Here is a 72,089-nt window from a genome sequence, read left to right as displayed (position 1 = left end):
TTTTTCACTTCTCGCAGTTTTCAAGTACCATTAAATCCAACACACCCTTAAAAACACGACGACAACTCATTCCATGGAAAAACAAATCCTGATCCAAAGGATTATTTCCTATTGCATTGTAGTGAAGTTTTCTCCTTATTACCAAACTGACAGGCCACCTTCAAACTCCCTTGCAAGTTAGTAACCAATCAGTGGTATTTGTTGAGCACCTGCTGAGTAGACCAATATGAGAGTCTTGATTTCAAGTAGCTCACGGTGTAAAGAGGGGAAAAACAAAACCTTTTAAAGTCGACTTCTTAAATAGCTTGAAGAAAATTTCATAACTTACCATATTACCACAATTATTATCACTTCCACTTTTTATGGTATTTGTTAAGCTGTGTGCCAGGCACTCCTTCCAAGCACTGGGGGCAGATACAAGCTAATTAATTTAGACACAGCCTATGTCCCACATGGTGCTTACGGTCTTTATTCCCATTTTACAGATGAGGCAACTGAGGCACAGAGAAGTGAAGTGGCAGGGTATTTGTTCAGCGGCTATGTGACAGGCACTGTTCTAAGCACTGAGTTATCAACCAATCAATTTGGACACAGTCCCCGTCCCACATGGTGCTCACAGTCTTAATCCCCATTTTACAGATGAGGTAACTGAGGCCTAGGAAAGCGAAATGATCTGCCCAAGATCACACAGCAGACAAATGGCAGAGCTGGAATTAGAACCCAGGTCTTCTGACTCCCAGGACTGGCTCCATCCACTAGGCCACAGTTTCCATTTGCATTTTGGTTTGATTTTTACCTCCCCCAGACACCTAGTACGGTGCTCTGCATAAGGCCAATGAATCGATAAATCCCATTAATAATGATGCATAAGTAATAAAGTTTCTCTCTTTCCTCTCTTCGGCTTAAGGACGGGAAATGCATCTTTTGCAGATTATGGTGGCGGGAGCAGCTGAATGGAAGGGGAACTGTGGCTGAGAGGGAGAGGTGGGTGTGAAGCCAGAGGAATCAAACATTCATACTTTAGCAAAGGAGAATCTTTGCCACGTATGCTGATCATGGACAAGATGCAAGAAACCAGAAAAAAAAAAGTCAAAATGAATTTGGAAAAGGCAATTCTGGTACATATATGAAAAAGGGAAAATTGCTATATGATTGTGCTATTAGAAGAAGGTACCAAGAAAGCCATGCCAGTACTGTAGCAGTAGCATAAGGAATGATGAGGAAATGTTCATGATCATTATACCAAGTGGAATAGAAATTGTTCAAATGATCGTTTGGCGTAAGCTTTTGCATCCACTACAAACACTGGCAGAACTTGTTAAATACTGGGCGAAGAGACTGGGTACCATCTCGCAACCTTCCACTGATGATTCAAACAACCATCTCACTGCACCCTTTTTTTAAAAATGGTATCTGTGAATCGCCTACTATGGTTCTAAGAGCTGGAGTAGATATGAGAAGCAGCGTGGATCAGTGGCAAGAGCCCGGGCTTGGGAGTCAGAGGTCGTGGGTTCTAATCCCTGCTCTGCCGCTTGCCAGCTGTGTGACTTTGGGCAAGTCACTTAACTTCTCTGGGCCTCAGTCACCTCATCTGTGAAATGAAGATGAAGACTGTGAGCCCCATGAGGGACAACCTGATCACCTTCTATCCCCCCAGCGCTTAGAACAGTGCTTTGCACATAGTAAGCACTTAAATACCAATATTATCATTATTATTATATGACTTAATCAGGTTGGACACAGTCTCTGTCCCACATGGGGCTCACGGCCTTAATCTTCATTTTACAGATGAGGTAACTGAGGAACGGAAAAGTGAAGTGACCGGCCCAAGGTCACACAGCAGACAAGTGGCAGACCTGGGATTAGCACCCTAGTCCTTCCGACTCTCAGGTCCGTGCTCTATCCACTAGGCCACACTGCTTCCCACGCTTTTCCTCTACAGGAAGCAGTGGCCCACGACATTAGGTCCGTCATTGTCAATAAAGTTTCTGACATCACCCATCTGACACAAAAAGAGGAGAACTGTAGAGAGTCAATGTCTGCAGAGGATCTGAGTTCTAATCCTGGCTCTGCCCATTCCTTGGTGTGTGATTTTGGGCAAATCACTTAACTTCTCTGTGCTTCGATTTCCTCGACTGTAAAATGGGAATCTCTGTTCTCCTACTTAGACTGTCCATTTGGGACAGAGACTATGCCTTATCTAATTAATTTGCACCTACCCTAGAGTCTAGAACAATATTCGACACAAAGTAAGCGCTTAACAGATACCATTAATAGAACAGGGGATCAAAAGTCACAACAAAAAGGCTCCAATCCACTGCTCCCCAACATTTCTCTGGCTCTCCTTCTTCCACGTGGAGTCCTCAAATAACCTACTGATGCCCTTAAATGGGTAAGTGGAAAAATGTTTATTTGTTTTTGAAACATGGTTAGTGTTGCATTTGCCTTGTGCAGAATGCAAATTATCCTACAGGAGCAGCAGCAACATGAAGTTTGTTTAACTAAAATCTGGTTAACGAGAATTTTCAAAATGAATGCAGGAGTATTTGGACAACTGCAGTCATCCTGTTGGAAGAAAACCGACAATAAGGATAACAGAATAAATCTCATAAGGCAGTCACTTGGGCTAACAGTCAAGAAAACAAGAGGCCACAGTCCAGTGATGTTAGACCGTTCGTTCCCTGGCTAAAAAAGGAGCATTTTGAATGAGTTTGCTGGAAAATGCTTTTATATTTTAAGCATCTGGAGAGATGAGACCATGTCTATTTAATATGTACATCAGGCTGCCAATGTGAGGATAAGATCGGCAATTTGGGTTTAGAAGGGAAATGGAAAATAATCGGCCTATATGTGGGAACCTGAAAAACTGAATATATCATATGAGAAAACTTCTTCAAAGGGTTTCACCTAGTATCATTCTTCCGCTATTAATTCAGCAATTGGCTTTCCGTAAACATTTCTAAATATACGGCATTTTAAACTTAACCAGAAATGCAAATCATAATAGCCCAAAGAATAATTTGGAAACATAGTATCATTCTTAAAAGTAAATTAATCTCAGATTTGGAAATTTTTTTCCTAGCTCAACAAGCCAAGTGCTTTGAAAGTCTACAAAATGGTGTATATTTCCAAAATCCATCTGAATTACATCCAATTGGTCGCAAACACTGAAAACCAAAGAGCTGGCCACTCTTCATAATACTGGAGAAGTTTCCTGTAATCTGTATTCAAAATTTAGTCTACCATAGATCATGCTGTTTTTGAAAAACTACATCATATTCCTGCAAAGACCATATATCAACACTGTGTAAATAAATGGATTATACTAGCCATGAAGAAAGGAGCAGTATAACTAGTATATATCAACATTGTATAAATAAATGGATTATGCCAGTCATGAAGGGAGAAATGCAATCATCTCCACCAATCCAAATAGCTGAATAAATATTTGCATATCCCGAAACACCCAGATGTCTATTTTATTGGTATATTCAAATATTTACTAAATATTCTAAAGATGAAGGACAACTCTCCTTCATTTTCAAAAGAAAACACCCTGGGTGATAAAATTCGCCTCTGAGTTGCGTATGTGGCTTTTATTTTGAGATAATACGAGTCCTACAATCCCAGTCTCCTTATACACACACAAAAGCTGTTATATTGTCGTGTGTGAATACAAATATACATGACTGCTGAGGTTAGGGAGAAACTCCATAAAGACTAAGGCTGGCTATTGGGTTAACCAAATTGGGGTATTTTAAAACAATCAGGAAAGGCATCCTGAAGGATGTGGGATTTGGGAAGTGTTTGGGATTTGGGGAGAGCTTTAGTCCGGTGGATTTGGGGGAACAAAAGGGGTACAAGCTGAGGGAACAGCATGAGTGAAGAGTCAGAGGCAGGAGGGGGAAGTATATGATGCAGATAGAACATCAATTTGAAAGGATCAAAGCGTGTGAATAGGGGAGTATTGACTAAAGAGAGTCAGTGTGGCCTAGTGGATAGAGCATGGTCCCGGGAGACAGAAGGACCTGGGTTCTAATCCCAGCTCTGCCACTTGCCTGCTGTGTGACCTTGGGCAAGTCACTTCACTTCTCTGGGCCTCAGTTCCCTCGTTTGTAAAATGGAGATTAAGACTGAGTCCTCTGTGGGACAAGGACTGTGTCTAGCCAGATTACCCCAGAGCTTAGATCAGCACCTGGCACATAGTAAGTGCTTAACAAATACCATTAAAAATAAAAAATAAATAAAAAGAGCTATGTATGATGGGGAGTATTTGTATTTAAACCACAAGCACCTTAAAAACAAGTGTCTAAATCATGGGTTGTAAAATTTGGAATCCAGCCTCTTGTTTCTCTTCTTCCCTCTTAAACTGGAATCAATGTGTCTCAAACTTTTGGAGGTCACTTGAAAATTTCTAGAGCATGGAGATACAAAAATCTCCAAAGATCAGCCTCTCGAATTCTCTCTCTCTCACTCACCTGTGTCCCTTCAAAGAGGTTAGGAGCTGGGAGGATAGGATAGACTTATGCAAGTTCTCTTGTGCTGATTTTAAGGAGTTTTCACACCAGCTGTGAATTGCCTGCCAAAAACAGCCCAGAGAATCCAAAGATCCGATAGGCCTGAGATACTAACTGATTTCTCAAAAACTCCCTTCAAAGTCTCATCCCCTCATGTCTCTTATGGCAGGCTCAACCACTTAATGTTGAACTTCAGGTTTGTCTTGTAATAGTCTTAAAGTTTAACTTTGAGACTCTTTTACACGCCCTTCAATCGTCTAATGTCACAATGATCATTTTCACCCCCCAAACATGAAATCCAATATTATAATGGTTTTTCAGTACCGTGGAAACATTCAGATTCCTGAATCGTGACTAAGATATTAGAATTCTGCCTTTAAAAAAAGGGCACACGTGTTCCATCCAAAACATATAGTTATTTATAAATTCAGGGAAGTGCGGTTACATTAATATACACTTCTTCTTCAGTGATCCTAAAAAAAGATAATCAGTGTCATTGAATTGTATTGAAATTGATATTTCAATTTCAATGAAATATCATTGCTGCTTCAATGATGGAAGCAGCGTGGCTCAGTGGAAAGTGCATGGGCTTGGGACTCAGAGGTCACGGGTTCAAATCCTGGCTCTGCCACTTGTCAGCTGTGTGACTGTGGGCAAGTCACTTAATTTCTCTGGGCCTCAGTTACCTCATCTGTAAAATGGGGATGAAGACTGTGAGCCTCATGTGGGACAACCTGATTACCCTGTATACCCCAGCGCTTAGAACAGTGCTCGGCACATAGTAAGCGCTTAACAAATACCAACATCATTATTATTATTATTATTGTTACAAAGCTATTCTTCCCTGGCACCCAGGTTAAATATATTTCACACCTACCCTGTCTTCCCTTACTTTGTCAGTGCAATCCATTGATCAGTGAATGAAAGGCTCAATGGCATCTATTCGTTGAGTACTTACTATGTGCAAAACACTGTATTAAGTGCTTGGGGGAGTATAATTTATCAATCAGTGGTATTTAGGGAATCCCTACTGTTCAAAGAATTGTGCTAAACATTTGGGAACGGCACAATAAAGAAAAAAAGACACCATCCCTGTCCTCAAGGGAAGCAGCATGGTCTAGTGGGAAAAGCACGGGCCCGGGAATCAGAGGAGGTGAATTCTCGGCCACATGTCTGCTGTGTGACCTTGTGCAAGTGACTTATCTTCTCTGTGCTCAGTTACCTCATCTGGGAATTAAGACTCTGAACACCATGTGGGACAGGGACTATGTGCAAGCTGATTAGCTTGCATCTATCCCAATGCTTAGAACAGTTCTTGGCACATAGTAAGAACTTAACCAATACCACAGTTTTAATTATTATTATTACAATCCAATGGGAAAGTCAGACAAACCCAAATGATTTACAAGAGGAGTTGTAGACCAAAAGGGATATACTAATCGTAACAAGAATATGAAAGGATGAAATAGATGAAATCATAATGAATATGATTATTCAATTTTAAGCCCTTATTCCCCTTTGTGTCACCTATACGCTCAGATCTGTACCACTTAATCACTTGATATTTAAGCCTCCCTTCGCCCACAGCACTCTAGAACATATCCTTTCCCTCTGCCATTTCTCGGGTCTGAAATTCATTTTCAGTATCCGTCTCCTGCTCTAGACTGTGGCCACTTTGTGACCAGAGACTGTGTCTATCAACTATACTCTATTGTGCTTTCCCAAATGCTTAGTACAGTGCTCTGCAGATAGTAAATGCTCAATAAATATCATTGACTGATTAACATTTGCACAAAAGTGTACATAGGTACATAGTGCTAAGGGTGGCTATTGGGTTGACATGACTTGGGGGATTGGGAATTCATTGACGACAGCTTCCTTCTGTCGAAAGATGCTTTGAAGAAGCTAGTAAATGTCACCTCTCAGGCTGTCGCGCTTTCGAGAAATTAGTTATGAAACCCCTTGAATCCATAAATCCACCTAGTGATGTGGGCACAGCAGTATTCTGAGCATTTGGGAGAGTTCAGTAGAGCAAGTAGACATGATTCTTGCCACCAAGGAGTTTACAATCTAGTGATGGAAAGAAACGGAAGTAATATAGAAGTGTTACAGCTAAGAGGAAGCACTGGAGTATAAAGAGATGTACATACATGCTAAATGGTATGTTTAAGCACTTCACTATGGGCAGGGAACATGTCTGCTAACTCTGTTGTATTGTACTCTCCCACGTGCTTAGTACAGTGCTCTGTGCATAGTTATCATTCAATAAATACCACTGATTGGCTGATCTGCAATGTGCCAGGAACTGTACTAAGTGCTGGAGTAGCTAGATACAAGCTAATCAGGTTGGACCCAGTCCATGTCCCACATGGAGCTCCCAGTCTTAATCCCCATTTTACAGATGAGGTAACTGAGGCACAGAGAAGTGTAATTTGCCTAAGGTTGCCCAGCAGACAAGTGGTGGAACTGGGATTAGAACCCAGGTCCTTCTGACGTTGAGGCCTGAGCTCGATCCACTAGACCACACTGCTTTTCAAGTCCCTAGGAGGGTTTTGAGGACTTAAGTGCTAAGGTGGCACGAAAGACTCTTCAGGGTCGTTAGTGAGACAGGCGAGAGCGAAGCACAATGAGAAGGTTAGCACGTGAGGAGAGAAGTATACGGGCTGGCTTGTAGAAATAGAGAAGTGAGGTGAGGTAGGAGAGGGCTTTAAAGTCAATGGTGACGAGTTCCTGTTTGATGTGGAGGTGGATGGGCAACCACTGGAGATTACTGAGGAGTGGGTTGACACGCCCTGAATGTTTCTGTAGAAAAATGATCAGGGCAGCAGAGTGAAGTATCGACTGGTGTGGGGAGAGACAGGAGGCTGGGAGGTTGGAAGGAGGCTGATGCAGTAATCCAGGCGGCATAGAATGAGTGACCGTATTAACGTGGTAACATTTTGGATGGAGAGGAAAGGGTGGATTTTAGTGTTGTCACAGGGAATAGTAAGTGGGGTGACTGTAAACGTGCAGGTAATAAACATGATTGATTAAATGAGAAATTAGGAATTAGGCAAGGAAAGCTTCCTGGCGGAAGTACTATTTCTGAAGCTCTTTCAGGGTGGGGAGTACTGTCACCTATGAGATATGACAGGAAAATAGTGGAGAGGGTGTGTGCAGAAGCAGGACAGATGAGAAGAAGGCCCGGTAAGTAAGTTATCTTCAGATGCATGTAAAGTGCGAGATGGAGTAGATACAAGATCATCAGGTCCCACATGGGGCTCACATCTAAGTAAGAGGGAGAACAGGTTTGGAAGCCCAATTTTGCAGATGAGGGAACTGAGGCACCTGCATAGAAGTGGTAATAGGACTTCTCTAGAACATTCCAATGTTATCATATGAAGCAGATTTTAGAAAGCGGGAACGGGGCTGGACATCTCATCCCAGGAGAAAAGGATTGGAAAGAGCCTGGGAAGTACATCTGTTTTACCTCTCGTCTTCTAGGCTTCAGCATCTCCAACAGATGTGAAACTGTACTCTTGGGGAAGTTCTCCAAGAAAGATAATTCCATACCCCTTAACTGATAAGACGCTTCAGTTTTTAGCCACGGCGACTTCCAATATTTGATGTACACCTTTCCTGTGGCAATTGAGTCCCTTCCCAATTCTTTTTTCTGTGGTGGAGATAGAAATCAGCCCGTACCCTCTATTTAGTCTATGCATTTGGCTGTGTATCTCTTAAGCCCTGCCAACAGCACTTATGTAAATATCCTTGTAGTCTACTATTTGCCCTATCTGTAATTTGTTTCGGTGTCTGTCTCCCCATGTAAAACTGCTTGTGAGTAGGGATTACATCTGCCAATTCTACTGTATAGTACTCTCCCAAATGTTTAGAACAGTGCTTGAAAACGGTAAGTTCTCAAAAGAGGAAAGGAAGCAGTTTGGACTCGTGAAAAGAGAACGGGTCTTCTCTTTTCAGTCAGAGGGAGTCAGAGGATCTGGTCTCCAGTCCCACTTGTCTGGTGGGTGACCTTGGGTAAATCATTTCACTTCTCTGTGTCTCAGTTACCTCATCTGTAAAAGGGGGACTAAATCCTCCTCCCTCCGATTTAGACGGTGAGCTCCACATGGGACAGGGACTATGTCCAACATGATCATTTTGTATCTATCCCAGCGGTCAGTACAGTGGCTGGCACCTAGGTGCAGAATCAATTAATCAATTGTATTTACAGAGTACTTACTGTGTGCAGAGCACTGAACTAAGCAATTGGGCAAGTATAACAGAGTTGGTAGACACGTTCCCTGTTTACAGCGAGCTTACGATCTAGAGGGGGAATAACAAGTACCATAAAAACTTGATTATTTGTAATAAACACAGAGGAGATATGAAGAAACAAGGCTCTGAAATTCAGGAATGCATACCCAGAGTTACTCAAAAAAGATTTGTTGATCGTAGTGGATTTTCAGCCATACCCCAGGCTTCTCTTCTCTGACTTAAGAAACTCTGGTTTCTTTCATCTGCCCTCATAAAAAACTCATTGCTCCAGGGCTGGCGTAAGCTATGGCCAAAATGGGTCATACTACCTTGCCTTTTTCCCTCCTAAACCTCAATCTGTTTACTCCTGACAATTTCCCATTGTACCAGGTTCAATTTTAATGCTGAGATGAGCTATATAGAGTTTTAATTCAGACTAGTGAAGGCCAGAGTTGACTCTAGATTTATTTGACACTGAAATCCTGATTCGACTTGGGGATTAGGTTAGCAAATAAAACCTGTTTCTATTCTCCACATACTGGCTGATCAATACTCTTTTTCTCATTCCAAGTTCTTTATTTTCTCTCGGGCTGTAAAAGCATATATTCCACAAATGGATTCGTTAGGGAGTTTTAATGGACCATCAATTCTAATTACTGAATTCCTTCCCAAACTTTCTGAACTTCTTCAGCCACTATGTCCTCGTCTTCCCTTGTGAACACATTCTCAGAGCAAAAAGAAATGCAATCGTCAATTTACAATATTGCTTTATCCTGATCATCTATTATTTAGCTTCTTCTACACCCTGCAGGATGTTTTATGATGTGGTAGTATTCTTGAGTCATGGATTTGAATAATCACTGAAAATATGTGAACTTAAAAATGCAAAGTTAATATAAAAAGCACTTCAGAAATTCAATATTTATGAAGTATTGGTCCCACAAATGTTATGCAATAAAATGTGGACATCTGCTCTATTTGTTCTGTTCAGAAAGCCAGAATAAATGTGTTCTGTTTTTTTCCTACATGTCACACAACCGCTCAATTTCCTAACAGTGCCCTTTTCATGTTTATTTTGTATTCAACTCTTTCCCAAACAAATAGTTCAGAATATTTTATTTTTGAAAAAGACCTGAGCCCCTGGCACATGAGAAAAGAAGATGGGTGCTTGTGCAAAAGTGAATTTATTTGTAAACTATCCATCCGTCTGTTCAGGAGACACTCACATGTGAGTTTCTTTAGCATGTCACATAATTAATATGAGGGAGGAAGGTATTTTCTCAGAAGTCAGTTTTTTGAGTTTTTTATGCTATTTGTTCAGCACAATGTGTCCAACAGTGTTCTGAGTGCTGGGGTAGATATGAGTTAATTAGGTCGAACATAATCCCTTCCTCCATGGGGCTCAAAATTTAAGAAGGAAGGAGAACAGGTATCCCATTTTACAGTTGTGGAAACTGAGGCACAGAGAAGTTAAGTGACTTGCCCAAGGGGACACAGCAAGCAACTGGCAGAGCAGGGATTAGAACCCAGGTCCTTGTGACTTCCAGGCCCATGCTTTTTCCGCTAGACTACGCCGCTTCTCAATTAGTAAACTCTTTGTCGTTGGTAGACTTAGAGAGAAATACCGCAGGGATTTTAAATTTAAGGACTAAGAAAAAAATATGCTACCACTTTCTTCAGTAAGTGTGTACAGACACACCTTAGAAAGTGGGATTCATTCAATCGTATTTACTGAGTGCAGAGCATGTTCTAAGTGACTGAGAAAGTGCAATACAACAATAAACAATGACATTCCCTGACCACAGTGAGCTCACAGTCTGGAGTCGGGGAGACAGACATCAAAAGAAATAAATAAAATTACAGATATGCACATAAGTGCTTTGGGGCTGGGAAGGGGGACATATGTAGGTAAGTACTTTGGGGATGGGGTGGGGGGGGGGAGAAAAGCAAAGGGAGCAAGTCAAGGCGACCCCGAAGGGAGTGGAAGATGAGGAAAAGTGGGGCTTAATCTGGGAAGGCCTCTTGGAGGAGTTGTGCCTTCAATAAGGCTTTGAAGCAGGGGATAGTGGTTGTCTGTCGGATTAGAGGAGGGAGGGGGTGCCAGACCAGAGACAGGATGTAGGCTAGGGGTGGGTGGCGAGACGGGCGAGAGGGAGGCACGGTGAGAAGGCCAGCATCAGAGGAGTGACGCATGAATGGCAGTATAAGGGCATTTGTTTTCCCGTGGTCTTCCCTATTACAAGTTTGGATCCATTCCAGAACCTCAGGAAAACTAATGGGAAATCCTTTACATGCTATATACTGAATGTTAAATGTTACCATCACTTAGACCTTGCTAAAGTAACAAGATATAACAACTATGTTTAAACACCAGGGTAGGTAATGAATCAACCAAGTACTAAGCATTTTGGGTTTTCTAATGGCAACTGTTAAGCGCTTACTACGTGCCAGACAATGTACTAAGCGCTGGGGTAGATACAAGATGATTAGGTGGGAAACAGTCCCATGTCTCATGTGGGGCTCTCAGTCTTAATCCCCATTTTACAGATGAAGTCACTGAGGCACAGAGAAGTTAAGTGCCCATGGTCACACAACAGACAAGTGATGGAGCTGGCCTTAGAACGCAGGTCTCTCTGACTCCCAGGCCCATGCTCTACCCATTAAGCCATGCTATTTCTCTCCCACGCACTTGGGAGAGTACAGTATAACAGAGTTGGTAGATACTTGCCCTGATCACAATGAGATTATAGTCTAGATGGCAAGACAGCCATTACTATAAATTATGGATATGTACATAAGTGCCGTGTGCCTGAGGGAGGGGTGAATAAGGGGAGCTAGGGTGGTGCAGAAGGGAGTGGAAGGAGAGGGAATAAGGGCTTAGCTGGGGAAGACCTCTCAGAGGAGATGTGCTTTGACAGCGGAGAGAGTGATCACCTGGCAGATGTGAAGGGGAGAGGTAGTTCCAGACCAGAACAGGACTTGGGAGAGAGGCCGGTGGTGAGACAGACAAGATCGAGGTAGAATGCCCAAGTTGACACTGGAGGAACAAAGGATAAAGACTGGGTTGCCGGAGGAAATCGGAGAGGTAAGGTGGGAGGGGGCAAGGTGATTGAGTGCTTTAAAGTTTTGGTGAGGAGTGTCTGTCTGATGCAAAGGTGGACGGGCTGGACGTTCTTGAGAAGAGGGGAAACACGGACTGAAGGTTTTCTGTAGAAAAATGAGTCGGGCAGCAGAGTGATGTATAGACTGAAGTGGGGAGAGAAAGGTCAGCAAGGATGCAATAATCAAGGTAGGACAGGACAAGCACTCGGATTATCTTCTATCCCAGCACTTGCGCGGCTTGGCACAAAGTAAAGGTTTAACAAATACCACAATTATTATTATCATTACCTGCTACAAACCAGAAAACAGGCTATCACACTGACCTCCTTGATGGTCTCCCTACCTCCAGCCCCTCCCTGATTCCAATCTCTACCACCCGCTGCTGCATAATAGTAATTGTGGTGTTTGTAAAGCATTTACTCCGTGACAAGCACTGTAGTAAACTCTGGGGTAGATACAAGATAATCAAGTCCCACCTGGGGCTCACAGTTTGAGTAGGAAGGCAACAGTTATCAAATCCCCATTTTAAGGCCCCACTGCATGAATTATCTTCCTGAAGAGTCACCCATCTCACATCTCTCCTCTCCTCTGACTTACCCAAGATTTGAGAAATACAGAAGGCATAATCTTGACCTCCCTAGAGTTGCTTCGTTACCCGCATGTTCTAATAACGTTGGTATTTGTTAAGTGCTTACTATGTGCAGAGCACTGTTCTAAGCGCTGGGGGAGATACAGGATAATCATGTTGTGAGGCTCACAGTTAATCCCCATTTTACAGATGAGGTAACTTAGGCACAGAGAAGTTAAGTGACTTGCCCACAGTCACACAGCTGACAAGTGGCAGAGGCGGGATTCGAACAACAAGCAGCATGGCTTAGTGGATTGAGTACGGGCCTAGGAGTCAGAAGGACCTGGGTTTTTATCCTGGCTCTGCCACATGTCTGCTTGGTGACCTTGGGCAAGTCATTTAACTTCGCTGTCCCTCAGTAAACTCATTAGTTAAATGGGGATGAGTGTGAGCCTCATGTGGGACAGGGACCGTGTCCCACCTGATTAATTTGTACCTCCCCCAGAGCTTAGAGCAGTGTTTGGCACAAAGGAAGCGGCAAGTACCATAATTATCATCATCATCATTATTATTAGTCATGTCTAAAACATGTGTTCGTATTCCCAAGAACGACGGATAAAATTTCACACATAAAAAAATACGATTTACTTTTTTCTCCTTATCTTAAACCTGAAAGGCAGTTAGAACTAGGGGCTAGAGCAGTGATCTAGAGGGATTCTCAGATCCATTACTAACTCACAGGTGAAGTAAGACACCAACCAGTAGAGATAACAGAGGTTCCAAGTCACTTATTCGGGTCTGAGAGATAATAATAATACTGTTGGTATTTGTTAAGCGCTTACTATATGCAGAGCACTGTTCTAAGCGCTGGGGGAGATACAGGGTAATCGGGTGGTCCCACGCGGGGGTCACAATCTTAATCCCCCTTTTACAGATGAGGTAACTGAGGCACAGAGAAGTGAAGCGACTTGTCCACAGTCACCCAGCTGCCAAGTGGCAGAGCCGGGATTCAAACCCATGACCATGAGAGATGCAGTATGCAAGTCAGATATTTGTCTCATAGTTATGCTTATTGGTATTTAATAATGTTGGTATTTGTTAAGCGCTTACTATGTGCAGAGCACTGTTCTAAGCGCTGGGGGAGATACAGGGTAATCGGGTGGTCCCACGTGAGGCTCCCAGTTAATCCCCATTTTACCGATGAGGTCACTGAGGCCCAGAGAAGTGAAGCGACTTGCCCACAGTCACCCAGCTGCCAAGTGGCAGAGCCGGGAGTCGAACCCGTGACCTCTGACTCCGAAGCCCGGGCTCTTCCCACCGAGCCACGCTGCTTCCCCATGCAATTGGAAGCAAAGTGGCCTAGTTAAAAGAGCATGGGCTTGAAAGGCAAGGGTCATGGGTTCTAAACCTGCTCCACAACTACCCCACTCCGTAATCCTAAATAAATCACACAACTTCTCCGTGATAGAGTTTCCTCATTTAATAAACTGGGGGTTAAATATCTGCTTTTTAATGGTGTTTTTAAGTGCTTACTGTGAGCCAGATACTGTTCCAAGAGCTGAAGTAGATACAGGGTAATCAAGTTGGACACAGTCCCTGTCCCACATGGGGCTCCAGGTCTTAATCCCCATTTCACAGATGCGGAACTAAGGCCCAGAGAAGTGAAGTGACTTTCCCAAAGTCATGCAGCAGACAAAGTGGAGGATCCAGGACTAGAACCCAGGTCCTTCTGACTCTCAGGACCTTGCTATAAGCATTAGGCCACTCTGCTTTTGATCCTGAGCTCCATGAGTGACAGGAACTGTGTAATTTGATTATCTTGTATTTGCCCTAGCTCTTGGGCCATCAATCAATTGCATTTCCTGAGCACTTAATGTGTGCAAAGCAATCAGTTGTATTTCTTGAGTGCTCACTGTGTGCAGAGCACTGTACTAACTGCTTGGGAGAGTACAGTAGGATGGAGCTGGGAGATACATTCTCTGCTCACAAGGAGCTTACAGGCTAGAGGAACTGTACACAGTAAGCTCTTAACAAATAATAATGTTGGTATTTGTTAAGCATTTACTATGTGCAGAGCATTGTTCTAAGTGCTGGGATAGATACAGGGGAATCGGGATGTCCCACGTGGGGCTCACAGTTTTAATCCCCATTTTACAGATGAGGGAACTGAGGCACAGAGAAGTGAAGTGACTTGCCCACAGTCACACAGCTGACAGGTGGCAGAACCGGGATTAGAATTCATGACCTCTGACTCCCAAGCCCGGGGTTCTTTCCCCTGAGCCACGCTGCTTCCCCTTAATATGAGCTTTCCCCTTAGCATATAGTGGTCTAGTGGAAAGCACACAGGACTGGAAGTCAGGAGTCCTGGTTTGTAAACCTGGCTCTGCCACGTGCCTGCTGAGTGACCTTGGGCAAGTCACTTAACTTCTATGGGCGCCAGTTTCCTCATGTATAAAGTGGAATTAAATACCTATTTTTCTCTCTCCTGAGCTGTGAGCCCTGGGTGGGATATGGACTAGGTTTGATATGCTTGCATTTGATCCACTCAGCATTAGCAGAGTGCTTAGCACATGACTAATGCCTAACAAATATCACAGTTATTATCGTTATCATCATTATCGTCAACAACATGATTCTAACTGACATAGTACCTCGTGGAAGACCATGATTAGCAGACAAAACTGTAAGCTACATCAGATCTAGGTCCAACTCATGGTCCATTTAGCCCCATATCTCATCCACTGGTGACACAGGTGTTTGAAGAAGAGCTGGTTATCCTCCATCCCAGCCATCCTCCTGGTGATGGATGTGTCCATTTATATTCTACACTTTTCTCTCTCATTACTGAGGGCAGTTGGAACATTAGCAAGCCTCTGAGTCGAATCTTACTTTCGGTTAGACAAAGGCAACTAGTTAAATTCCCAAATGAGAAAGCGCAGATGGGAAGCGACGTGGCGAAGTGGAAAGAGCGTGGGCCTGGGAGTCAGAGGACCGGGGTTCTAATTCCAGCTCTTTCACCCATCTGCTATGGCACCTCCGGGTAAGTCATTTAACTTTTCTGTGCCTCAGTTACCTCATCTGTAAAATGGGAATTAACCTAGGGCAGGAAGTGTGACCAAACTGATTAGCTTGCATCTAACCCAGTGCTTGAATTGTACTTTCCCAAGCACTTAGCACTGTACTCTGCACACGGTGCGTGCTCAATAAATACGATTGAATGAATAATACAGTGCCTGGTACATAAGTTAGTGCTTAACAAATACCATTAAAAAAAAGCAAGAAAACAGTTGGTTTCTCTGCATTCCACAATGCGACCCAAGGCCTCAAGAAAATCAGGCAATGAGCCTAAAAAAGGAATACATTCTGTCTCCCCTTTCAATTCCTTTTTTGGTTTGTTTTCCATGGATACCCGTGTCTGTAGATGCTGCAGGCAGATGCTTGTGGGCAAGAGAAGAGAGGGTTTGATTAGGGAAAGAGGGTTGGGGAAGGAATTGGCACAGTAAAAGTGGGTGGAGTCAATTCAAATATGGGGGGGTGGGGCTGGTGCATATGGGGTTCTCTGCAGGCCCGAAGACCCTATGAATCTTTGATAATTCTTTCTTTCGGAACATAGAGTCGTTATCAGATATCTGCCCAAATCAGATTGCAGACCAAGTATTCGATGACAAATGGCTTTCTTTTATTGTGGTATTTGTTAAATTCTTACTTCATGGGCCAAAAGCTAGGGGAGATAGAGTTCATATCAGATCGGACACAGTCCCTGTCCTACATGGAGCTCACAGCCTAAGGAGGAGGGAGATACACATTTAATCTCCATTTTCCAGATAAGGAAACTGAGGAACTGAGCAGTTAAGTGACTTGCCCTTTTCCCCCTTATCATCATCAAATGCCATCTAGTCGTTTCTGACTCATAGCAACTCTATAGCTACATTTTCTCCAGAAAGTCCTGTCTTCTGCAATAATCTATACCCTTGCTAACGGTTCTTACGTTATCGTCGTTTTAGTTTCTATCCATCTTGCTACCGGTCTGCCTCTTCGACGTTTTCCCTGGGCTTTCCCTAGTATTAGTGTCTTCTCCAGAGAATTAAACCTTCTGATGATGTGTCCAAGATATGCTAATCTGAGTCGAGTCATTTGACTTTCCGAAGACCACATTGGCTTAATCTGCTCCAAAACCCATTTTTTTGTTTTTTGGGCCATCCACAGAAGCATCCTCCAACACATTTCAAAAGAATCGATGCTCTTTCTATCCTGTTGTTTTCCTGTCCCACTTTGAGATCTATACATTGTCACTGGAATTGATCGTTTGTATTTTTGTGGAAATAGTTACCAGCACATTTCATTATTTTTTCCAGGCTTTTCATAGCAAAGCTTCCTAACATTTATCAACATATTTCTTTACTAGTTCCTTTATCATTGCTTATCGATCCCAGGAGAAAAGGATTGTCAGATATTTAAATCTTCTCTCCATCTGCTCTGAATGTGCCAGTGGAATCAAACAGAGATGGAAGGAATACATACAGGAACTATACCAGAAGGAGAAACAGTATACTTGCCTTGTCTTTGCCTTGCCAAACATAAGGCACCTGGCTTTGCTAAGCTTCCTAATCAGGTGTTTGTCAGCTGGAGAGGAATTGGTTAAAGTCTTTACCAAATTATGTCAACAGGCATGGCTAATCATTCAATGGCTAGCCGATTGGAAGGGATGGGTTTATGTTATAATACCAAAGAAAAGAGATACAACTAAATGTCATAGTTATTGTAAAATTTACTTGATCTCACATGCGAGTTAGGTATTGCCAGAAGTTATACAGTATTGAATGGAGACCTACATGGAATGTGAATTGCCTGATGTTCAAGCAGGAGTCTGGAAAGGATGAGGGATGTGAGATATTATTGCTGATGTCCGCTAGATAATTGAAAGGACAAGATAAGATCAAAAGTCGGTATGTGCTTTATTGATTATAATAAGACCTTTGACTGTGTGGATCACGAGAAGCTGTGGAGCACGTTAAGGAAAATGGGCACTCTGGGCTATTTAACTGCATTAATACGGAACTCTTATGCCGGGCCGGAGGCTACAATAAGAACAAATTATGGAAAAAACTGATTGGCTTCCTGTTAATAAGGGTGCAAGACAAGGATATATTTTATCGCCTTATCTGTTTATCCTTTATGCCAAATACAGAATGAGAGAAGCTGGATTGGATGAAGACGAATGGGGAGTGAAGATTGGAGGAAGGCATATAAACATCCTTTGTTATGCTGATGACACTACCTTACTAGCAGAAAGTTAAGGAGCAGAGCAAAAAGATGAGACTGCATTTAAGTGTCAAGGAAACTTTAATGTCTTCCTTACTATCTGATTCCAGTTCATAAAGTTCATCAACAACTCATTAAGACCAAAGGTCAGAAATGGAAGCTTTTTCCACAGTAACCAAGTCTTTTTTTCAGAACAGCTCTTGGTTCATGAATTCTGTCAAATGTCACTCAATAACAGAAAACCCATCCTAGCTCTATTACAGGAAACATGGAATGTACCACCTGGATACTGAAGAAAACCAAAATAAAACTGGCTTCAAGGTGCCTTACAAAAAAAAAAACCCAAAACATTTTGTTCTTTGCTTTGTCGTAGCTCCACGTCACTCCTGTTTCATTTCACATTAAAGGCATATTCACTATCTGACTCGTACACTGCACTGTTAAATTCAATTATATTTGCCAAAAACTACAAATAAAATATCTGCTTAAATAATACTGTCTTTTTGTATCAGAATTTGTTTGTGTTAATGAGGAACAGATCAGTATCCCTTTTAGAAAACATTTTACATAGAGGATTATCATTTAAATTTGTTGCACTCACAAGAAAGGAGACATATTCGAACCAGAATGACAAACTCAGTTAACATTTCCAAACTAATCTGTATTTTGCCCTGGAAGTCACCGAGTTTATGAATTCAGATCTGATTCCGAAAGCATGCATCTTGTCTACCCCACCTTGAACTTTCCAAAGAAAAAAATAATCTGAATCAGTTGTACAGCTTCAACGGAATCAACCCCGTCTTGTCTGTGAGCACTTTTCACTCCCCCAGGAGAAACAGCAGGAGCAACTGAGCAATCAGACCAAATCAAATAAAAATCTTTTCCCCCTTTCTTCCCATCTCCACAACTTTTTGTTGCCCCTTATCTAACGTGTCTACCGACTCTGTTATAATGTACTCTCCCAAGCACTTACTACAGTGCTCTGCACACAGTAAGCACTCGAATACCACTGATTGATTCAAAGCCCGGACATTTTATAGGCATCTCCAGTAGCAGATCTCCAGATGCTGCTTCCTTACAACCCCTTCTGGACCCATGACCTTACAGTCACCTCCAGAAAGACTCTAGAGAGTCTACACGATCCCAGAATCACTCCAGGGGAAAAGACTAGCCAAACAAGCAAATTCATGTCCAGCGTTCACTCCGAAAAAATAACAAAGCAATTACCTTTCTCTTCTCCTATACTTGGAGACAAACCCACATTCTAGGGACTCACTGCAAGTTTTCTACCCCTTGGCTCCTAGTACAGGGAAAGGCACTCTGAGGGAATTAATAAAAACATGTTAATTCCTCCATGACATTTCCAGGATCCACCAACCATGATGCCGCTCATTCATTCAATCGTATTTACTTAGTGCTCTCTGGGTGCAAAGCATGGTACTAAGCGCTTGGGAGAGTACAACATAACACTGAACAGACACATTCCCTACCCACGATGAGCTTACACTTGTCATATCCCAGCACGACTACTGTAACAGCTTCCTCGCTGACATCCCTACCTCCGGTCTTTGATTTTTTCAGCCCATACTTCATTCTGCTGGCCAGTTCGTTTGTCTAAAATGTCGTTCTGCGCACATCTCACCCCTCCTTAAAAAACCTCCCTCTCATCCCTCTTGACAACAGGTGGAGATTCCTAACCAGGAGTTTTTAAGCCACTCAATTAGCTCTTTCCCTCCTATCAACTCTCTTCTCCTAAAGCGCCACAGCTGACGGGCCCTATTCACTGTGGTGTAGTCTCATCTATCTGACCTCTCACCTCCTGCTCATACCCTTCCTCCTTTCTAGCCAGAGCTCTCAATAATAACAATTATTCTTATTATTATTGCTATTATGGTACTTACTATGTGCCAAGCACTGTTCTAAGTACTGGGGTAGAAATAAGTTAGTCAGGTTGGACACATTCCCTGTCCCACATAGGGCTCACACTCTAAATCGCCATTTTACTGATGAGGTAACTGAGGCCCAGAGAAGTTAAGTGACTTGTGCAAGATCACCCAGCAAACATGTAGCCGAGGCAGAATTAGAACCCAGGTCCTTCCGACTCCCAGGCCTATACTCTATGAACTAAGCCACGCTGCTTCTCTCATTTCCATTTCCACGACTGGGGCTGATTTCTGCCAACTCTCAAGGGAGTCTGACAGCCCTCCCTCCCGGGAGATACTTTCTTGACGGAGAAGCAGTGTGGCCTCGTGGAAAAAGTACAGCCCTGGGAGTCAGAGGACCTGAGTTCTAATTCTGACTTTGCCACTCCTCTGTTGACGATCTTGGAAAAATCACCTAACTGCTCTGTGCTGGTTTCCTCATCTGTAAAATGAGGATTCAATACCTGTTTTCTACTAAGGGAGATGTATCGTACTTGCCCAAGAGCTTAGTGCAGTGCTCTACACACAATAAGCACTCAGTAAATACAGTTGAATTGAATTCCTCTTAAACTATGAGCCTCACTGTTGACAGGGACTGTGTCTGACCTAATTAACTTGTATCTATTCCAGCATTTAGCACAGCGCTTGGCAAATAATGAAATTATCATTAATATTAGCGAGGTCCCCTTCAGGGAGAACTTGATGTAACACGACCATAAAGTCATTCCAATTTCCTTGGAAAGGTCAGTGATTAAATGCAAAATTCCACGAGACTCGCGTGTTTAGACACTTTCAGGAAAAAATTCATCTTTATAAATGCATTTTTCATTTCAGATGTCTAAATCATTTTATTCAATGGGGATTTTCCACTAGACGGCTAATTCGAAAGAAGGCACCAGTTAAAAATCCAGTGTTTTCTTTTCCCTAGGTGATAAACGGTTTTGACCTGTGGGAGGACAGAGAACTAGAACACAATCCAAAAAATCTTAAACTGTGATGATACCCAAATCTGCATCTCCAGTCCTGGTCTCTCTCCCTCTCTCCAGTCTCGCATTTCTTCCTGCCTTCGAGACATCTCTACTTGGATGGCCTCCCATCACCTCAAGCTTAACATATCCCAACCAGAACTCTTTATCTTCCCACCCAAACCTTGTCCTCCCCGTGACTTTCCCATCACTGTAGATGGCACTACCATCCTTCCTGTCTCACCAGCCCATAACCTTGACTCGACTCCCCTTTCTAATTCAGCCCACATATTCAATCCATTACTAAATCCCGTCGGTCCCACCTTCACAACGCCGCTAAAATCCAACCTTTCCTCTCCGTCCAAGCTGCTATCACCCGACTACTATCATTCATTCGATAGTATTTACTGAGCGCTTCCTATGTGCAGAGCACTGTACTAAGCGCTTGGAATGGACAAATCGGCAACAGATACAGTCCCTGCCCACTGACGGGCTTACAGTCTAACCGGGGGAGACAGATAGACCAAAACGATAGCAATAAATAGAATCAAGGGGATGTACATATCACTCATCCTATCCTGCCTGGATTACTCCATCAGACTCCTTGCTGACTCCCAGCCTCACTCTGCTGTCCAGATCATTTTTCTACGAAACCAATCAGGACATGTTTCCGCCTTCCTCAGAAAACTTGAATGGTTGCCCATCCACCGCCGCATCAAACAAAAACTCCTCCCCATTGGCTTTAAAGCACTCAATCACTTTGCCCCTTCCCACCTCACCCACATCCTGCCTCTTCCCTGGGATGTCTCCAAGAGGTCTTCCCTGACTAAGCCCCCCTTTCCTCTTCTCCCACTCCCTTCTGCATCTTCCTGACTTGCTCCCTTTGTTCTTTCCGCCCCCCCCGTCCCAATCCCATAGCACTTATGCACACATCTGTAATTGATTCATTTATATCAATTCCTGTCTCCCCCCGAAAGCTCACTGTGGACAGAGAATGTGTCTGTTTATTGGTGTATTGTACTCTCCCAAGTGCTTAGTACAGTGCTCTGCACACATTAAGCAGTCAATAGATATCATTGAATGAATCAATCAGTTAATTAGTTAATCAATAGTATTTATTGGGAGATTACTGTGGACAGAATACTTTTCTAGGCTCTTGGGAAAGTACAATACAATAAACTTGGTAGACCCAATCCCTCCCCACAAGGACCCCAAGGCCTAGTGGAAGGAAACGGACAGGGGAGTCAGAGGACCTGAGTTCTAATTCCGGTTCTGCCACTTCATCATCAACATCAGTGGTATTTTTCTGAGTGCTTACTATGTGCAGAGCACTGTACCAAACACTTGGGAGAACACATTTGTCGGCTGTGTGAACTTGGGCAAGTTCCTTAACTTCTCCACGCCTCAGTTCCTTCATCTGTAAAATGGGGATAAAAGCCATGAACCCCATGTGGAACGTGGACTGTGTCAAGCCTCATTATCTTGTATCTACCCCAACACTTAGTACAGTGCCTGGCGCATAATAAGTGCTTAACAAATATCATTAAAAGAGGAGCTTACAGTCTACAGAGGGGAGACTGACATTAAAATAAATTACAGAAAGGGGAAATAGTTGAGTCTAAGGATGGGTACATAAATGCTATCGGGCTAGGATGAGTATTAAGTACTTCAGGAGTTCACAGCTAAGCGAATGGCTGAGACGGAGAGGTGTGTGGATAGAGGAAAAGCAGGAGACGTGATTTTAGGAGGGTTTGGAAGACGGGAAGAGTGGTGGACTGTTGGAAATGAAGGGAGAGGGAGTTCCAATCAATCAATCAATTGATCAATGGCATTTATTAAGTGCTTACTGTATGCAGAACACTATACTAAGCACTTGGGAGATTAAAATAGAACAGAGTTGGTAGACACTTTCTCTGTCCTCAGTGGGCTTACAGTTTGGAGGGGGAGACAGACTGAGGCCTGAGGGAGGATAATAATAAATGTTAATACTAATAGTATTTGTTAAGTGCTTACCATGCGCCAAGCACTGTTCTAAGCACAGGAGTAGATACAAGGTAATCAGGTTGGACCCAATCTCTGTCCCACGTGGGGCTCACAGTCTTAATCCCCATTTAAAGATGAGGTGAGTGAAGCCCAGTGAAGTGACTTGCCCAGGGTCACACAGCAGACACGTGGCAGAGCCAGGATTAGAACCCACGACCCCTGACTCCCAGGCCCGTGCTCTTTCCAGTGGACCATGCTGCTTGGGGTCGGTGTTGGGATAGATGAAATAAAGGTAAAGAGAGTAGGTTGACATTATAGGGGCAAACTGCAGATCGGGTTGTAATAGTAGATCAGTGAGGTAAGGAAGGAGAGGGAGAGCTGATTATTTGCCTTAAATGCTATGAAAAGGAGTTTCTGTTTGATGAGGAAGTGGATGGGCATCCAGTGGAGGTTTTTTGAAGATGTAGACTGAACTTTTTTTATCAGAAAACAATCAGAATAATCAATCATATTTGTTGAATGCTCACTGTGTGCGGGGCAATATACTGAGCACTTGGGAGAGTACAGCGGAACGATATAACTGAGTCGGTAGACGTGGTCTTTGCCCACGACTAGCTTCACTCCGTAAGCGAAGTATGGAGTGGATTGGGGAGAGTCAGGAGGCAGGCAGGTCAGCAAAGAGATGGATGCAGTACTCAAGGCAGCAAATGATAAGTGCTTAGATCAGTGTGGTGGCACTTTGGATGGAGAAACAGAGGGTGACTGTTCCCAGCCTGATTACCTTGTAATAATGTCGGTATTTGTTAAGCGCTTACTACGTGCAGAGCACTGTTCTAAGCGCTGGGGGAGATACAAGGGAATGAGGTTGTCCCACGTGAGGCTCACAGTCTTCATCCCCATTTTACAGATGAGGGAACTGAGGCACAGAGAAATGAAGTGACTTGCCCACAGTCACACAGCTGACAAGGGGCAGAGTCGGAATTCGAACCCATGACTTCTGCCTCCCAAGCCCGGGCTCTTTCCACTGAGCCACGCTGCTTCTCTACTTCTCTTGTATCTACCCCAGGGCTTAATGCGGTGTTTGACGCATAGTCACAGCTTAACAAAGGCCACTAACCATAGAATTATTATCATTACTATTGTTATTTGCTAAAATTATTTTTTATTTATATTAATGTCTGTCTCCTCTTCTAGACTGTAAGCTCAGTTTGGGCAGGAACATGTCGACCAACCCTGCTATGCTGTAATAATAATAATAATAATAGTTATGGCATTAAGCACTTACTATGTTCCAGACGCTGTATTAAGTGCTGGGTGGAAATAAGCGAATCGGGTTGGACACAGTCCCTGTCCCACATGGGGCTCACAGTCTCAATGTCCTCTCTCGAGCGCTTAGTTCAGTGCTCTGCACATAGTAAGCGCTCAATAAACACGTTTGAATGAATGAATGAATACGATTGATCGATCCATAGGACTACGGGAAGGGGTATCCTATAAAACCATCTTAAGAAATTCATAGAATATGAAGTTTTCTCATATGACATTGTGAGCAGGGAATACATCTACTTAATTATATTCTCCCAGATGTCTAATTCAGGGCCCTGCACACGGTAAGTGATCAGTAAATATTATTGATTGATTGAGGATTCATCTGCATTTTAAGTTTTTTCAATAGGGCCAAAGTTTTCCATTTCACTCCTTTTTTATAGTATTTGCTAAGCTCTTAGTATGTGCCAGACACTGTTCTAAGAGCTGGGATAGACATAAGCTAGTCAAAGTCTTAATCCTTATTTTACAGATGAGGTAACGGAAGCACGGAGAACTAAAGTGCCGGACCTGGGATTAGAACCCAGGTCCTTCTGACTCCCAGCCCCGTGTTTTTTCCTACACGCTGCTTCTCCTAAGAAATTTCCCTTGCTGAGTAGTTCTAGGAAGCCAACATTGTATTTTGAAATGCATTTGGGGAATTTTAATGAAGAGAAGATCTCCTTCCCTTAGTTTATAATTTCCTTGTCAGATATCTTTAGAAATACCGAATGGATAAACTTCGGGCTGCCATTCTAGAAGATCCAGAAGTTGGTTGCCAAATCCATTAATACAAAGCATGTAGCTTTAGAAATTGGAAGAAAATATAACTTTCCACTTTTTCTTTTTGGTAAATGGAATTGAGACCAAAGAATTACCATATTTCAACCCCTATCCAAAGAGCATTGAGGTCTGAAGGTCCAACAAGCCCATCGAACGGTAATTGTAAGTATAAAGTGTAATTCATTGGAAATGTTTGAAACATTTAAATGCTCATGACTGCCAACTCAAACTTTTCTTTTTATCTTTCTTCATATAGGAAGGTAATTGTCAGGATTTGGCCAATTATACAGTGACCTGCCAAAATTTAGCAAAAACAAAATATATGTGGCCCTTAGATATAATTTACGTGGACTGTTTAATCTTCCTATTGAATCCTACTTTGTTAATTTTTTTAAAAAATTATGCAAAGCTAGTCTATATGTCTCAGATGTGACTGAATTATAGCATTTTAACATTAACTTGACAATTATCGGTCAGTCCTCTATTTGTAAATATGGACTTCACTAGGGAAAAAAAAATGTGTCTGGGCTAAACAGACACATAGGGGGTTGAGATATAACGTAACCTGAGCTTGGACAACCAATTTTATGCAGTAAAAGGAAAATATAGCAAATTGAATACCATTACTGTACAAGAACAACTCTCAGTGGAAAAAGTGGCACAAATTAGCATTTCATGAAAAAGCATTAGAGCATGATATTGAAACTCGATTTTATTCATGATCTAAATTAAGCTTTATTAACTGGCTGTTTGTATGAATTTTGGAACCTAAATTAAAAACAGCAGAGATTCCATTCGATTATCTCACTAAAACTATTACTCTTATAATGCTTATAATGCTTAGAGAAGCAGCATGGCTCAGTGGAACGAGCACGGGCTTGGGAGTCGGAGGTCACGGGTTCTAATCCCGGCCCCGCAGCTTGTCAGCTGTGTGTCTCTGGGGAAGTCACTTAACTTGTCTGTGCCTCAGTTCGCTCATCTGTAAAATGGGGATTAAGACTGGGAGCCCCACGTGGCACAACCTGATCACCTTGTATCCCCCCCAGCGCTTAGAACAGTGCTTTGCACATAGTAAGCGCTTAACAAATACCATCGTTATTATTACTATAATGCTTCTGATAAACCCAACTAAGACTTTAAAAGCTACTTCCTCTATTTTCCTCTCCAACATTTAGTTACCACCTTAATATCAATTTAAGAATGCTAGAATTGCTGTCACTCAAACCGTAGTCTTAAGGGTAAGTTCTACCAAGTGATTTTGCCTGAACTTCTTCTCAATATACTTTACTAGAGAACATTTCAATTAGGAGGGCATCTTTTGACCTGTTCAAAATATACAGCCAACTACCTCCTGATATTTCCCAATAAATCCCATTGACGTTAGTGTAATTTCTGTATGACCGCAAAGTAAAATTTGGCCCTAATCAGTGTTTAAATTCCATCTGTTAGACTGCTCTACCACATCTAAAGAAGTGAGTGTGATAATGTCATTTAAGAATCTTTTTTGATGAAGAAATGCTTTAGAAAAGAAAACTGACAGTTTTGGCTGAGTTGTAATTTATTGAAACCTTTTCGTGTGACCTTTAAAATTATGAAGCCATCAAATTATTTGGATTATAGGACCAAATGATTGGAAACACTTTCTGTCTGATAAGCATTTCAGTCATTTAATATCGTTTGCCTCAGACATCCAATGTCACTGACAATTACATGAACTGTTACTTTTTAAAGTCTTTCGCTGGGTAAGTGACTATTTTGTCAGACTATTAACATTATCATTGGAAAGTGTGAACATAATTTCATTTAATAGAGCTCTTATTATTAGATTCACCTCCTTATTTTCCAGTAGTCATTTTTTACTCTAATTGTTACTGAAATGTAATGCCTGGATTCTTATTGTGGGATTATTCCTTTATTCTAGAGGGTTCCAGAAGAGAAAGTCTCTTTCACTATCTAATGACAGAGAGTTGCTATTGTTGAGGTTATAAACGGAAAAGTCGTGGAGTACTCGATGAGCAAAATCCATATTTGAATTTAATACTACACTTTTAGTTTTCTTCCATCTTTCTTTATCAAACATTAATTCCAGCAATTTGTTACAATTTCATTTTTGGTCCCATCAATGTGCAATGATGTGAAAATGATAATAAAGTGAGAAAAGGAACACAGCATTATACTCAAGTAATATTACTGGTCCCTTTTAAAAAATAAAAACTGGAAAAAAAGAACCAACTAATATAAATAATATAAACGCAGTGAAGATACATTTCTACAATATTCTAGTTTGACATTTCTTCTCCACCAAATTACCTGACTTCAAAATGATGGGAGGCTTACTTCACTGAGCCACATTCTCCCTTTCACTCCAGGGTTATACAGTAAAATAATAATAATAATTGTGGTATTTGATAAACACTTACTATGTGCCAGGTACTGTTCTAGGCACTTGGGTAGATATAAGATAATCACGTTGGGCACAGTCCCTGTCCCACATAGGGCTCACATTTTTAATTCTCATTCTACAGATGAGGGAACCGAGGCTCAGAGAAGTTAAGCGACTTGCCCAAGGTCACACGGCAGACAAGTGGCAGAGCTGGGATTGCAACCCAGATCCTTCTGATCCCAAGGCCCTTGCTCTATCCATTAGGCCATGCTGCTTCTCCAACAGAGTTGTTAGACACGCTCCCTGCCCATAAGGATTCTTGATCCAGTTGTGAAAACTTCAGTGCCCGATTCTAGTGACAGCGGTTTGCCAACCACGGCGCCAACTGAACTCTCGCTTCCCTGCCGGTGGTGTTTCCACCAGCGCAGCGGATGTCGCGAGTAAGCGTGCAGAAGTGCAGCATATTGCAGAGGTGCACGTAGGAAGTTTTGCACACGGTGACACCTGGATAGCGGTTTCAATGATGAATACTAATTAATCATCATCATCATCATATTGCTAGTAAGAATTATGATTACCATAGTTATTACGGTATTTGTGAAGTACTCACTATGTGTCAAGCACTGTATTAAACGCTGGAGTAAGACAATCAAATTGGACACAGTCCTTGTTCCACATGGGGTCCACAGTCTAAGTAGGAAGGAGTAGGGTTTGATCCTGAAGAAACTGAAGCACAGAGAACTCAAGTGACTTGCCCGTGGTTACGCAGCAGACAAGTGGAGGAGCTGGGATTAGAACCCAAGTCCTCTGACTCCCAGGCCCGTGCTCTTTCCACTAGTCCCTGCTGCTTCCCGGCTTTAAAGGTTACAGGCTTGTGAGAAACGGAGGGCGGTGGTGTCGCCTACAGTGTTGGGAGAGTTCTAAGCGTAGATACAAGTTCATCAGGTCGGACACAGTCCCTGTCCCCCATGAGGCTTGGAGTTTAAATAGGAGACAGGGCAGCCGTTGAATTCCCATTTTACAATTGAGGAAAGTAAGTCACAGAGAAGTTAAGAGACTTGCCAAGGTCACACAGCAGATAAGTGGTGGAGCCAAAATTAGAACCCAGGTTCCCTGATTTCCAGGCCCACGCTTTTGCTAATGGGTCACGCTGGATTGAGCCCAGTAAAACCCAGCGGTTAAGCTCTGTCCGCTCCAACTTACACCGTACTCCGCCGCTTTATGCCACTTCCCGGAGTCCTCTGCCGGAAACGGCAGGTGAGCCTTGACACCTCCAGATGTGCACAGAGGCCAAGGAGTCGGTCAGCCAGTCGATCGGATTCACGGACTGCTTACTGTGTGCGGACACTGTACTAAGTGCTTGAGAGAGTACAGCAATCTAACAGACATATCCCCTGTCCACAACCAGCTTACGGACTGGAGGGAAAGACGGACGTTAAGATAAATTTTAGATAGGTAGGTAAGTGCTGTGAGGGGCTGGAAAGGGGGCTGAATGTGGGGGCATAATAATGGTGAATATTATTAATTAATAAGGAAGCACGTCAGGGTGAGGTAGAAGGGAGAGAAGGAGAAAGGAGGGTTTAATCAGGGAAGGCCTCTTGGAGGAGATGTGCCTTCAATGAGGCTTTGAAAGGAGGGAGGGTAATTGTCGTATTTGAGGAGGCAGGGTATTCCAAGCCAAAGGCAGGACATGGGGGAGAGGTTGGTGGTGGGATAGACGAGATGGAGGTAGAGCGGGAAGGTTAGCATTACAGGAGAGAAGTGTGCGGGTCGGGTTGTAGTAGGAGAGGAACGAGGTGAGGGAGGAAGGGGCAAGGTAATCGAACGCTTTAAAAGCAAAGGTGAGGAGTTTCCATTTGACGTCAAGGTGGACGCGCACACACAGCCGACCACAGAGATGTACCAAAAGGTCAGTACCGGTTATTGGGGTATTTAAATCCACCTTTCACTGAACATCTTTCTCCTTTGCCACAGGAAAGCATTTGCCTTCAAAAGGCTAAATAACCAAATGCCAGCTCTAAGGAAATCAATCAATCGTATTTAATTTGTTAATAGTGATAATAATGTTGGTATTTGTTAAGCGCTTACTATGTGCAGAGCACCGTTCTAAGCGCTGGGGTAGACACAGGGGAATCAGGTTGTCCCACGTGGGGCTCACAGTCTTAGTCCCCATTTTACAGATGAGGTAACTGAGGCACAGAGAAGTTAAGTGACTTGCCCACAGTCACACAGTTGACAAATGGCAGAGCCGGGATTCGAACTTATGACCTCTGACTCCAAAGCCCATGCTCTTTCCACTGAGCCACGCTGCTTCTCTATGTTAAGTGCTTACTACGTGCAGAGCACCGTTCTAAGCGCCGGGGTAGAGACAGGGGAATCAGGTTGTCCCACGTGAGGCTCACGGTTCATCCCCATTTTACAGATGAGGTAACTGAGGCCCCGAGAAGTGAAGTGACTTGCCCACAGTCGCACAGCTGACAAGCGGCAGAGCTGGGAGTCGAACCCATGACCTGTGTGACTCCCGGGTCCTTTCTTCTGAGCCACACTGCTTCCAAAATAGATTAGTCAAGTGAAGCAGTGGGAGTGGAGAAAGAACAAAGAAATCTGTAAGGGAAGCACGGGAAGCAGGGGAAGCAGCATGGCTCAGTGGAAAGAGCCCGGGCTTGGGAGTCAGAGGTCATGGGTTCGACTCCCGGCTCTGCCACCTGTCAGCTGTGTGACTGTGGGCGAGTCGCTTCACTTCTCTGTGCCTCAGTGACCTCATCCGTAGAATGGGGATTAACTGTGAGCCTCACGGGGGACAACCTGATGACCCTGTATCTCCCCCAGCGCTCAGAACAGTGCTCTGCACATAGTAAGCGCTTAACCAATGCCAACATTATTATTATTATTATATTTAATGAGTGTTTACTATTTGCAGAGCACCGTACTAAGCTCTTGGGAGGTACAGTGTAAAAGAGAAGCTGCGTGATCTAGTGGAGAGAGCTCGGGCCTGGGAGTCAGAATAACCTGGCTTCTAATCCTGGTTCTGCCGCTTGTCTGCTGGGTGACCTTGGGCAAGTCACTTAACTTCTCTATGCCTCAGTGACCTCATCTGTAAAATGACTGCATTAAGACAGTGAGCCCCAGATGGGACTTGGGCTTTGTCCCAACTGGTTAGCTTGTATCTACTCCAGGGCTTAGAACAGTTCCTGGCACCTAGTAAGTGCTTAACAAATACCGTAAGAAAAAAAGAGTGAGTAGACACATTCTCTGCCCCAAAACAAGCTTACAGTCAGCCTGCAAAGAGGACCCGTCTCAGATCAGAAATTCTAAGGCATCATCTACTCTGTGCAGAGCTGTAGGAAACACAATACCTGCCCACAGAGAGCTCACACGCTAACGGAGTAGATCGAGAAGCAGCATGGCCCAGAGACCTGGCCCCGCTAGCGGGGGGAGCGCTCAAAAAATACGACCGATCGATCGATCGACATGCAGCGGGGCAGGCGAGCCAGCAGGAATCCAGGTCATCCTGCCTGGCGACCAGGAAAACCCCTCCGGCAGTCAGTCCAACTTGTCGCCAAACTCAGGAGCGGGAAGAGGGAGCCAGGAGAGTCGATTCACGGTGCTCCTTCCTGAGGGAAGTGTAATTAGCGCCCTATATGGCAGCACGAGAGCCTTGCCAGAGGGAAGGATTGAGAAGGAAATAGGGGGGACAAGGAGTTGGGAAGAGGACGTAGTTCATTTCGAGACGAAAGGCAGGAACCGGGTGGCGGGAGGAGCAGGATTCAGGGAAGGTTCAGAGCTGTGACTCTGGACAGATACAAGGCGTGAGGTGGCATCGGAGAGGATCCTGGGCGAGGGTTAGGGAACCCTAGAGCTTCAGGGCCCAGAGATAGGAACTCGTGCCTTTGAGGGGGAGAAGTGGCGCCGAGAAACCCCGGGGTCAGAAAGACTCAGAGGGGATGAGCCTGGAACGGGGGCTGCCCCAAGAAAAGAGAAGAAAGGATCAGAGGAATTCGGTGTTCCCTTAGATGCCTCGAGGGAAATACGGAGGGTCCTGGTGGGGAAAGTGTTAGAGCTAGGGAAGCCTGAAATTCTGTTGGATTGTTAGATGATATCGGCAGGAGGACCACGAGGTGTTACCTAGATCTCCGATCTTGTCATCTGCCTGCGGGAGGGACTGGAGGATAAAGCTCTGGGGATCTGGGCAGCTGCAGGAGCCCGTGCTTTCCCTTCGAGCCTCCTCCAGCCAGCCCTGCCGGAAGGATGGCAGACCAATCTTCGGAGAACCCCCCGCCTTCAGGGAGCTGCCTGGGCTCCAGGGTTGGAAGGTGTTGGCCGCAATAGGGGTGCGCGACTAGGGCTACACTAAGCATGGGGTCCTTACCTGTCTTTTGGGGTTGGGGGTTTGGGGGCCCAGTAGAAGTTGAGAGGAGTCCGGGAGTTCCGAAAGTGATTCCAGAGGCTATTTCCCCTGGACTCCAAGGGACTTAGGGCCGAAAACTCCCAGAGAGAGCATCTATCTCTCTCGCTTTCTCTTTTTCTCTCTCACACACACACACAAATCCCAGGTCCCTCCCCACCCTTCCCGGCATTATTTAACTTTTCAATCCACCAGTGGTATTTACTGAGCCTTACTGCGTTTGGATCACTGAACTAAGCGTTCGGGAGTGTCCACACAACACGATAGGTAGACAGGTTCCCTGCCCACATCGAGCTCCCAGTCTAGAGTGGGAGACATGTATGTAGAAACGTATACATTTTTACTCCTGCTTCCCCGCAATGAATCGCGACCCAGCCGGGATCCCCGGCCATTTCCTCGGCAGGCTCCCGACCTGTCCTTCGGGGATCGGGAAGGACCGCGATGGCGGAAGCAGGAGGGGGAGAGGGAGGCCATCACAAATTTTAGACCATTGGGAAGGTGGTGCCAGCTTCCGCGGCCTCGGCCGTGACCGATGACTCCGTTGGAGCCGTTAAAACCTACCTGCAGTAACCGACCGCTCTTGTGGTTCACAGTATTTCCCTTATCTTTCTTTTTTTTACGGTATTGACTGAGCGCTTACTATAGTTCAAGCACTTTTTTAAGAAGTGCTAGGATTGATACGAGCTATCAGCTTGGACGCATTCCACGTCCCAGATAGGGCTCACAGTCTTAATCCCCATTTTCCAGATGAGGTAACTGGGCAGGGAATGCGTCTGTTATATTGTACTCTCCCAAGCGCTTGGGACGGTGCTCTGCACACAGTAAGTGCTCAATAAATATGATCGACTGACTGATGGATCAAGGGCCAAAAGTTGTGGATTGTCCTGAAGGAAACAGCTTAGGTCAGGACGGGCTGGGGTCCGAATCTCCTCACCGTCCGGCAATTAGTTCTGCCCTTCGTGTACAGTAGGAGTTTAGTACCATTCTTCCTATTTCTCTATTCCCCCCGATCCCCACAGCGTCGAGAACTATCTCCCCTTCACCTCGCGACTCCCTTGGGGCCCACCCGTGCGCCCGTTACCACGCAGGAGGAGTTCGTGTTGAAAAGCGGAAAACCAACGTGATGTGAAGCTGTGTAGATGTAGAAATGTTGTAGATGCTGTTTGACCGAACTCAGCAGGTCCAAATCCAACGACCTCTCGTTCTGTCTAGTGTCCAAGAAAGTGAGTTTGTTTGAAGAGATTGCCAGTTCTTGCTTGGTGAAGCTTCCGTGCGGCCCGAGGTCAGCGAGCCGTTCTGTCCTCTCCCATATATCTTCTATAGATCTCCGATCCCAGAGTTCACCTTCAGCCTTTGAGGAACAGGAAAGGTCCCCGACAGATGGCCACTGGGTACGATTCACCCATTTGTTCGTTCGTTCAATCGTATTTATTGAGCGCTTACTGTGTGCCCAACACTGTACTGAGCGCTTGGGAGAGTACAATAAAACAACGGACGCATCCCTCGGGACAGAGACTTAATAATAATAATGATAACGCGTTATATATTTAAATAATATAAATATATTATAATGATTATAATGATTATTAAGTCTCTGTCCCGAGGGATGCGTCTGTTGTTTTACTATTATTATGGTATTTGTTAAGCTCTTACTATGTGCCAAGCACTGTTCTAAGCGCTGGGGAGATACGAGGTAATCAGGCTGTCCCACGTGGGGCTGAGTCTTCATCCCCATTTTACAGATGAGGGAACTGAGGCTCAGAGAAGTGAAGTGACTTGCCCAAAGTCACTAATAATATTAACCTTGTTCTCATTCTTCCCAGTTGTTGTTTTTTTCTGATGGCCCGGCCTTTCCGCTTCTTACTGCTACAAAATTTCAAACGAATGGGATCCTCGTCAGTGATTCGTCTGGCAAGTCTAAAGCATCTGGGATGTGACTTGCCCTCAGGTTGCTATCAAGGGTGTACTTCTTCACACTACTGACCTCAGGAACATTCGTTGCTTTTTTTTTTTTTTTTTTACAGTATCTGCAATGCACTTACTACGTGTCAGGCGCTGTGCTAAGCACTGAGGTAGATACCAACTAATCAGGTTGGGTACAATCTACGTCCCGCAAGGGGCTCGCCGTCTTAATTCCCATTTTCCAGATGAGGGAATCGAGTGACATGCCCGAGGTCGCACAGCAGAAGAATGGCAGAGCCCGGATGAGAACCCAGGTCCCTCTAACTCCCAGGCCTCGGCTCTAGCCATTAGGCCACGCTGCTTCTCAATAATAATAATAATTAATGCTATTTGTTAAGTGGGGACTCCGTGTGCAAAGGCAATACAATACAGTCCGACTAGGCACAGTACCCGAATGACACAAGGTTCACAGTCTAAAGGGGAGGGAGAACAGATATTTAGTCCCCATTTTACAGTTGAGGAAACTAAGGCACAGCAAAGTTAAGGGGCCTGCCCAAAGTCACCCAGCAGGCAAGGCGCCTTGCTGGGATTGGAAAACAGTCCTGTGCTCTTTCCACCTCTTTCCCTGCCTTCCTCTTGAGCATCTCTGACTATAACCCTGGAAAAAACGTCGCACGCTTCAAGAGCTCAGAAACGGGGGGCTGGAGTCGGGTGCCCGGCCGGAGCCGTGGATATCGGCTGACCGTTGTCATCGTGTTCAGAGTGGGGCAACTGATAGATCTCTGCAGAAGGCAGATTGCCCGGTGAGCTCGCTGTGGGCAGGGAACCTATCTACCGACTCCATCGGAGTGTTCTCTCCCAAGCGCTCCCCACACAGTAAAGGCTCCGTACCTACCCTTGATGATGATAACCGTGGTGTCTGTTAAGCGCTTACTATGCGCCAGGCACTGTACTAAACGCTGGGGCGGATACAAGTAAATTGGGTTGGACACGGTCCCCGTCCGGCATGAGGCTCACAGTCTTAATCCCCATTTTATAGATGACTGAGGCCCGGAGGAGTGAAGTGACATGTCCAAGGCCACACAGCAGACGGGCGGCAGAGCCGGGATTGGAACTCGGGTCTCTCTGATGCCCAGGCAGAACCGAGCCAGGGTGTGGGGCAGGGGCTCCCCTGAACTGAGGCAAGTCGAACCAGTAATGAGCTAGACAAGACGCTCGTCCTCTAGACTGTACGCTCGTTGTGGGCAGGAAACGTCTGTTACACTGTTCTATTGTACTCTCCCAAGTGCTTACTACAGTGCTCTGCACATAGTAAGTGCTGAATAAATACCCCTGAGTGGATGGATTATGTATCTGTTCTCCCTCCTCCTCAGACTGCGAGCCCTATGTGAGACTGGTTCTGATAATAATAATAATAACGTTGGTATCTGTTAAGCGCTTACTCTGTGCAGAGCAGCGTTCTAAGCGCTGGGGTAGATACAGGGTCATCGGGTTGTCCCACACGTGAGGCTCACAGTCTTAATGCCCATTTTACAGATGAGGGAACTGAGGCACGAGAGAAGGTAAGTGACTCGCCCACAGTCACACAGCTGACAAGTGGCTGAGCTGGGATTCCATCTGCTGTATTGTTGGTATTTGTTAAGCGCCGACTATGTGCAGAGCACTGTTCTAAGCGCTGGGGTAGATACAGGATAATCCGGTTGTCCCACGGGAGGCTCACACTCTTCATCCCCATTTTACAGATGAGGGAACTGAGGCCCAGAGAGGTTAAGTGACTTGCCCACATTCACACAGCTGACGAGCCGCAGAGCCGGGGTTCGAACCCATGACCTCTGACTTCCAAGCTCGTGCTCTTTCCACTGAGCCACGCTGCTTGCTTAGCAAGGCTTGCAGTATATACTAGGCGCTTAACTATTCAGTCAACGCATTTATAGAGCGCTTATTGTGCGCACAGCGCTGTACTAAGCACTTGGGAGAGTATAATGCAACAATAAACTGACACATTCCCTGCCCACGATGCGCTTACAAGTCTAGATCTCACCGCTACATACCACCACAATACCACCGCTACGACTGTTATTACTACGATTTGATCTTTCTGCAAAATCCAGGCAGATCCAGACAGGCTCTATGAATCATCGAGACCTGTGTTGGTCAAACTTTTCACGCCTGAGAGGAGGGAAGAAAAGGGATGATTAGAAACGTGGGGAGAATCAGAAGAGGCCTCCCAGCAAGTGCTGGGGTCTTCCGCGCCTCTAATTTCATCTTTCCCCTTAGCCCGTCCCCACGGTCTCCTCTTTGAGAAACCCCAGGTCAGCTGTTCTTCCATTCGGTTGGATTATTTTGCAGCACCCATTTTTTCCAATAACCCTCTACTATTACCGTCAACGCCTACTGAAAAGTATCGATCATGAACTTGCTGCCCGGATTCACAGTCCAAATAACAGCCTTCTCTGACACGTAGCTGAAAGTTTTCATTTGTTTGTTTTATGGTATTTAGGTGCTTACTATGTGCCAGACAGTGTTCTAAGTCCTAGGGTAGATACGGGATACTCAGGCGGGACACGATCCCTGCCCCACAACGGGGTTTACAGTCTTAATCCCCGTTTTACCGATAAGGTAACTGAGGCACCGTGAAGTGACTTGCCCAAGGTCACCCAGCAGACAACAGAAAACAGCCAGGATTAAAATCCAGGTCCTTCTGACTCCCAGGCCCATGATCTACCCACTAGACCATGCTGACTTTCTTCTAAACCCTTGTCTTACCTTGGAGACGTGATTTGGTAGTAATAAACAATGTCTGCGGAAAGTGGGCAGGAGTGACACAAAAATATTATAATTGATCACATTATTCTGTCAAAAAAAAATAAAATAATATTCTGTCTGGAAAAAAATTGACAATGACACTCTAGATGACCTGTAATTAAACAATCGACAGTGTGCATTGAACACCGCTTTACGTAGAGCACTGTACTAAGTGTCTGGGAGATTAGAATGGAAGTAAAGGGCATGATTCCTGACCTCAGGAGGCTTAATCTAACTCAGCAGGCAGACAAAAAATTGCAGCAACAAAGATATAACTGATTCCCACCTCGCGTGGCCTCGTGGGTAGAACCTGGGCCTGGAAGTCAGAGGGACCCGGGTTCTAAATCCGGCTCCACCCCTCATCTGTTGTGTGACTCTGGACAAGTCACTTCACTTCTCTGCTCCTCAGTTAGTTCGTTGGTAAAATGGCAACTGAGAATGGAAGGCCCCTGTGGGACAGGTTCTGTGTCCAGATTCATTAGCTTGTACCTACCCTAGCACTTAGCACAGTGCCCGGGTTAAGTAAGCGCTTAACAAACGTAATTCAAAAAAAGAAAAGAAGTTAAAAAAAAAAAACTCTCCTAGATCCTACCTCAGGGTCAAAGAAACTTTCCCCAGTTTTCCGAGTCGACGGAATTGCGCCCACTTCCAGAGGCAATTTCGGCCTGCCGGAGAGGCGGTCGGGTGCCCCGCTGAAGATAAAGCAAGAGAGGTCTCCTCAAATAGCCCATTCTCCCCCGCAGTCTCATTCTTAGGGCTTCTTGCTCTCTCCGTTCCGGTTCTGGGAGACCCAGAGACTCCACTCGGACCAGAAAACGACTCTAGTACTTCGAAGTACCTTGTCTGTCTTTCGGTTCCTGTCTGTCCGTCTCCTCCGATTAGACCGTAAGCCCGTCAAAGGGCGGGCACCGTCTCTATCTGTTACCGAGTTGTACGTCCCAAGCGCTCGGTACAGTGCTCTGCACATAGTAAGCGCTCAGTAAATGCTACTGGATGTGAAAAGAACCTTCCGACCCACAATCCATCCGAATCCGGGACGATACCGTCGGTGGGACGGGCAGGGGGAGGTTTGGGAACCAAATACTGGCCGTGATAACAATGACGACAATGTCTTACGAGCCTTAGGGGTTTGGGGGCTTGATATAGTTGCTTTAATTTGAATATTTCATTCTTCTAGTACAACAAAGCGGCCACGGATACATTTTTGGGTAAAAGAGACAAGAAAAACCCGCTCGTTCAAGTGACAGAATTAGAAGGGTTCCCTGCGCCCTCTAGTGGCACCCCGGCGGGATTGCACACTGGGTCGCGACGCGTTGGAAGAAATTGTCCCCGATCGTTGCTCGTCGCACACGTAAAAAGTGCGTTACCAATTCCAGAGCCCTTGTTCATATCTCTTCGGTACTTTCGTTGGTCTTCCGGGGCTCCAGGCAATGGGGCATTTTCATTCCTCACAGGGTTTCCACGAAAACCCCGCCTCTTTGCCCGCAGACGCCCCTCGCTCCTGTGGCATCGGGGACTTTCCCCAGTTTTCCGAGTCGACGGAATTGCGCCCACTTCCAGAGGCAATTTCGGCCTGCCGGAGAGGCGGTCGGGTGCCCCGCTGAAGATAAAGCAAGAGAGGTCTCCTCAACAGAAGGGCCGTGCCGGCGGAGGGCGAGTGGGGACTGGAGGTTGCAGGGGTCGGGGGGCTCCGGCTGGTTCTGGGGGATGTCTCTCTCGGATGAGAGAGTCGGAGCCGAGGGAGCCCGGGCCGGCCTGTCCGTCCCCTCTCGAAGCCAGTCTGCCGGCTGCCGGGACGGGCGACGCGGCCGACGGCTGGCGGCCCCCGGGGTTTCGGGCCTCGCGCCGCTCCCCCCCGGCACCAGTTCGGCCCCACCCGACCCCAAGAACTGTGGAACTCGTGAGGGGGCGGACCTGCCCTACCCAGAGCCCCCAACGAACGGACGGGCCAGCCCCCCCCCCGTCTGAGCCAGGGCCAAGGGCATCTCGCTAAAGGAAAACCGAGAAACGGCCGCCGGGATCGGTTGAGATCGGAACTGCGACGGCGGTGGCCCTTACCATCCTGCCGGTGCTCCACTCCCCGCGGCTCCGGTTTTTACTTCCATCTCTGCAGAGCTGTTGGAAACAGTCAACGTGTTGACGTGAAGAGTCCCGCTACGATTTAACGGTTACGGCGCCTGTTAAGCACTTACTGATCGCCAAGCACCGTTCTGAGTGCCGGAGTGGATACAGGTTAATCAGATTGGACGCGGCCCCGGTCCCACATGGGGCTCACACTCTAAATCCCCATTTTATAGATGAGGTAACTGAAGCCCAGTGAAGTGACTTGCCCAAGGTCACAGAACAGACAAGTGGCGGAGCCGGGATTGGAACCCGGCTCCTTCTGATTCCTAAGCCCATACTCTGTCTGCTAAGCTGCGGCTGCTTCCTGAGCAGGTGGCTCGCTGTGGGCAGGGATCGTGTCTGCCAACTCTGTTCCACTGTAAATTGTAATAATAATAATGATAATGTTGGTATTTGTTAAGCGCTTACTACGTGCAGAGCACTGTTCTAAGCGCCGGGGGAGATACAAGGGAATGAGGTTGTCCCACGTGGGGCCCACAGTCTTCATCCCCGTTTTACAGATGAGGGAACTGAGGCACAGAGAAGTGAAGTGACTTGCCCACGGTCACACGGCTGACAAGGGGCAGAGTCGGGATACTCACCCAGGCGTTCGGTACAGTGCCTTGCACGTAGTAAATGATCAAAAAATGCCACCGATGACGGTGTTGGCTGCTGGGCCTGTTTTTTTTTAACAGTATTAGTTTTGTGCTTCCTTCGTGCCCGGCTCCGTACTAAAGAACTAGGGTAGATACAAGCTGATAATAATAATAATTGTGATATTTGTTAAGCCCTTGCTATGCGTCAGGCACTATTCCATGCACTAGGGCGAAGACAAGCAACTCGGGTTGGATTCAGTCCCCGTCTCACATGGGGCTCACAGTCTCAATCCCCATTTTACAGACGAGGGAACCGAGGCACAGGGAAGTGAAGTGACTTGCCCAAGGTCACACAGCAGAAGGGCGGCAGAGCCGGGATTAGAACCCAGGTCCTTCTGACTCCCAGGCCCATGCTCTAGCCACTGGACCACACTGCTTCGGTTGAACACAGTCCCCGTGCCCCGTAGGGCTCACAATCTCGACGCCCCACTTTACATACGAGGGAACCGAGGCACAGAGAAGTGAAGTGACCTGCCGAAGGTCACACACGGCGGGCAGGGGGCAGAGCTGGGATGAGGACCCGCGTCCTCCCAGGCCTGTTGCTCTTTCTACCGGGCCACGCTAAAGGAGCGAAGAACAGCTCGGCAGGGTTTCCCGGCTTCAGGGCGGGGCCGAACGGATTGGGAGCGGGATTGAAACGGCAGGTCGAACTGCCTCAGCTCCCGGCTTCCCCACTCCCGCCCAGTGCTCGCCTTCTCTCTCCGGCCTTTGATTCCCGGCAAACTGGGCCCAAGTCGCTCCTGGTGATTCTGCCAGGAGGGAGCGGGGAGGGAAAAGGGCCGGAGCTTCACGTACCATCTTCAAAGCCCTATTGAAGGCTCATCTTCTCCCAGCCCTCATTTCCTTTTCTCCCCCTCCCTTCTGCATCGCCCTCATTTGCTCCCTCTATTGAACCCCACCCTCGCCCCGCAGGGTTTACGTACATATGTGTAATTCATTCATATTAATGTCTGACCTCTCCCCTCTAGACCGTAAGCTCATTGTGGGCAGGGAATCTGTCTGCTAAATTGTACTCTCCCAAGTGCTTAGTACAGAGCTGTGCAAACAATATAAGTGCTCCACGAATAATAACGTTGGTATTTGTTAAGCGCTCTCTGTGTGCAGAGCACTGATCTAAGCGCTGGGGGAGATACAGGGTCATCAGGTTGTCCCACGTGAGGCTCACAGTTAAGCCCCATTTTCCAGATGAGGTAACTGAGGCCCAGAGAAGTGAAGCGACTTGCCCACAGTCACCCAGCTGACGAGTGGCAGAGCCGGGAGTCGAACTCACGACCTCTGACTCCGAAGCCCCGGCTTTTTCCACGGAGCCACGCTGACTGAACGAACTGGATAATGTTGTCTTGTTTTTTCTTCGTTCTCTTTTGCTCTGCTGTCTGTCTCCCCCGATTAGACTGTGAGCCCGTCATTGGGCAGGGATTTTCTCTATCTGTTGCCAATTACGTCTAATTGCCGCAGGGAAACGTTTCCCTCCCCAACCCTTCCTCTGCTCGCCCTCCCCTCCCCCCACTGGTACTTTCCAGTTCATTCATTAATTCAATAGTATTTATCGAGCACTTACTGTGTGCAGATCACACAGTGCTTAGGAGGAGAGTACAACATGACGGAGTTGGGAGACACGATCCCTGTCTACTACTGCTATCCTTTCCACTCGGTCACACCGTCAACGTGCCGAGCGCCTTGCCCGCCTCCTCGCTCACTGTACGTTCCGCTCGTTGAGACACTGCGGGTCCCGCTGGGAAGACTACGGCCTCCTCTCACCAGTCGCTTCGCTCAGGTCAGTAGGCCACGCTCCTCCTCCCGCTGTCTCGGGGACCGAGGCGCTTCCGAGACAGCGGGAGGAGGAGCGTGGCCTGGAAGAAATGGCCCAAAAACGCAAGTTGGGAAGACCTGGATTCCGATCCCAGTTCTGCCGCTTGCCCGTTGCGTGACTTTGGGCAAGTCACTTCACTTCTCATTGGCCAGTTTTCCTCATCTGTGAAATATGGACTCAATACTTTTCTCCCTCCTATTTACACTGTGAGCCCTATGTGGGACAGAGACCGTGCCTGACCCGATCACCTGTATCTTCCCCGGTGCTCGGAACGGTGCTTGACACGCGAGTTCTTGACAAATAAAATGGTTATTGCTATCTGTCACTTTTGACAGGAGATTCCACGGTTAATCTCGATGAGAAATCCCGACGTTTCTAAAATATAAATGCTAAATACATTAGCCAAGTTAATTTTACATTCTCGGTGACAACCGCCTAAATGTTCAGGTTAACAAATTTTCCACAATCCATAAAATGCAATTTTAAAAACGTACTCATCCTCCGGATGATCATAAAAAACTACTATTTATTCTCGAAAATCTTCCACTTAATTATTTAAATCAAGAAAAGGAATTCAATCTCTAATGGGGAAGTCTCTCCCCAAGATTAATACACAATACTAAATTGTGAAAATTGGGATCATCTTTCTAGTAAATCTCTCGTTGGCTCCTAGATCCTACAACGAAAAAAATATTACAAGAAGTATGTTCAGCAATAAAAGTACATGCGTGACAAACAATGACATTCAATCAGTCGTTAGATAATATCAGTTCTTTCTCTGCAACACTCTCTTACTCAACATCGTCGTCGTCATCAGTGATATTTACTGAGCACTTACTGTGTGCAGAGCACCGTACTAAGCGCTTGGGGGAGTATGATACAACAGAGTTGCTGGACACACTCCCTGCCCCCGGTGAGCTAACGGACTAGAGGGACAGACAATAATCTAAATAATTCATAATACATCGTTTAAAGATCTGTAAAAAGTGCTTGGGGGTTGAGGACGGGGTGAATATCAAACGTCCAAAGGAAACGGATCCCGGTTCTCTCCGGTTTAATGATCACACCCTGATCCAGGCACTTAACGTATTTCAGCTTGACGATCCACCAGCATCCTCCCTAAACCCTCCTTTGCTCTTCTTCCTTCCCCTTCTATGTCGCCCTGACTTGCTCCCTTTATTCATCCCCCTTTTCCAGCCCAACAGCACTTATGCACATTCTGGTAATTTATCTATTTATATTAATGTCTGTCTCCCCCCGAAGACTGTAAACTCACTGTGGATAGGGACTGTGTCTGTTATATTCTTGTATTGTACTCTCCCAAGTGCTTAGTACAGTGCTCTGCACATAGTAAACGCTCAATAAATATGACTAACTGTCCATCCTCTCTCCCCTCTCTTCAGTTCCCTGGATCACTTTTCTAAAATGCTGTTCTGAGCTCATCTGCCCGTCGACAAGTTTTGTTCCTCTCAGACCAGTCTACTCACTGTTCTTATTTCTCAAGCGGAGGGGCCCGGTGGAGACAGCACGGGCCTAGGAGTCGAAGGACCTGGATTCTAATCCCAGCTCCGCCTGCTGGGTGACCCCGGGCGAGTCGCTTAACTTCTCTGGGCCCCAATTACCTCATCTGTAAATTGGGTATCACGACCGTGAGCCCACGTGGGATAGGGACTATGTCCAACCCGATTTGCTTGCATCCACCCCAGTGCTTAGTATAGGACCTGGCGGATAATAAGCGCTCAACAAATACCACAACCTCTTGCTTACACCCTCCCTTTTTCCTAGAACTCTCTCCCGTTTTCATCTAGCAGACCACTGCTCTCCCAATCTTCAAAGTCCTTCTGAAATCACATCTCCTCCAGAAGCTTTCCCAATTAATCTCTCATCTCCCCTCTCTATATTTCCCCAACCGCCATTTCTGAGCACTTCCACGCCACCTAAGCACAGGGGTACTAATACCCTCACAAAACATATGAACATTCCCAGGATTGAAAACTCCTGGATGGTGGGAATCATATCCACTGTGTAAACTCCTGGATGGTGGGAATCATGTCCACTGTGTACCATGGACGGCTTAGTGTTCCCAACTCCCAACTGCTTAGTGTTCTGCTAAATAAATGGCTCTGGATTGAGACATTACATATTTTAAGTTATCTCTGGAAATCAATTCAGTTACGGAAGCTGAGCGACACTGAAATCAGAACCAAAGTTTCTATACATTTCAGGCAAACCTAAATACCCTGGGGATCTGGAGAGAGATGAGATTTTGGCATGTACTTTTTCAAAATCATGATTTTTACATTAAACAAGCACTATGTTAGAGAAGAAGTGTGGCCTTGCGGAAAGGGCACGGCCCTGGGAGTCAGAAGGACCCGGATTCTGATCCCGGCTCCGCCACCTGTCTGCTGCGAGTCCTTGGGCAAGTCATTTCCCTTCTCTGTGCCTCAGTTACCTCATCTGTAAAGTGGGGATTAAGAATGTGCGTCCCATGTGGGGCACTGACTGTATCCAACCTATGGTGACCGGCCTAAGTGCCTAACAAACACCTTTTTTGAAAAAAAACTATGTCAACAGTGAGTTTTAAAGATATCAAAAGTAAAACTTGACAAAACGTTCTAATAAATTATGGGCGGGGGGAGGGGGGAGGGAGAGACCGTGAGAGTAGTGGGGAGAGCACAAGTCCAGAGGCTGGAGGGAGAGTTCAGCAGTAAAGGCAGGAAAAGGGGCGAAAGAGACAATACGGGGGAGCTTGAGGGAGAAGCAAGAGAAGCCGTGAGAGGTCGGCCAGGAGAATACTGTGCTCTCCTCAGGCCCCTGCCATTCGGATTCAAAACTCCTCCTGGCTCTCTCTGGCGGCCTCCGTTCCTACACATGATGATAGACCAGAAACTTCTGCCACAGGTATGGGGCTTCTAATAACCATTACCCTCCCTGACAGGCTAATATATTAGATTCCCCACTCTCCTAGATAGAACTGATAGACATAGCTGATTTTCAAAATAAACCGTAAAGCCACAGCCCTCAAAGCAAGCAAGTCGTTTTTTTCCGGCTGGGAAGGCAAAGGCTTTTCAAGGAATCCTAGAAAAACTAATATTCCAAATCTTCTAAAAGTGTCTAATCCCAGCTCCTGCCGCATGTCTGCCCTGGGCAATTTCTCTGCGTCTCAACCTCATCTGTAAAACGGGAATTAAGATCGTGAGTCCCACGTGGGACGGGGGTTGTGTTCAACTTGGGTAGCTGGTATCCTCCCCAGCGCTTAGTACAGTGCCTGACACAGTAGTGGTTAACAAATACCGTTTAAAAAAAACACAAAAATGCACTTAATTTCTATGTTCTGACAATGCACCGATGTCACTTGCCTAAATGCTGTCTCTGTAGAAGTCCAGGTATGCTGATGGGTGGCCTGGACACCGAGGCCTGGGACAAAGGGGGAGTGCACTGTGGAATTCTGAAGCCTGATGCATCCCACATTCCCATTCCACTTTGCGATCTTGGAGGAGTCTGTAAAGGCCCACTACGGGGAAGTTGGAATGACGAAGGCCTATTAATGTGACACGACATAGACCAAACGATGAAGTTTATATTAACGGAGACATTTCTTTCATCATATGCTAGATAAGACAACGGCTCAATGATTTACTCTTAGTTGAAGTTGAAGGGACCCGCTCTCCCAAGGAGTACGAACAGATACGGACCGAGAAAAGACCTCAGCATCTCCCCACATTAAAGTAGTATCGCAACACTGATGAATGGAAATACACAGAGATTCTTACAAAGCATTCTGTTTTTGCATCCCTGAAAATGAGCTATTATGCCTCATGGCCAAATTCTGCTACCTGAATTTACCGGTCAGATCAAGAAAACCAACACATCCCATTCTGCCATCAAGTGTGTCTGCACTAGACGTTTTGCCAACGACTTTCTCGTCTTGACGACGGGAGCCCATTTCGTCCCCGGAAGAAAAGAGCAGAGTGCCTCTTTCTGAACCAAGGTATTGTGCTTTCTTGAACCAGTAAGGCAATGGCAAACAGTGACAGGCTTGATGAGCGGAGGCTAGAGGACAACTTGGGTGAGCACAGTTTTAAAAGGTTTGCCAGATTTACTCCGGCCTCTTCTAAAGTGCGTCACGTAATATACTACGGAGGGTGAATAAACACATGCACGGATGGGTGTTTTACAGAACCCGTAAGCACGACCTGAGTAGCATGAAAACTCAGAAAGGATCACAGTTTTCCTCAGAGGCTCAGGCTGAACTTCCCAGGCTGATCTCTCATGCTTTCTAGGGAACGGAGACTTGAGAAATGTATAAGAGAAATAAAATGCTGCCTCAAAATGAAATGAAATGAAATAAAAGCAACAGTGAATCAGAAAGGGACCAGTGAGCACCAGAGCTCTCAAAAACCGCAACAGAAAACTAACAAAACCCTTGTCTGTATTTACTTTTTCAGTCGACCTTTCCAATTTATTACCGCCTAGTATTATCTATAAAACGAAAATTAGTTTTCACAAAAAGTACACCCACAAATCAAAGCAGTTCTTACTCACTGAAAGAAAATTTCAAGATAAATCAGCATATACATTTATTACAAAAGGCGATTATAAGCAAATTCATATATTATTTTGGAAAGAATCTCTGTAGGAAAAGGAGAACAGTTTCTATAGTCATCCTATAGTCATTCTATAGTCATAATAACCACTTTATTATTAAACATTATATTTTTATGGAGACTACTCCCAAACCCTTACATACGCCTTCTACATACCTTGCAGTCCTATTCTGACTTGCTGTTAGTCCTGAACCCCTATAGGAAACACTTCCTGTGGAAAAAATTAAAACATTACACTTCTTCAGTTAAATCACTTGTGGGAAGAAGGATTAATCCTATTATCTATTTTCTATTTCCTCCTAATTTTTACCCCTCTTAATATGAGATTCCATTTTAATGCACTCCTTTAATTCCACACCACTTGGCAAGAAGGCGGTTACTGATGACCTTAGAGAGGGCAGTTTCCATGGAGTGAAGGGGGTGGAAGTCAGATTGGAGGGAGGGGGGTCAAGGAGAGAGTTGGAGGAGAGAAATAGAGACGGCAAATGTAGATAACTAACTCAAGGGGTTTGGAGAGGAATGGTAGGAAGGGAATGGGGCAATAATGGAAGGGAGACATGGGGTCCAGGGAAGGTTTTGTGAAATATAGGCGACAAGGGCTTGCTCGAAAGCACTGGAGAAAGAGCCACACTGGAAAGTGAGCAGTTGAAGATGGCGATCAGGCAGAGAAGAAGGGAAGGGAATGGTAGGAGGGGAATGGGGCAAAAATGGGAGGGAGACAGGGGGTCAAGGGAAGGTTTTTTGAAATTTAGGGTGACAAGGGCTTGCTCGAAAGCACTGGGGAAGGAGCCACTGGAAAGTGAGCAGCTGAAGATGGCGATCAGGCAGAGAAGAAGGGAAGGGCAATTGTTTTGGTGAGGTGAAAAGAAAATGTGGAGAGGGTAGAATTTGAGAGAAGGCGAGAGATCTGCTCGAGATACTGCTGGGAAGGAGGGGTGAGTCGGAAAGAGGGCTGGAGGAGGAAGGGACTGTAGAGGAGCATGGAATATTTTAGGGAGACCATGTCTAATGGTTTCAATTTAATCAAAAAAAGTACGTGGCCAGATCATTAGGGGTAAGAGATGGAGGAGGAGACGGGGTTTGAGGAGGGAATTAAAACTCGGAAAAAGATGTCGCGGATAACGAGCACGAGAGTCAAAGACGGAGAAGTATTGTTGCTGGACAGATGAGAGGGCAGAATTAAAGCAGATGAAAATGAATTTCTGATGGACGCGGATGAAACCCACGGTTCTCTATTAATAATAATGGTATCCGTTAAGCGCTTACTATGTGCAAAACACTAAAGGTGAGCCAGTGGTCTTAGAATAAAAACGTTCGTAGTACTTAAAACAATATTTCATTGACCTGAAAAGTTGACGTGCTCTCCTTATGGAACTAATTTACTATCAACGAGTGATTTTAGTCATGCGGAGACTGGAAGCCCAGGGCAGTCTCAGGAGGAGTATTTAGATGATATTGCAGTATTGCTTTTTTGCTAAAATTTGCATGCCGTGCATGCCAAACAACTCAGTGTGATGATAGCTTTCTATCTGTTTTTCAAATTACATGTAACAATTTCGATTAAATCGACTAGAATATCTACTTACCCATACGTCCGCCTTGAGGTGGACTTATCAATGAGATTCTTACGGGGGCTACTGGGGTCTCAGGCTAAGAAATGATACATGGAGAGAAATCAAATTATAAAATGATAATGCTGTCATTTAGTATTTCATATTTCTTGTGGGCAGGGAATGTGTCTGTTTATTGGTGCACTGAACACGCCCAAGTGCTTAGTACAGTAATCCCGGCTCTGTCGCTTGTCAGCTGTGTGACTGTGGGCAAGTCACTTCACTTCTCGGTGCCTCAGTTTCCTCATCTGTAAAATGGAGATTAACTGAGAGCCTCACGTGGGACAACCTGATTACCCTGTATCTACCCCAGCGCTTAGAACAGTGCTCTGCACATAGTAAGTGCTTAACAAATACCAACATTATTCTTCACACAGTAAGTGCTCACTACAATTCAACAGAATATTTATGTCACAGATAGCTGTATTTTTCATACAATGTTCAATGATGATGAGGGCATTTGTTAAGCGCCTACTATGTGCCAAGCACTGTTCTAAGTGCTGGGGCAGATACAAGGTAATCAGGTTGTCCCATGTGGGGCTCACAGTCTTAATTCCTATCTTAACAGATGAGGGAACTGAGGCCCAGAGAAGTTAAATGACTTGCAAGGTCACACAGCAGACAAGTGGCAGAGGTGGGTCTGAGGAAGCTTTGCAGAGTGGGGAAGTCAAATAGTAAACGACACCTGGAGATATATTTTGATAATACTCTGAAAATTCCCAAATGAGAACATGTTCGTTAGTTTTGCGTAAATGAGGTAAATTGCTTATATGTTACCTCAGTATATATTACCAAAAACCTTCCTTTCACACCAAACAAACCACCCTCATTGGGATACCAATGAGGTCTGTGTGGAGATATGTGCTCTACAATATAGGCAGTCTCTGAGCAGCAAGGGCAGAGGAAGAGATCAGATTCACCCTTCTCTGTTTCCCCTCTATTGGTATCCAGTTCCTCTGATTATTAATAATAATAATAATAATAATAATGGCATTTGTTAAGTGCTTACTATGTGCCAAGCACTGTTCTAAGCACTGCGGTACACACCGCGTAATCAGGTTGTCCCACGTGGGACTCACATTTTAATCCTCATTTTACAGATAACTGAGGCACAGAGAAGTTAAGTGATTTGCCCAAGGTCCCACAGCAGACAAGTGGTGGAGCCGAGATTAGAACCCAAGTCCTCTGACTCCCAAGCCTGTGCTCTTTCCACTAAGCCATATTGCTTCTCTGATTCCTACAAGTAGATGTTTAGATATTCTGTGGCTCTCTTTTTCTTGACTTTTAAGACACAAGCTCCCTTTTTATGGTATTTAAGTGTTAACTAAATATCAAGCACGGTTCCAAGTCCTGGGGTCTTGTCTTGGCTTATGCTTTCAAGTAGATAAAAGATAATCAAGCCAGAAACGGTCCTTGACCCACGAGGGGCTCACGATCTAAGTAGGAGGGAGAATAGGCATTGAATCCCCATTTTGCCTTTGAGAAAACTGGAGGCTCAAAAAAGTGAAGTGATTTGCCCGGGATCACAGAGCAGGCGGTGCTAGAGTCGGAATTAGAACTCAGGTCTCCTGGCTTCCTGGTCTGTGCTCTTTCCACTAGGCCATGCTGCTCCCTGTCTCCTAGGATTAAGAGTCTAACCAAGCCTCTAAAGGATGAGTGGCAGTTCTATTTAGGGCAGAGGAGGACCCATGACAGGTTATATTTAATCGCTTGCTTACTCTTTTCTTACTCTGATATTTCCTGCTTTAAAGGAGCTTTCAAAATGTGTAAACATCTGTACTAATATAAAACACCGACCCACGAAAAATAGATAATGGACGTAACTCACTTTTCTAACTGGTGAAGGCGCAAAATCAACTCTCATTGAATCCACTCTGTATACAAGAAAATTTATGAAATGGTCATTATACAACACAAGTAATAAACATATTGAAATCAATTTCCCAAAGACTATGTATTAATTAGCTCATCTTTTCCAGATGCTTACTTATTTTTTAAATGATTGCTACAAACATTTTTCACCACTTCCTGCTCCATTTTTTTCCCCTCTCCCAACTTCAATTAGGGGCAATCGCCCCTTCCCTCTTGTCGATATCCTCCTTGCCCCTCTTCCAAAAATGTTAGGCCACAGTAATCTTGCTCTCTTCCTTGGTCCTTGGAAAAGAAACATAGGAGGAATGGCCCCTTCCTCGTTTCACACGCAACAATCAGAGAAGAAGTTTCCTAGTGAATAGAACATGGCCTTGGAAGTCAAAGGGACCTGGGTTCTAATCCTGCTCCGCCACTTGTCTGGTGTGTCACCTTGGACGAGTCACTGCACTTCTCCGTGCCTCAGTTACCTCTGTAAAATGGGGATTGAGACACTGAGCCCCATGTGTGACATGGACTGTGTATCTACCCCGGTGCTTAATACAGTATCTGGCCCATAGTAGCGCTTAACAAATATCATAAAATAGTAACAGCAACAGAAAGGTTAGTTACGAGGAGATGGGGTGGAAGAACTGGGAAAGAGAATGTGTCTATCTGTGGAAAGACAATGGCTGGTCTTCTCCAGGCAACACAAAAGGGGCAGATGAAAAAGTATTACTTAATCCATGGTATTTATTGGGCATTTTACTAAGCACTTGGGAGGGTTCTTTAAAAAAAATGGCATTTATTAAGTGCTTACTATGTGTCAAGCACTGCTCTAAGCCTGGGGCAGATACAAGATGAACAGGTTGGACACAGTCTCTGTCCCACATAAGGCTCACAGTCTAAGAGGCAGGAGGTTTTAATCCCCAATTTACAGATGAGGTAACCGAGATTCAGGGAAGTTGAGTGACTTGCCCAAGGTCATAAGGCAGACAGGTGGCAGAGTGGGAATTAGACCGCAGGTCCTCTCACTCTCAGGCCTGTTCTCTTCCCACGTGGCCACACTGCTTCCCCAATTAGTATTCCTCACACAGTAAGTGCTCACTACAATTCAACACAATATTTATGTCGCAGATAGATGTATTTTCCACGCAATGTTGAATGACGACGACGGCATTTGTTAAGCGCTTACTACGTGCCAAGCACTGTTCTAACTGCTGGGGCGGATACAAGGTAATCAGGTTGTCCCATGTGGGGTTCGCAGTCTTAATCCCCATCTTACAGATGAGGGAACTGAGGCCCAGAGAAGTTCTCTCAGGCCTGTTCTCTTCCCACGTGGCCACTCCGCTTCCCCAGTTAGAGCTGGTAGACTCGATCCACGACCCAACCATTTTTGATTTCACTATATTGGTTTCATTGCCTTCTAATTAACAGCCGCCCCCTTTTGTGTCTCTCTGGGGACCGTCTGGCTCTCTAGACATTCTCTCTTACTTGCTTAGCTGACAAACACCTTGAATCCAAAAGCCAGAGGGAATTCCTCTTCCACCCTTTGGCCGTGGCAAGGCCTGAAGGACAGTAGTCCCAAGGCATGGGCTTTCTAGATCTGGGAGCCTTCCCACCGAAGGAAAGAGCAATCAGGTTCCTACATTCTAGCAACACTTCTCTGGCATTCAGAGGTGGGTGCGGGGCGAAGGTAAACTTTAAACGAAACAGTCGGCTGGGATAGTCGGGTTTCCAGGAAGGGACCAGGAACAGTACTGGAGTCCAAACGCAGCGCGGCTCAGTGGAAAGAGCCCGGGCTTGGGAGTCAGAGGTCACGGGTTCGAAGCCCCGCTCCGCCACTTGTCAGCTGTGTGACTGTGGGCAAGTCGCTTCACTTCTCTGGGCCTCAGTGACCTCATCTGTAAAATGGGGATTAACTGTGAGCCTCATATGAGACGACCTGATTCCCCTGTATCTCCCCCAGCGCTCAGAACAGTGCTCTGCACATAGTAAGCGCTTAACAAACACCGGCATCATTATTATTATTATCGACCACGAGGGCCAGGACGACAGGCCACCTCCCGAGGCTCCGTGCTAGCTTGCCGAGAGTGTGCCGTGACTCGTATAAAGTCACACCAAACGCAATTATGTTCACGGACGGCATCAGTGCAGTTGCAAAAGCTGGACCTAGGTGCAGGTCCGGCCTCTCCGCGTGAGGGTGTATTCAGGGGAATGCGTAGTAACGTACTGAGGCGTCTGGGGTCTAGTGGACGGCTGTATGGGTGGGCCTTCTGCAAATTCTGCAGATCAAATGAGAATTTTTGCTGATTTTCCCAAACAACCGTCGAGATGGCATCAAGCAGACTCTGTTCAACCTGATTTTGGAGAATCACGTATTTTAAATTTTTAATTCTTCCTAAGGCTTTCATGGAATATATACTGAATATATACATACATGTTGGAGGCAGATGAGTAAGGTGGCCGGAATGAGCGTGCAGAATATCCATTTGCTATACCCGTAGGTGCTAAGGTAAAGAATAAATTGCACATTAGCGTGTTTCTGTTGTTCTTACTTGCATACTTTTCAAAATTGTCCATTTTTAGGGAATATTTTACTTTACTTTTAATGGTAAAGGGTTTACTATGTCAGGCACTGTACTAAGCGCTGGGGCAGATACAAGATAATCAGGTTGGACACAGTCCCTGTCCCGCATGGGGCTCACAGTCTTAATCTTCATTTTACAGACGAGGTAACTGAAGCACAGAGAAGTTAATGACTTGTCCAAAGTCACATAGCAGACAAGTGGTGGAGCCAGGTTTAGGACCCAGTTCCTCTGACTCCCAGGCCTGTGCTCCTTCCACTAGACCAGTTAGCTTCTCCTACTTACTTGAAAATAAACTCGTCACGGGTTTGGAAACGGACCCTTGAGCAGATCTGTGCGGCACGTTCATTCTAAAAGAAAAGCGAAAGGCCAAATTGGGAGAAAATGAAATAATAAATGTGATTAAATGATTAAACGTGAGATCAATACCTAACAGACAATTCTTCAAAAACCTGGGCGATTCTCACGACTTGTAAAGTCACAAAAAAAATCCCAGACCTCTAAAATGTTTTAGCACCTTGCCCTTCTCTGAGGAGGCCCAAAGAACAAGAGAAATGACAACAGCACTCTATACTACTCAGCTGACATAATTCACAACTGCCATTAGCTAGGTTACATGTAACGATAGTGACAACAGCCTCTAACGGGCGGGATTTCCAAAATGTTTTAAAGTGTCATAATTATCCACAGGTGTGGAGTGTGTTTGAAGAAACAGGAGTGGCTGTCCGTCTCCCCCGATTAGACCGTAAGCCCGTCAAAGGGCAGGGACTGTCTCTATCTGTTACCCATCTGTACATTCCAAGCGCTTAGTACAGTGCTCTGCACATAGTAAGCGCTCAATAAATACTATTGAATGAATAATAGCATTTTTGGAACATCCTCTGAGGGTACTAAGGGCTTGGGAAATGCAAAATAAGCGAGTGACAAATTTCCTGCCCATAAGGTGCTTACACTCTTAATGGCGGAGGAAAACAAATGTTATTTGCAAATGGAGGAATCAAAATAAATAACAGAGTGTATCAGTGAATAAACATACATACAAAAGTGCTACGTATGGGTAGAAATACGTTAGACGAGTGTTAGAGATGGCTGATAGGTTTATAAGACTTGGGATATGGGGAACTGCTTTGGAAACGTACTTTGGGGGAGGTAGGTTTGGAGGAGGGGTTTTTTTTGTTCGTTTAATGGTATTTGTTAAGCACTTACTATGTGCCAGGCACTGTACTACGCTAATCAGGTTGGACACAGTCCAAGTCCCACATGGGGCTTACAGTCTTTATCCCCATGGTATCTGAAGTACAGAGAATCAATCTATCGTATTTATTGAGCGCTTTCTGTGTGCTGTACCAAGTGCTTGGGAAAGTACGATACAGTAATAGAGAGAGACAACCCCTGCCCACGACGAGCTCAAAGTCTGCAGAGGTTGGGAGGGAGGAGGGAGGGGAGTGAAGGGACCTGCCCAAAGTCACAGAGCCGACAAGGGGCAGAGCCTGGATTAGAACCTGGGTCCTCCGACTCCCAGACCTGTGTTCTATCCATGACACTTTGAATATAGATAGGGCTGGAGTCTGGATTTGGGGAAGGAGGGACTTCCAAGCCAGAGGAAAAGCACGAGTGGATTTTAAGATTGCTAAAATCTGTCTTTCTCTCTCTATCCAAACTGCTACCATGTTGATTCAAGTACTTACCTTACCCCACCTTGACTCCCGCTGACCTCCCTGCCTTCCTGTCTCTCTTCCCACTCCGGTTCAAACTTTACTCTGCTGCCTGGATCATTTTTCTAAAAAAAAATTGTCCAGTCCACGATTCCCCACTCCTCCAGAACTTTCAGTGGTCGCCCATCCACCTTCACATCAAAAAGAAATTGCCGACTACTGACTTCCAAGCACTTAATCACCTTGCCCCTTCCTATCTTACCTAGCAGACTCATTTTGCTCCTCTATCACCAACCTACCGTCTGTACATTGACCTCGTCTCGCTCACTGCTGACTCCTTGCCCACATCCTGCCTCTGGCCTGGAAATCCCTCCCCCTACATATCTGACAGATCACCACTCTCCCCACCTTCAAAGCTTTATTAAAATCACATATCTTCCAAGCCCTCCCTCTCCCTTCTGCATCACCCCTGCTCTTGGATGAGAGACTATCAAAAAAGTCGTGGGTCTTTCGGAACAACGCTTCACGAAGACTGAGAGGCACGGAGATAAAATGAAAACCGTGCCAAGTTCTGCGACACGTGACGACACAAAGGCTACTCTTTTGATGTACACACAGAGATCGGGTTGTGGCCTTTTCAGTCGCGCAAGCCCTCACAGACAAAGGTCACCGGTAAATATGCCAACTCTATATTTAATATAGGCGCGGGGAACACATCTACCAACGCCATTATATTGTACTCTCCCAAGTGCTTAATCCAGTGCTCTGCACACAATAAGTGCTCAATAAATACTATTGATTGACATACGCACATACATTTATATACTTATATATGTGCATATATATACGTATACATATATATAAACACAAACACAGTAACTAGGGAAAAGAGAAAAATATAATGGATAAGAAATGTGGCAATCTGGGAAGATTTAAAATTATTTTTTTCATTTCAGAAAAATAGGATTTTTCCATTAAAAAAACCAGGCCTTTGAAAAATGAGAATGAGAAGGGGGGAAATAAATAAGATTTAGCAGAATTAATACCTTCTCCCATTTTATATATAATTTTGCTCCCAAACCAAAATGTTTCGGAGTAATTCTCAGCTCTCAGAACGATGGAGAGGACATTTTAAGAAACGATGCCACCCAACACTGCCCACAAAAGCACTACATCTCCCTACCTCCAACCATAATAATAATAATGTTGGTATTTGTTAAGCTCCTCTATGAGCAGAGCACTGTTCTAAGCGCTGGGGTAGACACAGGGTAGTCAGGTTGTCCCACGTGGGGCTCACAGTCTTCATCCCCATTTTACAGATGAGGTAACTGAGGCCCAGAGAAGTTAAATGACTTGCCCACAGTCACACAGCTGACAGGTGGCAGAGCTGGGATCCGAACCCATGACCTCTGACTCCCGAGCCCGGGCTCTTTCCACTGAGCCACGCTGCTTCTCCCCTGTCACATCTTTTTAGATGCCCTTCACGGCTTACTCAGTTTAGTGTTCCTGAGACTTCGAAGTCCGTGGCCGGGGGATTTTATTTCTTGGCTCTCTGCCACTGTGTGAAGTTCAAACCAAGCCTTTTTTTCTTTATTTGCCCCACTGACTCCCTGCCACTAAGGAGTGGAAAAGGTCTTGACTTGAAGAAAAATAAGAGCATGAGAAAAAGATGCTAACCATGTGTGACAGTGTATGTCAGTGAATGGGGATTTATTGGTGTGTACAGATACAGGGGGCTGGATTAAATGACCTTTTCCTTCCAGTTTTCACCCCAGCGTGGCTCAGCGGAAAGAGCACGGGCTTGGGAGTCAGAGGTCATGAGTTCGAATCCCTGCTCTGCCTCTTGTCAGCTGTGTGACTGTGGGCAAGTCACTTAACTTCTCTGTGCCTCAGTGGCCTCATCTGTAAAATGGGGATTAACTGTGAGCCTCACGTGGGACAACCCGATTACCCTGGATCGACCCCAGCGCTTAGAACGGTGCTCGGCACATAGTAAGCGCTTAACAGATACCAACATCATTATTATTACTACCATTTCTCTTCAGTCATGAGAGTTGTTTACACCTGCTGTCTCTACTGCCTATCCTCCAATTCTCTCCCAGACTCCCTCCAGTTTGGCTTCCGCCCCTTCACAGAAAGAGCTCTCTCTAAAGTAACCAAATGTGATGGCCTCTACTCCATCCTAACCCTCCTAAACCTCTCAGTCCCTTTTGACACTGTAGACCACTCCCTTTTCCTTGACATTTTATCCAAACCTGGATTCACTGACCCTGTCCTTTCTTGGTTCTCCTCCTCTCTCTCTGACCGCTCTTTCTCAATCTCATCTGCTGGCGCCTCTTCGGCCTCCCACCCTTAAGGCTCAGAGCTGGGTCTCCTTCTATTCTCCATCTATAGCCACTCCCTCGGAGAACTCATTCACTCCCACTTCAATTCCCACCTCTAGGAAGATGATTCCCAAATCTGCATCTCCAGCCCCGACCTCTCTCCTTTCCTGCAATCTCGCGTTTCCTCTTGCCTTCGAGAAATGACCAGCCAACACCTCGACTTCAACATGTCCGAAACTAAACTCTTAATCTTCCCACCCAAACCTTGCCCTCCTCATTTTCCATCACTGTAGACAACATTACTATCCCAAAAGCCCAAAACACTGGCGTTGGTTTCAACTCATCTCTCGGTCCATCCACGTATCCAGCGTGTCACCAAATCCTACTGGTTCTACCTAAATAACACTGCTAAAATCCGCCCTTTCCTCTCCCTCCGAACTGCTACCGCGCAGATCCAAGCACTTAACCTATCCTGCCTTGACTACTGCATCTGCCTCCTCACTGACCTCCCTGCCTCCTGTCTCTAGCCACTCTAGTCCATACTTCACTCTGCCGCACAGATCTTTTATCGACAGAAACGTTAAGTCCACGTCCCCCCATTCCTCAAAACCTCCAACAGCTGCCCATCCACCTCCGCGTCAAACAAATATTCCTCACTGTCGGCTCTGAAACACTCAGTCAATTCGCCTCCCATCTCATCTCACTGCTGATCCCTTTCCCACCTCCTTTCCCAGCCCGGAACTCACACGCCCTCCGCGTACGCCAGACCATCGCTCTGCCTTCAAAGCATCATTAAGTCACATCTTCTCCGAGAGGCCTTCCCCGATTAAGCCCTCTTTTCCCCAGTTCGCTCTCCCTTCTGCATCGAAGCACTGGGATCTGTGAACTCTGGACATTTGATAGTCGCTCCAACCCCACAGCGCTTACGTACAATCTTTATATTAGGCATCATAAATGACTTATTTATTCATATTAATGTCTGTCTCTCCCTCTAGACTGCAAGCTCATTATGGGCAGGGAACGTGTCTGCAAATTTTGCTGTACTGTACTCCCCCAGGTGCTTAATATGGTGCTCTGAAAATAGTAAACACTCGATAAATACCATTGACTGATTCTGAGGTGCCACCCACTTCTGCGACTCTATGAACCGCTCCTCTTGCTGCCAACTCCAACGTGGGTCTTGCATTTCCCCTCCATTTCCGCCCCTTCAAGAGAAGCTGGAAGGTGGCTAAACCTTCCAGAATTGGTGGCAACGACTCTGTGTCGGCCCGGGTGTAGTTCCTCAAAGTAGGAGCCAGCCAGCCTCGACTCTATCTTGAAAGTCCGCACCGCTCTTCCAGTCCCGGAAGTGCACAACACGGCCCGGCTCCAAATAACCTCCTAAACGCTCTAAGAGCGCTTCGATGATAGACCCATTCGGAAAGCTTCCCCGGTCACCGGCCCTGGAATTCCCTCTGCAGCTGTCAAGGGAGATCACGCTGATTGTTCCAACCCTCCCTGCTCCTACCCCTAGTTTATGCGCTAAAGCCGTTTCAAGGGATGAGGAGAGACTTCACGTCCATTGCAGAGACGACAGGAGGGAGCAGGTTTTATACGTGATTTCCATTTTATATTAATATTAGTATTTATATTAATTTTATATTATATGAATAGCCGCCTCCCCCTTAAGACTGTAAACTCACTGTGGACAGCGAACTTACCTACCAACTCTGTTATGTTGTACTCTCCCAAGCGCCGAGTACGGTGCTCTGCACACAGTAGGCACTCAATAAATACTACTGATTAACTGATTGACCCACTCACCGCTACGGTGAGTTGGTCCCAACGACTGTTCGTTCATACTCCACTAGGCACAAGCTCCAAGAAGGATATGCTGACATTTTGAATTACCTCTTTATTTATCATCTTTGAGTTGGTTTATAATCTTTGAAAGAAATTTGGGAGGACAATTTTTTAAACATAATCACGGTATTTGTTAAGCGCTGTGTGCCAAGTGCCGTTCTAAGTGCTGTAGCAGATACAAATTAAAATCTTGAACATAAAAATACCATTTACTCTCTGTAGCATTAAAAAAAATTCAAATGGGCCATACCTTTCTAACTGTTGCATCTGTCTCGTTACCGTCTTAAGAGAGTCTTCTAATTTAGAAGTCTAAAGATAATCAAAATTTCCATTTATCAGGTGTAGAGATCAGTTTCAGAGAGAGATTTTGATAGCCAAACTCCTCATTCCAGAAAGATTAGAGCTTGAATTCTATGACTAGGCTTCACAGCATTTTCGATATAATCTTATTTCAACATAATCCATGGAGATCCCAAATCATTTCCCTATGATAAATTTTGGTTATTATGAGATCCCATTCTAAAATGCTTTATTTTGCAAGCTTTAACTCCTTTCAAACGAACAATATCAAGACGAGAGAAAAAAATCAAAATCAAAACGCTTTAAAGCACCCGTTTTAAAGAGCATTCCATAAATGCAGCTATTTGGTGCCATGTCGTTTAGAAAGCCAGAAATTTGAGCGGGCAGCACTTTGTGACGAACAATAAGAATTCAGGTCAAAAGATTCCTGCTCTGGGGAGAGAGCAAGAAAAACACATAAGTAGTCACAGAAAATGCTCCTGATGCATCAGCTGCCCAGAAGAGGCATGAATGCATCTTATGTACATGGTTATAAAGCATATATTACAAATTATGAATTATTTATATTGCTATAACTCTCCCTCTAGTCTGTAAGCTCATTGTAGACAGGGAACGTAACCATCATCTCTGTTGAATAACACTCTCCCAAGCACTTGGTACAGTGTTCTGCACAGTAAGCACTCAATAAATACCACTGATGATGTTAATGCAACATCCAAGAGACTCCTGGACCCTGAGTGGTTCTTCAATAATAGTTATGGTATTTGTTAAGCACTGTGTGCTAAGCGCTGGGGCAGATATAATCAGATCAAAGTCCCTGTCCCAAACGGGGCTCACGGTATTTAACCTCCGATGTACAGATGAGGAACTTGAGGCACAGAGCTATAATAATGTATTATATATAATAATAATATATATTATGTATGTATATATGTATATGTAATAATAATATTTGTTAAGCGCTTACTATGTGCAGAGCACTGGTTCTAAGCGCTGGGTTGGACACAGGGGAATCGGGTTGTCCCACGTGGGGCTCACAGTCTTAATCCCCATTTTACAGATGAGGTAACTGAGGCACAGAGAAGTGAAGTGACTTGCCCACAGTCACACAGCTGACAAGCGAGTCAGGTGACTCACCCAAGCTCACACAGCAGGTAAGCTGTGGAGCTGGGATTGGAAGCCAGGTTTCCTGCCTCCCAGTCTTCCCCTCAGACCACGCTGATTTTTGCTTTGGGATCCCTCTGCCCGTGTTGGTGACTGCTCTGGAGGATTCAGGAATATCCAGAGGCAAGAAAATTCGGATGACTTAAAATTAAAACATTGTTCTGAAGCAGTGAAGTAGTGCTATAAAACGATCACGACTTCACTGAAGGAAATGGAGATAGCAGTCCCTGTAACTGACTCATCATAAAGGGACTTTACCTATACATCTTAACATTTTTACGTAAGATCAAAAGGCATAGAATTTTCTTTTTCTTTAGGAAGACTATGCCCAGTGTAAATATTTGAATTTTTCCTCATATTGTAGAATAAATGTTACCATAAGCTATGGAAAACGTGACGCGGACAAGAGTTCCCATTACATGCAACGTAACTTTAAAACAATCACGGAAAAAATGAGCGTTTAAAGAGAAGCGGCAGGGCCTAGTGGCAACAGCACAGGCCTGGGGGTCAGAGGATGTGGGTCCTAATCCCAGTTCTGCCACGTTAACTGCCGTGTGACCTCCGGCAAGTCGCTCAACCTCTCTGTTCCTCAGTTTCCCCATCTGTAAAATGGGGATTAATCCTACTCCCTATTTAGACTGCCAACTCCATGTGGGACAGGGACCTTGTCCAACCTGATTAAGTTGTATCTAGCCCAGCGCTTACAACAGCGCTTGGTACAGAGAAAGCACTTACCCAGTACCAAAATGAGTATTAATTACTATTATTATTGTTATTAAAAGGTCAGACAACAGCATGTCAAAGTCATGCCTGGGCTCTTGTAGACAGGTAAAAGGTACACCAACTCTGCTGTGTGGTAATTTCCCAAGAACTTAAGTACAGTGCTCTGCACAACATATGCGCTTATACTGCTGGCTGACTGATTAAGCAGTCATACTCTCATATGCGTGCCTTACTTTTAAACAGTTGCAAATTACAAAGAAATTAGGAAATGTTTAGACATTACACTGTTATTAAATAGAACAAAAAGAAAGAGAATTGGGGAATAGAACTGCCTATTATTTTCTTGCCAATATGTAATTGGATGGCACGGAAATGGGAGATGAGAGAGAGTTCAAAGGCAGGGAAAGGATAGAGACAGCGAGTGATGGACCAAATGAGAGACAGACACGCACACTCACACGCCCTTCACGTCAGACCCACGGACGCAGAGAGGCTCGCGTCTCAGACGTTCTCAGTCACACGAATACACAGCTTCGCACAAACGGCGACTTATTCCAATCCTCTCCTCCTGGGAGAGTAGGAGACGGATTCAAATGGCGATTTCTCCTCTGCCCGACGGCCCGGCTCCGGCCGAGGGGGCTGCGGCTCGCGGCTCTCGGGAGCTTTTGGCAGCTCCCCGGCAAACCCGAAGGATGTACGGCGGGAGCCGTCCCAGGAAAAAGCTCAGCGCGGCAGCGGGTTCTGGCGGCTCTGGGCATCAGCTGGGGCTTTCTTCTTCCACTCCCCGATTGAGCGGGTTGTTGTACGGGGTCACAGAGGACCTCGAGGGGATGGCAGGAAATCCACGATCCAGACATTTGAGACGCCCGCACGCGCGGATGTTCAGCTACAAAGGGGTGCTCTGGGCAAGGGTGTAACTTTAATGTCAAAGTGGTTTTATAATAATCATAATAATAAACAATGGGCAGGATTCCCCAACTCTTTTGCCCTCTTTCCATCCCAGTGGGTTGGACTTTCACACTACAGAAGAACTAAGATGAGTGTTTCCCCTTCCCCTAAGTAAATCAAGTTAAGGAATAACTTAAAATTCATTTACACATATTTGCACAACGGAATTAATTGAACTCTGCTCAAGAGCTGGGACCGTGCCTCCTATTTTATCAGATGGCCCCCAGCCCCCGCACATAATGGGCACGCAGGAAATTTTGAGGATGACACTACCTCTGCTCAGCTAACCGGAATGCAGGACGTGAAACCCGCCACCACTCCAGACGAGAAGGGACGAGGCCACGGGCTGCAGAGTAGCGTCGGTGCTGCAGGGTAGCCACTGCAGCGTGCGACCGCTCTTGCCTTAAGTCCGTAGATGACAGTGGCCACCGGCTCACTCCGCGGGCTAGCACCAGCCCGCTGGTGATATCTGGCCCACTCTCATCTAAGTTTGACACTGCTATTCTGGGAGTTCACGGGATAGTGCAAACTGACGATCGTCTTGATAACCACAATAATCATTATGTTATTTGTTCAGTGCTTACGGTGTGTCAGGCACTGTACTAAGCATGGGGTGGATACAAGCAAATTGGGTTGGACACAGCCCCGGTCCCACATGGGGCTCACAATCTCAATCCCCATTTTACAGATGAGGTAACTAAGGCACAGAGAAGTGAAGTGCCTTGCCCAAGGTTACACAGCAGACAAGAAGTAGAGCCGGGATTAGAACCCATGACCTTCTGACTCCCAGGCTGATGCTCTATTCACTACACCTTGCTGCCTCTCAAGAACAGCCTAATAGTTACTTAACCAAAAAAAAAAAAATAAGGCAAGAGATCAGAGACAAATACAGATTTACCTTTTCTTTGTAGAACGCCAGCAAGTGCCCTCTCTGCTTATCTTGAAATTCGGAAATCTGAAAATGAAATCGGTTCATCAACTGATGGCTTTTACAAATTGTATTTTTGCAACAGGATACTTCATTCTGTAATATTGAAGATAACTTTTAATCCAAGTCCAAATGTTTCATTTTTACATTTTATAAACCCAATAAAGTGAGGAACAGAAAGTCAAAAAGTTTCTCTTTTACATCACGGTTGTCTTCCACGAAACACAGTTCTGGAATACAAAATAAAAACAAAAAGAAAGAGAGAGCAGATTGCCCAAAAAACCTGGATTCTGGTTGTCATAAAGCTGCAGTCTTGGAAAACATTTTGCACATAACTTACCAGTGAAGTTTCTTTCGAATACTTCTTACATAAATTATCTATATCCATAAAGAATGCCTGGATATTAAAATCCACCTGAAAAGAGACCCAGAAAGATTATTTATGGAGCTAATAGAGCATTTTTACTACTTCTAAAAATGACATTACAAAACGAGGAGATTAAGGAGGAACAGAAAAAAGAGCAGTAGGCTTTGATGTAAAAAAAAAATGTAATATGGTATTTCATATCTTGGTCACAGAATGTAAAGGAGATAGAAGAGAATGGTGATTATAAAAATAGTCTTACTTTCCTTATGTAACACTCACTGTTTTCCTCCAAAACTTTACAGATCCATTTAAAAAAAAAATTTTGGTATAGTCCAGAAAACTGCTCAATCACTAAGATCAATCTATGTGTTTAAAAAGTTTAAGAAGTCATGCTTTTTATTAGATGGGTTGCCAAAAATGTAATCGTATTTAAGGCATCTTCTCCTCATTATTGCCTGTTAAAGGCATCCTGTTCGGAACTCTATAAAATTCTGATCCACGTCCTCTTTTTTGCCTTCCAGTCAACCGGGGATCATGGAAATTCTAGAATGTAAAACATCCAGTATCGAAGTACTTTATCGAACACATCTTGGGAAACGACATGGCCTAGTCCAAGGATCGGAAATTGTTTTGAGGAGAAGGACCAAACAAATTGAAAGCTTTATGTAGCTGGTGCCCGAGGAGCCAATCGCATAATTAAGCGCCCATTAACAAAACTTACTTCATTGCGAATCACGTAGGATACCTTGCTCCCCGCTTCCCACAGCCCCGTCTCGTCGGTTCCTGAGACAGATTTAACTCTCCCCCGAACCCCAGGAGCCTAGGAGTACTCAGTTTTATGAGGCTCCCACATAACATCCTCACATCACGGTGCAATATGACGACATCAATGGTCATTCACTCATTCAATCGTATTTACTGAGCGCTTACGGTGTGCAGAGCACTCTACTGAGCATTTGGAAAGTATTCATTCATTCATTCAATAGTATTTATTGAGCGCTTACTATGTGCAGAGCACCGTACTTAGCATTGGAATGGACAAATCGGCAAAAGATAGAGACAGTCTCTGCCCTCTGACGGGGCTTACGGTCTAATCGGGGGAGACGGGCAGACAAGAACAATGGCAATAAATCGAGTCAAGGGGAAGAACATCTCATTAAAACAATGGCAAATAAATAGAATCAGGGTGATGTACATCTCATTAAACAAAATAAATAGGGTGATGAAGATATATACAGTTGAGCGACAAATTGAGCCGATTCGATTGCTTCACGGCAACAGCTGATGCTGCCGGAGGGGACTGCATCGCCCTGATTTGTTCCTTTTGTGCACTCTCCCCTACGTCGGCCCCACGGCACTTCTTTTGTACTTATTCATCGTTTATTTAGGTTAATATCCATCTCGCCCTCTGGACTGTGAGCTCACTGTGGGGAGGGAGCGTGTCTACCAACTCTGCTGTACCGCACTCTTCCGAGCGCTTAATACGGGCGTCTGCACACTGGAAGCGCTCGATAAACACAGCTGATGGGAAGGGAGGAGAAGGAAAGGAAGGAAGGAAGGAGAGAGAGGGGCAGCCGGATGGATCGACACTAGCAGTGATTAACCTCCTTTCCGCCCCGCTCCTCGTCCCAGAGACGCCAGAGATTTGGGCAGCAGCCGCTGAGCCTCTCTCCTCCCACTTCATTCATGCCTCGGGGTGCGGGGGTCCTCATCTCCCCAGCTCAGAGCAGTCAGTAGGTCAGTTGTTGGTCAGTACTATTTATGGAGCGCTTACTGTGTACAGAGCACTGTACTAGAGAAGCAGCGCGGCTCAGTGGAAAGAGTGCGGGCTTGGGAGTCCGAGGTCATGGGTTCGAATCCCGGCTCTGCCACTTGGCAGCAGTGTGACTGTGGGCAAATCACTTCGCTTCTCGGTGCCTCAGTTCCCTCATCTGCAAAATGGGGATGAAGACTGTGGGACAACCTGATTCCCCTGTATCTCCCCCAGCGCTTAGAACAGTGCTCTGCACATCGTAAGCGCTTAACAAATACCAACATTATTATTACTAAGCGCTTGGGAGCACACGATATAACAGACACATTCCCTGCCCACAACGACCTCTACACCTAGCGGCGGCAACAGGCTTGGGAATGGCAGGGAGGGCTTCCCTGGTCCTCGGCTGACTCTAAGGAAGAAAGAGGGCACGGATCACAATTTTAGAGTTCTGAACAGGACACCTTTAAGAGCAATAATGAGGAAAGAAAGCCTTAAATAGATTACATTATTTTTGGCAACTCATCTAATGAAAAAGCGTGACTTTGTAACACACACTGGCCTTCTTAGCACTTTGCCAGTTTTCTGGACTGTACCAAAATTTTTAAAAATAATGGATCTAAAACGTTTGGAGGGTGTCTAAGATCAGCTCCCGCCGTCTCTATCGAGACTGCAAGCTCGTCGCTTGCGGGGAACGTGCCTAATTCTCTTGCACTGTACTCTCCCAAGCGTAATTCATCTATTTCTATTGATGTCTGTCTTCCCCCTTCTAGACTGTGAACTCACTGTGGGCAGGGACTGTGTCTGTTTATTGATGTAGTGTTCACTCCCGAGCGTTTAGTTCAGTTGCTCTGCACTCGGTAAGCGCTCGGTAAATATGACTGAATGAATGAAGCGCTTAGTAGAGTGTTCTGCGCACAGTCAGTGCTCAATAAATATCATCGATCAATGGCCCCTTCTTTCCCCCCTTCTCTCCCGGCTGGCGAGGACATCCTCCGCGGTGGCGGAGCTTCGCCTCGGCCAGAGGCTGGAACGTTTTCCCTGGGCCGAATGGGTGAGGATGCCCCGCTCCAGATGGAGCTGGCCGGGTGTTTCGAGCTTCATGGGTTTTCCCCCAACTTGATGAGGTCCGCTGGGTCCGAGAATTTCCCGGGCCCTCCCCGCCGCCCGGGCTCCCTGAGCTGGAGTGCCTAGAGTGAGTAGGTTGTCCGCTGCTGACTGCCCACCCGGGCACGGACTGTCCTACCTAATAATCTTCTATCGACCCCAACTCTTTGCTCAACTCTATGCTTGGCACGTAATAAAATGCCCAAGATTACTAGGGTATCTGGAACAGGTAGAAATAGGCAAATTCATAACATTCAAAAGTGTTTTTCCACTTCGCCACGTACAAAAAGGTCAGGAATACGGCACAGTGGAAACAGTACAAGCCAGGGAGTCTGAGGCCCTGGGTTCTAAGGCAGTTCCTTGCTGTGTGAGGTCGATTAACTTCTCTGTGTCTCGGTTTTCTCATCTGTAAAATGGGAGTGGATACCCGCTCTCTCTCCCCCTCAGACCATGAGCCCCATGTGAGGCAGAGACTGTGTCCAACCCGATAATCTGAAATCGACCCCAGGGGTTAATAGAGTGCTTGGCACATAGTAAGCCCTGAACAAATACCATAATTAATCAATTAATTAGTGTTATTTGTATTTATTAATACAAGTATTATAATAGCAATATAATAATAATTATTAACTCAAATTTTTTTAAAAAAACCGTACTGCTTCTAAAAGGATCTTTACTTACTTGATTTGTAAGTAAAATTGTACGACATGGCGCATTACAAATAATGCATTGATCCTTCTTACCTGTAAAAGAAACACAGCTTGTATAGCTTACTAATTATAACAACTTGAAATACGCTATGCAGAATTATAGGAACAGATTTGAGAATGCAATCTTTTACAGATGAGATGATCGCAGTTACCATGACTTTGAAGATTTAAAACTCTATTAACCAATCAATTCGCACTTCAATATTTAACGTACTCCGTGCTTTTTAATAAGGCTGTATCTAATATTTCCCAATTAGTTTCTTCCTGAAACTTCTCCTATTAGTATGAAATCATTTCCTGCTAATAGGTCTCTATCACTTTCTAAACTAACTCTCTAAACGAACCTGAGCATGACATCCGTGACTCTTCACTGGAAGTAATCCTGACCTACCTGTACTCTCATTTTCCATCAAGCACCAGGCTAATTCCTCCACCAACTCGACCAGTACTTCTTTCATTCATTCATTCATTCAATAGTATTCATTGAGCGCTTACTATGTGCAGAGCACTGGACTGAGCGCTTGGAATGTACAAATCGGCAACAGATAGAGACGGTCCCCGCCCTTCGATGGGCTTACGGTCTAATCGGGGGAGACGGGCAGACGAGAACAACGGCAATGAATAGAGTCGAGGGGAAGAACATCTCATAAAAACAATGGCAAATAAATAGAATCAGGGTGATGTACATCTCATTAAACAAAATAAATAGGGTAATAGGTAAATGAATAATTGACTTCTTGCTGTCAACCCTCCTAAAATCGTGTCCTCCTAGAGGCCTTCCCTGATGAAGCCACCCATCTTTCTGCATCAACTATACCCTTGGCTGTGTACCCTTTAAGTATTTTGATACTCACCCCAAGCCCAGAACACAGTGCTTAGTACAGTGCCTGGCACATACTAAGTACTTAAATACCATAACTATTATATTTACCTACCCTTGCACTCTACTGTTTGTCCAATTTGTTATTTTAATGTCAGTCTTCCCTTATAGACTGAAAACTCCTTTGTGGGCAGGAGTCGTGTCTTACCAACTCTCTTGTACTGTAGTTTTCCAAGTTCTCAGTACAGTGCTGGGCACACGGCAAGCATTCAGACGACACTGATTGTCGGATTCCAACCTGGAATATCCTCCCCGTTTCATCCAGCGGACTACTGCTCTCCCCATCTTCAACGCCCTTCTGAAATCATCTCCTTCAGGAGGCCTTCCTGGATTAATCATTCACATCATCACCCAACCTCATTCCCACCCGCCACCTCAGCTCTTTCATGCCACCCAAGCACCTGGAAAATCCCTTATGTGCTTTAATCAGCCAAACAATGGTATTTACTGAGCAGTTACTGTGTGCAGAACACTGTCCTAAGCACTTGGGGGAATACACAACGACAGAATTAGTGGACGTGTTCCCTGCCCACACCTAGTTTACAGTCTAGACACATACACTTTATTTTGCCGCTTTCTCCTTCCTGTAGTTTATTTTGGGGTGTGTTTTCCCTGTTAGACCGTAAGATATGAGGGCAGAGTGCTCTGCATAGAGTAAGCACCCGATAAATTTGATTTATAAATTAATACATGATTAAATTAATACAGAGATGTAGCATGGCTTAGTGGATAAAGCAAGGATCCTGGAGACGGAAGGACCTGGGTTCTAATCCCAGCTCAGCCACTCGTCGGCTGCATAACCTTGGGCAGGTCACTATGTGCCTCAGTTACCTCTTCTGTGAAATGGGGATTAAGACTCTGAGCCCTATGTGGGACAACGGGGCATGGCTCAGATAAGATGCTACAAATTCTGATCCAGCCAGCCACGCCATCATGAAGTAGTTTCAGAATCTCACTGAACTTTGCAAGAGAGCCGAATTTGCTAAATAATATCCAGAGACCAATCAGTGGTATTTGAGGGTTTACCATCTGCAGAGTCCTACTAAGTAGCCTAGTAGAAAGAGCACAGGCCAGGGAGTCAGAAGACTCGGAATCGAATCCCTGCCGTCCGCTGTGAGACTGTGGACAAGTCACTTAACTTCACTGTGCCTCAGTTCCCTCACCTGTAAAATGGGAACTCAATACCTGTTTTCTCTCCTAATTAGACTGTGAGTCCCACGAGAGACTTATCTTCTATCTGCCCAGAGCATGGGCCCGGGAGTCATAAGGTCATGAGTTCTTATCCCAGCTCCCAGCTTATCCCCATTTTACAGATGAGATAACTGAGGCCCAGAGAAGTAAAGTGACTTGCCCAAGGTCACCCAGCAGGCAAGTGGAGCCGGAATTAGAAACCACGACCTTCTGACTCCCGAGTCCATGTTCCATCCACTCTGCCATGCTGCTCACTTTGGGATGGAGGACCAAAATCCAGATGAAGAGTCTCCATGGATTTTTCTGCAAATTTTCTCGGCTTGACTGAGAACCCGCAGGGGGACTGTCTTGTGAGCCTGCCTTTCCTGACTAAAGGAGCTGTCTGTGTACGGACTGGGTCGCCCCGGACCAAGGCAGAGCAAAGCCTTGACGACAACTGAGGGCGAAAAGGTGCCCGGTGTTCCCGAGGCACAGAAAGGAGCCTGCACTACCAACACACTCCCTCTTACACATACAAGCCGATGATTACGAGATGAGAGCAAAAGGGGAGGGCAGTAGTGGGAGGAAAGATGAGACACACAACAGTTTTTGTGCCAACACAGCACCAGTGGCTGTAATTTATTAAATGTGCCCTAAAGGCAAATATTCACTTTGGAGGCTCTGTGGAAACGTGAGGTCTTTAGGGAGTGCCCAAATAGCTCAGGGGAGTTCAACAGCAAGCAGAAATGCACTCTTCTTCTACTGAACACTGGGCATCTTCTCTCTCCAGACCTTGACACCCAACTCCTGGACACGTGGTTGCATCCATGGCGCGTCCCACCCCTACAAACTCTCCCAGCTGACCCGAACAAGCTTGACAGGGTTCATCCCTGGCAGAACTTCAAAACTGGGTGGCCAGACGGGCCCAAGCAAACTGTCCCTCTCCTGAGAACTTAGGTGCGGTACCGGTGCTGGCGATAATGTCATCACTGCCCACCCTCCAGATCCACTGAGGCTCAGCTGAGTGAGAAAGCAAGAAAAATAACACGGAATCTGGGGAAATGGGAAAAGGTCAGGAATGGAAAGGGAATGAGAAAGAGTGGGCCTTCTAGCTCCTTTTCCCCCAGGGCATGGTATCGAAAGCACCCGACCCACATGCCCAGGTCTCGCTTTTGACAGAAGGAACTGCTTTCACGCTCACCTTCCCCTGCATTCTCCATCAGAAAGAGAGGTGAGAGTACCCAGAACCATCACGACTGATTGAATAGCGGGGAAGGTATTTTTGTTTTGTTTTTTAACGGTATTTAAGCGCCGTGTGCCAGGCACTGTGGTAAGCAAAGGGGGACATGCAGGATAATCAGCCTGGACACACTTCACGTTCCAGATCAGGCTCACAGCCATGTGGCACAGTGGAAAGAGCACGGGCTTGGGAGACAGAGGTCTTGGGTTCTAATCCCGGCTACGCCACTGATCGGCTGTGTGACTTTGGGCGAGCCTTCTCTGTGCCTCAGTTACCTCATCTGTAAAAGGGGGATTAAGCCTGTGAGCCCCGCGCGGGACAACCCGATTACCTTGTACTTACCCGAGTGCTTAGAACACTGCTCGGCACCTAGTAGGCACTTAACAAATGCCCTCGTTATTATCATTCCCATTTTATAGATGAGGAAACTAAAGCCCAGAGAGGTTAAGTGTCTTGCCCAGGGTATCCCAGCAGGTATTTGGAGGAGGCAGGATTAGAACGCAGGTCCTCTGACTCCCAGGCCCGTGCTCCTTCCACTAGGCCACGCTGCTTCCCCCTCTGAGGTTGGGTGGACCCCACCCGGGCATCGTTTCTCAGCTCGGCTAATGCATCCGCCTCCTCGTTGACCTCCCTGCCTCCTCTTTCCCCCTATAATCCAGACTTCACTCTACTGCCCGGATCTTTTATCTGAAAAACCGCTCACTCCATTTCCCCACTCCTCAAACACCCCAGTGGTCGCCAATCCACTTCACCCACCGAAGCTCCTTACTATCGACTTGAAGATATTTCTCAGTGAGCTCTCTCGCTCCTACCTAACCTTGCTGATCTCCCACTACGACCCAAAACACACTCCGCTCCTCTAACGCCAACCTATTCTCGGTACTTCAAATTCTTCTCGCTCACCGTCAACCCACGTTCTCCGTCTGGCCTGGAACTCACCCTCCTACCCTCTTCACATCTGACAGACCACCACTCGTTCCCCTTTCGACTGTCGTCGTCGTCTTACGCCGTCGTGTCCGACCCACGGCGACGCCACGGACGCGTCTGTCCCAGAACGCCCCACCTCCATCTGCGATCGTTCCGGTAGTGGATCCGGAGGGTTTTCTCGGTAAAGATACGGAAGTGGTTTCCCATTAGCTCTTTCCGCACAGTAAACCTGAGGCTCCACCCTTGATGCTCTCCCGCGCCGCCGCCCGGCACGGGTGAGTTTTGACTTGTAGCCGACGGCCTTCCGCTCGCTAGCCACTGCCCGAGCTAGGAATGGAAATGCTAGGCCTCTGCTTGACTCTCCCTCCTGTAGTCAACAGTGGTAGAGTACCGGAAACTCTCCAAGTGCAACCGTTCTACTTTCAACACCCTCCTAAAATCACATCTCCTTCAAAGAGCGAGGCAGGGTGGATAGAGCAGAGGTCTGGGAGCCAGACGATGGTGGGTTCTGATCCCGGCTCCGCCACTTGTCTGCCGTGTGACCGTGGGCAAGTCACTCCACTTCTACGGCCTCGGTCACCTCATCTGCGAAACGGGGATTGAGGCCGTGAGCCCCACGGGGGACGGGGACGGTGTCCAACCCGATCTGCTTATATCCACCCCGGTGCCTGATACGTAGTAAGTGCTTAGCTAATTCATTCAATAGTATTTATTGAGCGCTTACTATGTGCAGAGCACTGGACTAAGCGCTTGGAATGTACAAATCGGCAACGGATAGAGACAGTCCCTGCCCAGTGACGGTCTAATCGATCCCAGGGTTAGGATGTAGGTGCAGTTGAGGGGGTGGACTGTAAGCTCTCTGAAGGCAGGGGATGTGTCTGCTTATTGTCACTTAACTTCTCTGTGCCTCAGTCACCTCATCTGTAAAATGGGGATGAAGACTGTGAGCCCCACATGGGACAACCTGATTACCTTATATCTACCCCAGCGCTTAGCACAGTGCTTGGCACATAGTAAGCGCTTAACAAATACCAGCATTATTATTATTATCGTTACACCGTGCTCTCCCAAGTGCTTAGCACACAGCGTTCAATAAATGCAACTGAATGAATGAAAGCGGGGGGTCGTGGACTAAGAAACAGGAGGGACAGAGCACCGGCCCGGCAGTCGGGTCACGGGTCCTAATCCCGGCTCTGCCACTGGTCTGCTGTGTGGCCTTGGGCACGTCACTTCCCTGGGCCTCAGTTACCTCATCTGTAAAATGAGCCTGGAAGACCCATGGGGGACAGCGGTGGTGTCCAACCCCATTGGCGGGTATTCCTTGAGCGTGCACTGTGTGCAGAGCACTCTAATAATTCATTCAATAGTATTTATTGAGCGCTTACTATGTGCACATCACTGTACTAAGCGCTTGGAATGTACAAATGGGCAACAGAGACAGCCCCAGCCCGGGCTTACAGTCTAATCGGGGGAGACATAATAATAATGTTGGTATTTGTGAAGCGCTTACTATGTGCAGAGCACTGTTCTAAACGCTGGGGTAGACAGAGGGGAATCAGGGTGTCCCACGTGGGGCTCACAGTCTTCATCCCCATTTTAATAATAATAACAATAATGTTGGTATTTGTGAAGCGCTTACTATGTGCAGAGCACTGTTCTAAGCGCTGGGGTAGACAGAGGGGAATCAGGTTTTCCCACGTGGGGCTCACAGTCTTCATCCCCATTTTAATAATAATAATAATGTTGGTATTTGTGAAGCGCTTACTATGTGCAGAGCACTGTTCTAAGCGCTGGGGTAGACAGAGGGGAATCAGGTTGTCCCACGTGGGGCTCACAGTCTGAATCCCCATTTTAATAATAATAATAATGTTGGTATTTGTGAAGCGCTTACTATGTGCAGAGCACTATTCTAAGCGCTGGGGTAGACAGAGGGGAATCAGGTTGTCCCACGTGGGGCTCACAGTTAATCCCCATTTGACAGATGAGGTCACTGAGGCCCAGAGAAGTGAAGTGACTTGCCCACAGTCACACAGCTGCCAAGTGGCAGCGACGGGATTCGAACCCATGACCTCTGACTCCAAAGCCCGGGCTCTTTCCACCGAGCCACGCTGCTTCTCTATTTAGTAGGGGGCACGGCACAGAGTAAGCACTTGAGAAGTGCCACTCTTGTTATTATGAGGGGGGTGGAGGGGCTGAGCCAGGGGCAGTTTGGGGGGCAACCACAGTCAACTGGGAGCCAAGGCTGGTAAAGTCTGGGGGCGGGGGGGCTGTGCTGGAAGCCCCACCAGGCCCACTCCTTCTACCTTTCTGGAGGCAGGCGTCGCAATAGACGTGACCGCAGCTGGTCAAGCTGAACTTGGAGGGGCCCCGGGGCGGCTGGAAGCAACGGTTGCAGAAGGCCAAGCCGGCCATGTTGGCAGGAGGCAGGATGGACAACTGCCAGGCTGCGCCTCTCCAGCTTAGGCCGCGGCGGGACGGCGCATGCGCCCCCTCGCCGCTAGGCCGGGACGGGGGGGGGAGAGTGCGCATGCGCCCCCACGGACCTCAGCCGCGCCGGGCGTTCCAGTGCGCGTGCGCCGCCGCCCACCTCGGCTCCCGCCCGAATGGAAGGGGCTGGGAAGTCGGGACGAACCACGCGTAAAACGAGCCAGGGGGGAATTGTGTCCATTTCTCCCAACAGCTCCTTTGGGGGGT

The 72,089-nt window shown here is 45.8% G+C and overlaps 1 protein-coding gene across 3 annotated transcripts; it reads right to left on the bottom strand.

Moving 5' to 3' along the window:
- Positions 1-37,260: 37,260 nt before the first annotated feature.
- RNF212 (ring finger protein 212) lies at positions 37,261-71,884 on the bottom strand. Of its 3 annotated transcripts, XM_029046680.2 has the most exons (13): positions 71,699-71,884; positions 65,150-65,211; positions 61,582-61,656; positions 61,212-61,268; positions 57,429-57,487; positions 51,643-51,707; positions 51,210-51,279; positions 48,750-48,795; positions 46,898-46,961; positions 45,468-45,522; positions 44,064-44,245; positions 38,194-38,250; positions 37,656-37,735 (listed from the first exon to the last, which is right to left on the bottom strand). In XM_029046680.2, the coding sequence occupies exons 1-12, from the start codon at positions 71,805-71,807 to the stop codon at positions 38,231-38,233; spliced, it is 864 nt and encodes a 287-aa protein (XP_028902513.1). In that variant the 5' UTR covers positions 71,808-71,884; the 3' UTR covers positions 37,656-37,735; positions 38,194-38,230. The 3 variants fall into 3 exon arrangements, with proteins under 3 accessions (XP_039770612.1, XP_039770613.1, XP_028902513.1); XM_039914678.1 differs by lacking the exon at positions 44,064-44,245 and having other exon boundaries at positions 37,261-37,735; positions 71,699-71,881; XM_039914679.1 differs by lacking the exons at positions 44,064-44,245; positions 65,150-65,211 and having other exon boundaries at positions 37,261-37,735; positions 71,699-71,783.
- Positions 71,885-72,089: the final 205 nt, after the last annotated feature.

This window comes from Ornithorhynchus anatinus, chromosome 18, assembly GCF_004115215.2.
Source record: "Ornithorhynchus anatinus isolate Pmale09 chromosome 18, mOrnAna1.pri.v4, whole genome shotgun sequence".
NCBI lineage: Eukaryota > Metazoa > Chordata > Mammalia > Monotremata > Ornithorhynchidae > Ornithorhynchus > Ornithorhynchus anatinus.
Note: the sequence above shows the minus strand (reverse complement) of the source record. Positions and strands in the feature narration are given on the sequence as shown.

Excerpts from the sequence above, each read along its gene's own strand:
- RNF212 (XM_039914678.1), bottom strand. The coding sequence starts at position 71,807 with ATGGCCGGCTTGGCCTTCTGCAACCGTTGCTTCCAGCCGCCCCGGGGC. Across the intron at positions 46,962-48,749 it reads CGCCTTCACCAGTTAGAAAA|CCTGAGACCCCAGTAGCCCC; the intron begins GTGAGTTACGTC and ends ATCATTTCTTAG. Across the intron at positions 45,523-46,897 it reads ACCTCAAGGCGGACGTATGG|GAAGTGTTTCCTATAGGGGT; the intron begins GTAAGTAGATAT and ends TTTTTTCCACAG.